The sequence below is a fragment of the Podarcis muralis genome, chromosome 10 (genome assembly GCF_964188315.1).
Source record: "Podarcis muralis chromosome 10, rPodMur119.hap1.1, whole genome shotgun sequence".
In the NCBI taxonomy this organism is placed as follows: Eukaryota; Metazoa; Chordata; class Lepidosauria; order Squamata; family Lacertidae; genus Podarcis; species Podarcis muralis.
The window spans coordinates 5,241,462-5,313,550 of NC_135664.1; the positions used below are offsets into that span (position 1 = coordinate 5,241,462).

Sequence of the window (72,089 nt, forward strand, 5' to 3'; positions counted from 1 at the left end):
AGTCTTGTGGCACCGTAAAGACTAACACTGAGTGTCTTTTCATGGGGACGCAGAATCATACCTGTTGAACTGCATGTTTGCAGACTTTTGAACAACCTTAAGTTTCTCAAGATTGAAAAAAGAGCTTGAGGATCCTTGCACGAGAGTTGTCAACCTAATCTTGGCACTTAAAGGATCCTTTTTAAAGATATGAGGTCTAAGCAGTGGAGTAGTGACAGCTATTCATGACAGGCTGCTGATTTCGGTGTTCTTTTGAGGATTAAAGGACCTATTTCCTAAATAACTCATCCCCTAAGCTAAGCTGGTTTTGTACTTGCATGCAGTTAAGGTATAAATCCCGGCCCATATAAATATTTTAGAGCACTGTCAGCCAAAGGTGAAGGCTGGTCAAAAACGGTTTGGTGGAATTAGATGCAATTTAATCATCTCCATAAAGTTTATTGTTGCCATTTTGAAGTATGAGGCTTTGTGTAGATCTAATAAACAGAAAGGGCCCACAGTATATCACAGGGCATAGTTTACGAGAGCATATAATACTCTGGAAATAACCCTTTCCCAAACAGAGCCATCTTTTTACACTTTTTTATGGCAAAGCAACTTGCAGAAAGGGTTTTTTAAATCACAATTGTAAAATATGTAGATATATACTAACTAGTGCTGATACAGATAGTCAAAATACTTTTAATATTCAGCTGAATTCTCATATTAGTTTTCCCACTACCCCAGATTCAAAGGCAGGGGGGTTGTTTAGATTAAATCTGAAACCCAAAGCTGCAATGATACCCAAGGCCTAGCTCAGAATACAAACTAGTCTAGCCTGTAATACTGGGAAGATGGTGGCATTTGCCCCCAACGTCATTCTGAAGCTCTGCATTAAACAGACTGCCCAGATAATATGGTGGCTTGAGCACTGCCCAGGAAATGTAGTTCTTAAAGGCGACTGAGTCCTTAAATATAAACATCAGGTGCACTGGAAACTGCATGCCCCAGAGCACCTCCTGCCTTGAATGCTGCCTTTGACGTATTCAAAGTATCTTGGAGGGAGGCCTCCAGCCTGGCTACCTGCACTGCTAGCTAAAAAGGAAGGAAAGCAGGCAGGGTCCATAAATTTGAAATTGGGGAGGATCACAAATCGCATCCTCCTCCCAGAGAGCACGCATTGCGGTGAGATAATCAAGACTCACTTCACTGCTGTTGTGGGTGGGAGCGATTGGATAGCCACAACAGCCTGATTGGTGGTCCCTTGGTTGCTGGGCAGATCTGACCAATGGGATTTTTTGTGTATTAACCGAGGGACCTTTATATATACCGCTGCACATTGTGTAGAGCTTCGTCTTTTCACTTCGTGCACCGCATCACCTGCCCACCCTCCCTATATTTACAGTTCATTATGACCTTGCTATGCCATCGTGGGTCATCTGTTCTTGGGACAGGGGCCTGGTAGGAATTTTCCCATTTGGCAGATTGGCTGGTGCCACTTGGGTTTCGCCTGCTGCTTAGCAAATCATCACAACTTTGTAAGGTTTGGCGGTTAGGCATTGGTTCAGTGTGGAGGGGAGGTTGTCACACTTGTCCCTCCAATGCGCGAAAGGGTATTCCGTAAAGGAATCCTGGGCCTCACCTTTCTTTTGTCCAATCCCCTTCCAGGGGTTAGGGCCATGCCAGAGCCCCTGGGAGCATCTGGGGTGATCTTGAGTCTGAACCTGGTCCAGTGCTCCCCCAGGATGTTTTCCCTCACTGACGTCTGCCAGAGTCCAGGCGTCAGTGCTGTCCTGCTGAGCTCAGGGGCAGCTAGTCGGGAACCAATGCCTAAGCAAACCACTCACGATCTGTAATCAATAAAGTTGTGGCCAAAATTATGCCAATAACCTTAAACTAAATTCCGTGTCAATTGTGCCTTTATTTATTGAGGGAGGTCTTGGGATCTTAACACGCAAAGGGTGGGAACAAACCTTTTCATGCTTCTAGTACGTATCAGCAGAAATACAACAGGTTTCAAATTTCATATAAAAGGAGAAGGTGCTAATGACTTGTGGTGGTTTTTTGTGGGGGGGTTTTTTGAGGGAGGGGGAAATTTGCCAAATCCAATGCCAAATTGAATCAATAGAAGTTTACCCATTGCTATTCTCAAGACGGCAGTTTTCAAATGTTCTCCTTCCATGAACCTTTTTCTTCCCATCAGGATTTGAACTTTGGCCTTTGAGTTTACTTTTCAGTGCCTTCACTGTACGACCTGGGCACCTGACTTTTAAAATGACTTCACTTTTTCCACTGCATGTTGACATTTGAGGATGAGTGTTTTTGCAGGCGTTTCCTTGTTGTCTTTCAGGATTCTATTTATATAACTACAGTGTATATATATATATATAACAACAACAACAACAACAACAAAACAACAACACTAGCTTTACCCCCATAAGAGCATTCCTACATTGTACTAATAGTCTCACATGCATGTACACACACAAGCTGTTATTTTGCATGTTTGATTTGAAATATGATCCAATCTAAGCATAATTTGGAAACCTGAAACAAATTGCAAATGCAACACACACACATATGGAATTGCTCGCTGTAGCTATTTTTCTTCTTAAAAGCTCTTGCTTTGTCATCTCTTCTCTCTCCCTTCCTCCATTTTCTTCTGGCTTTGTCGAAGGCAAACAGCCAGGCTCTTCTTTGCAGAAAAATCTATTCTGGAAAAGACACAGAACGGGGGCGGGGGGTGGTGGACAGGATAATAGCATTTATTAACTAGCAAAAATGTGAGGGGAGCTTTAGGCCGGAACCACACTTTATGAGGAATGTTTGCCTTCTAGCACTAGTGTGAGTTTGGGGAAGCAGTTTTAGTGCAGAACATGTTTCATTTTCCCCACAGCCAGACCCCAAGACTAGGAATAAGGCTGGTTATGGGGGAAGCCTGTGTGGAAGAGAAACAGAGTGCATGGTGAAGAATTGAGACTATAAGGAGAGTTCTGCAGGATCAGACCAAGGGCCTAGTTAGTTTAGCATCATATTTCCTACAAGGCCAGTCAGATGTTACCAAAATCACCTATACCTCACACCCACTGATTCTCTGTGCAGATGCTCTCTCACTCCGGCCCCACTCAATTCCAGCATTTATTTATAAGTATTTATAAACCATACTCATGTTACCCTGGCAAACATGGTTTGTGGAACTCATACTTGCTGCGGTAATGTGTAGCACTTGCCTCAGTTTTGAGAGACTTACCTGTCGCTAGATTTCATGCCTAAGCCATGGGCAGCCAAAGCCATGCCTTCCAGGTGTTGTAGACTCCCATTCCCATCAGCTCCAGCCAGTATTGCCAGTGGTCAGAGATGATGGAAGTTGCAGCCCCAACATCTGGAGCATGACATGTCAGCTCCCCATGGCCTAGGCTCACTGAAGGAGAAAGGAGAGAGGGAAGGATTTGCCTTCTGAGGCTAAAGCCTCGGCTCAGCACCTACTGAGCATTAAGCATGTGAGTTGTCCCACTGGCTCATTAGAGCAGTGTTTTTCAGATGTTGCCTGGTGTGCCGTGGGAAAAATTGAAAAATTCAAAAGATTTAAAAATAAAGTATTTTATAATTTTTCACATTTCTGTTTACTTACTATTTCATAATAAAGTAATTATAAAATACTTTCTTTGTGTTTATTTGATTCCTATTCAAGAGAATTACTTTATATATAGTCAATATAGGCACAGAGTTAATTTTTTTAACATTTTCTAATGGTGGTGTGCCTCGTGATTTTTTTTCATGAAACAAGTGTGCCTTTGCCCAAAAAAGGTTGAAAAACACTGCATTAGAGAATGGCACCCAGGCTTGGCTAGAACTGGCTCTTCCATGTGCTGCTATTTCCATCTAGTCTGGCCCTCCTACAATGTTTTGCCACCTGAAATATACTCAGAGTTGAGTAGTGATTTCGCGCTCTTTATTTCAACTCACAGGAACAGTCATTGAAATCCCCCCCCCAAAAAAACCCTCTGGCTTTATATACATTATTTACATAATGGGTCCCGTGTGATTGGCTGATTCACTTCCTCCTGGGGCCTGATTGGCCTGCTCTTGCCAGCCAATCAGGTTGTTGCATTCTGGGACCCTACCTGCGTATTGTTCTGGGATTAAAGCTCAGTACATAATGTTATGTATTGAAGTTCTCACCCTGGCCACCAGGAGTATCATGTATATAGTTTTCACTCAGGTCCACATCAGTTACTTTAGGCGGGAAACTCTGGGTTGTTGCTACAATGTTGACAGCCGGCTGCCTATAAAAGCAGGCTGGCTGAGCTGTTTGCTGTTCAGTTCTGTTCCAGCTTACAAATAAAGAGCTGCTTTGGAGAAATTGCTGCGTTATCTGCTATGTCTACCCACTATTCAACACATAACACCACCCCTTGGGGTTTGGGGAGGGAAACGTGCTGATTCTGTTACACCTCCTCTGCTTTGGATGCTCATAGAATAACTTTCTGAAAGGAGAAGGGAGACTGAGATGCACTGTGCCCATTTGCCTCCTAGAGGAAGCACTGGGAAGCTGCTCTGGCCAGGGAGGGGCTTTGGGAAAGTGTGTGGGGTGGGGGTGCTGAGCACAGCATTATCAGAATCGCCACCCCCCCACACACTTTATTGTTCCCAAGTTGTTACTGGGGTTTGTGGGGTGTGTAGAGAGCCCAGTGCAGCCGCAGTAGCATTTTTATAACATTTCCCCAGATTGTTCGGGGGCGGGAGGGCATCCAATTTGTAGAGGTCATTATTTTCACTGCCTGGTCCAGTCAGGAATTGTTTCCAATATTTCTGGGGGGAGGGGAACATTATTATAGTCACATTTATTCTGCATCTCCGCTTTAGCCTATTAAAAGAAAGCTTGGCTACAAGGAAGCTGCTGGGAGATTGGCTACGTAGAATGACACATTAAAAGGGAATAAACATGGCTTGGGTCTAAATATGCCCTGACTTTAAGAGATGCTATTCTGAGACTTCTTAAATAACTAAAGCCAAGGCTGACTAGAATACAAGATAAGAGCACAAAAACCAAGAGCTTAATAAAGAATGACTCATGGCAAATGGCTAAAGCTTGTCTTGTTTGAGTTTTGGGATGCAATTGCAGAGGATCCTGTGTGGGGCAGCTGGAGCAAAACGTTAACAGCAGCTCAACTGGAAGAGTCACCTTTTAATAAGTTTCAGGAGAGGGAAGTCAGAGCAAACATTCAACACAAAGCCCTATCAAGGGCTGGGACGACCCTAAGCAAGAAAAGGGGAGATATCCAACCACAATTAGTAAAATTAATCCCACAATAAGGAAATATTATTGTAAAAACTCCTTTGAATAACACAGTCTCAAAATTACATGGGGTAACTGATTATAGACATTTAGAGAAGCAACAGAAGCCATTCTCTGGAATTTAATGCGATGCTTGAATTTCAGCCAAACTTTGACATGAGTCTTCTCTATTCAATATGACAGGATACAATTGGGAAGAGAAAGACACTAGGAAATAAAGGCTTAATCTATAGATAATGGGAGTCGTCCATTATCCATTAAATGGGAGTCACTCCATATTCACTGTGGCTTCTGTATCATCTAAGCAACGAAAAGACACCCCAGTATTATGGCAGCACTTTACAGCTTCTTTTCACAATATACTAGATTAGAGGGGGAAAGAAGCAAAAGCTTTTACGGAAGTCAGTGGATATGTGCAAATGACACATGCACAACACATTTTACAGTAATGGGACCATGTGCTGGTGGTGGGAGGAGTCATTTGGTCTTTATCAATGTCAATGGAATAACGTGCAGAATAACTGGCTTTCTTGCCAGTGCTAATCAACGATTGAATCATAAGAGGCCAGCAACTTTATGAATCAGAGAATCTGCTGCCGCTTTGGAATATTCCTTTTCCATAGAAATTGAGATCAACTCTAATTTATTGCTGTGCACCGGCTGTCAAGAGATGATTAGTCTGGGGAAACAGATGCAAGCTCCCCTTAATTATTAACATGCCATTAGCCCTGATCTGTTAGTTTGATCAATGTACAAACATAATGGGCAGGAAACTTGTTGCAGCAAGAAAGCAGCTCCTAATTGAAGCCACTGCCACCCTATTCCTGGAGAAGCAGATCAAATATTTACAGTCCTTGAATGGTGGAAGATCAGGTTCACCCTCTTCCCTTCTTCAATGCAATCTCCCCTTCCATTTTTGATGAAATTAAGCACCTGTGTGATTGGGCATTCATGTGAAATGCTAACATCGTCTGTGATGTTATGTGCATGTGTGGTGCATGGGAAAGTCCTTCATATATATGAAGACTCTTGCCAGCCTGCCTTAAAAATGCCAGAACCAGGCCACAGAATTTGAATGAGATGTGAAGCTGGCCAGTTTAAAAGCAGCTTTTAGAAAGGAAAAACAAAATTTGTAAAAATAAATTGGTTTATTTTATTTTATTTTTACTGTGCCTTGATTTAACATTTGAACTCCAGAACAGAGTCCAAATGAAATTGTAATGCATGCCACTTCCCTCTTTATCTCAAGCATGGATGAGTGTGTTCCTCACAGCAAGCAAACAAAAGACAGAGGGATTTGTTGCTTTAAAAATGGTTAACAGAAATTTAAAGGTGCACAAATATCTTAGGTGCTGGGAATGAAAAGAAACAAGACATGAATATTAATCAGCAGCCTAAAAGCATAAAACACTGCCAACAATATAATTAATTCCTAAGACTCTTGCTGAGCAAAGACTTTTTTCGTTCATCCATCAATTGTGTGCAGCAGTTTCATTGATGGGACTCCTTCAGAATACTGAAATGAAGTTAATCACAAAAATCCAGCCTTTTAAATAATAATAATCAAAGTTACGTCTGAATTATGTTAAAATAGAGAGAGGTGGCAAAACCTTATCCAGCAGTGATTATGATGGATTCTTGCCAAGAACCTCCAGCAACTGCAGTCTATGCTATAGCAGTGCCTTTAGACATGACTAAAGTAGCATGAGCCATCTAGGAAAGATAATTAGAGGTGTGATTTGGAGACATTAATATGATAGGATTAAGTTTCCTGACTTTTCCCTTGTTTCTTATGCATCAAGTTTTAGCACTGTTACTTTTAAGGCTATAATGTCAGAGTTCATGGTCCAGCAACAATGCAAGTCAGACCAGGTAAACAGGGCAGCAAGCTAGATGGAGGACACAGAATTACAGAATGGTAGAGTTGGAAGGGACCATGAGAATAATCTACTCCAATCCCCTGCAATGCAGGAATATGCAGCTGCTCTATACAGGGATTGAACCTGCAACCTTGCCATTATCAGCACCATGCTCTAACCAACAGAGCTAATAATAAACCTGTTTTTATCTGTTGCATTCATGGACTTGAACCTCTGTGCCTGCCTACGTACTTAAATGCTGTGCAGCATTTGGCTGGATATTTGGCAACTGGCTTTTTAGTTTTTATATGAAGAATTCAGGTGCTTCTGCATTCCTAGAGCGCAGAAGGAATTAACATTAAGGCTCACTTTGGGTCATAGCAGTTGATGATAATTTTGGCTGAATTCTTACAGTGAATTGTCTGCAGGTCTAAGTTAGTATTCTACAGTGCAATCCTAACCATGTCTACTGAGAAGTAAATGCTATTGAACCCAAAGCTCTGTTGAATTCAATGGGGCTTACTACCAGGAAAGTGGGGTTGGATTGCAGCCTTAGGGAGGAATCCTTTTCAGCCTCTAGTGTCCTATGCACACTTCTAAATGATGCTGGTGCATCTTCCACCAGTGGCAAAACAGAACTTAGAAAGGCCCTTCGGTGGAAAAACATAATGTCCATTGGTTGATTGCAAGTTCTTCTAGATTGGCAGTTCTTTGGGTGAAAAACACCCATTGTTTGGATGGCCTTTCTGGAAATATGCAGAGACGGCTCAAGTCCTTCCAAAATGGAACTATAAATGAAAGGATTTCTGCATCTGCACTCCTCTCTGGATCAGATGTGCATGGTAAAGCTCATGCCAGTTTCTCCAATCTGCTGTTGCCAGCCGCTCTTCTGCTGCACAGCTCAGCTTGTTCTGATGTCCCTTCATCAGTGTGAGTTGCTGGGGGAATTCATGGCCCGTATAATGTTCCTGCTGCAGTCCGTGATGAAGAATTGGGATAATGAAGAGGTGGACAGAAGCAGAACCAAGCTACAGGCCGGAGGAAGAAAAGGGAACAGCAGGGAGATGAGGGACAAAGTAAAAACACGGGAAGTAACAGAGATGGAGCTGCAGAAGGGCCTGTGGTGGTACAGAGAGAAGAGAAAGTGTTGTGTGATGCAGAGCGGGGAAATGGGTTGAACTGGGTTACAGAGAGATTGAGGCAGAGAAAGATCTGGCACAGGGAAAGAAAGAGGAATGGCTGAGAGAGTAGAAGGCTGCAGAGAGATGTGGAAGGTAAGAGGAAAGGGATATAACAGATATGGGGACAGAGAGACCTGTGGTGGAACAAGGAGAAGGGCGGGCTCTAAGATGGAGTGACTGGGAGATCTGGCTTCAGAAAGATGGCTGAGTCAGTAATCCAAGTTTGTGGTGTTAGCAAGAGATGATAGTCATGGTTTCAAGAGAAATGAACACACAAGAGGAGAGAGCGAGAGAGCATTCTGCAGTGGAGGAAGAAAGTGATGGGAGAGTTTTAAAAGGAGATGGTTCCAAGAGGCCTGGAGCAATGCAGGAAGAAAACATAAAAATGCTGATAGAAGTGGGGAAGAAATGAGGGTTAAAAGAGGATGGTTGAAAATGAGTCAGAGGCTATATTCATACTATTTAAAGCTCCATGATACCACTTTAAGCAGTCCTGGCCTGCTCCACAGAATTCTAGGAGCTGTAGTTTGTTAAGGGCACTCAGAGTTGTTAGGAGACGCCTATTCCCCTTACAGAACTACAGCTCCCAGAATTCTCTGTGAAGGATTGTTTGTTAAACCATTCTGGGGATACTAGACTACTAGAGTGCTTTAACAGTCAGTTCCTCTAGTTCCATAGCTGCATACTCATCACCTGATAATTGCAACTTCAAGTGATGACTGACATGGCTGAAGAAATCTGACAGATGTAATGTCATGGCTGGTACACCCAACATTTTCTCAAGCACAACACTATTCATTGGAGTTAGCTCATCTGGTAGATCTCTCAGATATATAGCAATCAGTTTAGCACTGGCATCTCGGCAGAAGAATGGAACTGAGATTCAAAAGGTTAATCCTAACACATTTTGCAAAATATTCTAGAAATGACAGTGACCTTTTTGGTGCGCTTGGTCTGATTGGAACCACATGGCACGTCTTCCCTGTGGGTTTGTGGCTCTGTTACTGATTATGTTATAGAACACTACAAAGGTCAGGATTACACACACAGAGGCACTGGTACATTTTCACAGTGCAGGAAACACTACTTTTCTGGTATTCTTGCAAAAACAATAAAGCTGGTACCTGGGGTGCTTGCAGAGGGCGACTTCATGTCACAAAGTTCAGATCCAAATGGCTTGTGAGCAAAAAATGAATTCACTAGGACTCTTAGATCCTCATCCGAGGCCCTTTTCTGGAGCCCTGAGACTCAGAGGGTGATAACAAGGGAGAGGACCATCTTAGTACTGATTTTGGGAAGCTGCTCTAAGAGCTTTTTTGGCTAAAGGGTGGGGACTAGGTGCCTGAAACAAATAAACCATGGTTTTCCCCTTCAAATGAATGGAGAAGTCCTTGTAGGTACGGAATGCAGTGCAAAGAGTCTGTGGTTAGATATGAAGAGCAACAGTGCGTGTTCCCTTCCCGCGTTCTTTACAAATGGACTGCGCTGGGCTTTCTAGAGTGTCTCCTTTATAGCAGCTCAGGGTCAGCTGCAGGATCTATATCTTGGCTTGCCCGGCCATGCTCTGCACCTGTTATGCCAGTGACCCTTGCTTTGCTATTGCACCATTCTTAACTGCACAATAAGGGAGAAAAAGAGATCTGAGCTTAAGTCTTTCATTCAGTCAGCTGGAACAGGTGGTGTCTAGTTCCCTAAGTATTGTTATGGGCCACCCCAGTCTCTGCCGAGCAGAGCACAAGATTCAAGGGGTCTTGGCACTTAACCCAGATTTGTGTTTCCTTCAGAAAATTAAAACACAATGGAGGCTAGTGTGTTCATGAGATATGGTTCATTCACCTATGTCTGCAACCTGCATCTTTCAATGGAGGGGGTGTAGAACATTACATATCAAGAGTGGCTCTTGTTGGCAAAGGTTTTGCAGAAAGCACATCAAGGGATACATGAAGCTAGCATTCCAAGGTTTGGGTGACCCCGTGAACCTCAGGTTTGAGGGTCTATTGCTCCATTTGTGGGGCACCGCAAAATGTGGGGTTTTCACTGCAAAACACTGCAAAACTTTTGCCAAACATTGGCACAGGTTGGGAGTGAATTGGACGTTAGGTTTTTTGGTGACTCCATGACCCCTGGGTTTGAGGGTCTATTGCTCCATTTGTGGGGCACGACAAAACGTGGGGTTTTCACTACAAAGCACTGCAAAAACTTGGTTCCATTTTTGAGAAGATCCCATATTTGGGGGTTCATAGTTAAAGAAGCTGATACAAATTTAAGAGGCCTGTTAAGGCACTATGCTCAAATAGGGGATTAGAACACAACTAAAGGGCATGGTGCAATGCGGTGGTCTAAACCACTGAGCCTCTTGGGCTTGCCCATCAGAAGGTCGGCAGTTCGAATCCCCGCAGCAGGGTGAGCTCCCATTGTTCGGTCCCAGCTCCTGCCAACCTAGCAGTTTGAAAGCATGCCAAAAAGCATAAGTAGATAAATAGGTACTGCTCCGGCGGGAAGGTAAACAGCATTTCCGTGTGCTGCTCTGGGTTCAGTGTTCTGTTGCGCCAGAAGCGGCTTAGTCATGCTGGCCACATGACCTGAGAAAACTGTCTGTGGACAAACGCCGGCTCCCTCGGCCTGTAAAGCGAGATGAGCGCCGCAACCCCAGAGTCGTCTGCGACTGAACTGTCCAGGGTCCTTTAACTTTACCTTTTTAAGGGGCATGGGACTGTGCACATCACCTCTGCCCCTAGGATCTGCATGCATACCAGGCCTACCCCCAACTTTCCTGTATTAAGCTGGAAGGGGTTTTCTGAAGGGGTTTTCTAAGTGTGTTAAGTTGAGGCAGAATTCCCAATTGCAGGGAGGCTTCTAAGTCCAGGGTGGAGACAGTGCACAGGAAACACTGGGGGCAGGGGTGGTGCATGCATCCCCCCTCCATGAGTTTAAAACTGTCATGCCTGAAGTGGGCTATCTTTGGATCATTCACCCAATTCAGCTCTGGTTCCAGATCAAAGAAAGTGATGTGCACATCTTGCCTCCCATTCAGAGGGAATACAGAGCAGATCAGCTACAACTTCACTCAAACGTGCAGGGAAAATATGCCCAATTCATCAAGTGATGCACATAGGGAGGCCTACCTGCAATTACAGCTCTCCTTTGATAGATCAGTCTTTTTCTGAGCAAAAAATGTTTCCTTGTAAAATGCCTAAAATAGCCCTTCTCTACTTTGCTTTCATGCTAACATCTATTCAGTCTGCTAAATGCATCAAAACAGAGAGCTGCCCGATATCTTATCTGGTTCTATTTTTGTGCATGATTGTAGCAAAGAAAATAAACAGTCATCTTCTGATGCCCTCGCCCACATCTTTTATGGATCTGACATCATTGCAAATTCCGTGAGAGTTGACCAAAGAAAGATAAAGCTTCCTGTTGAATGCCATAATAATCAAATTTTCAGACCGTGTGCACAGGATTGCACAGGGAAAAGATGTCCTATTTATAGAAATGACCTTGAGTGTCTTTACCGGCAGGCATCTCTATAGGCAAACAATGCTTTGCTCCTGCTCTCTCTCTGATTGATCTGACTGTTTTTCATTATCAAAGAGCACTTCTAAAGTCTTATACAACAGCCAAGCACACCTGGATAAAACCTAGTCTAATCAACCTAATGTTTTTAAAAGGGATGAAGATAAGAAGAAATTGAGGTCAAGGCTTAAACATTTCCATCATCGCGAACTCACAGCTGGAACTGAGCAAATCTTGTCTTGCCAGATCCTGGTCATGAAGAGGTTTTGCAACCCAGGATTCTGAGCAGATTCCCAAGGGCAGCAAAGAGGCGTCATCTTAAGTCAAACTCAAACAAGAGACCTTTTTAAAAAAAAGTTGGAGGGGCTAAAGCTGGGTGGTAAAGCACGTCCTTTGCTTGCAGAAAGTTCAGAGTTTGATTCCTGGCCTTTGCAGTGCAAGGATAAGGCAACAGGTAATAGTAAATATCTCTGTCTCTGTGGAGGCCTTGGGCAGCTGCCGCCAGCTGATATGACATTCTAGAGCAGCCATTATGCGATTGTGCATTCCTAGCCAGGAGATGCTATCGATTGTCTGCAATAGTTAAAGGTAAAGGTACCCCTGCCCGTACGGGCCAGTCGTGTCCGACTCTAGGGTTGTGCGCTCATCTCACTTAAGAGGCCGGGAGCCAGCGCTGTCCGAAGACACTTCCAGGTCACGTGGCCAGCATGACGAAGCTGCTCTGACAAGCCAGCACCAGCGCAGCACACGGAAACGCCATTTACCTTCCCGCTATAAAGCGGTACCTATTTATCTACTTGCACTTAAGGGTGCTTTCGAACTGCTAGGTGGGCAGGAGCTGGGACCGAAAGACGGGAGCTCACCCCGCCGCGGGGATTCGAACCGCCGACCATGCGATCGGCAAGTCCTAGACACTGAGGTTTTACCCACAGCGCCACCCGCGTCCCTCTGCAATAGTTACGTGCTTCATATTGTCATGATGCAGGTAGGGGAAGAACTTTATGAGCATCAGCACATACCAGACATTTGACAGTCTAGGTCAACACAGAATCTACTATGATTAGGACTGGTGCATGCCAAATACTTCCAGCTCCACCTATGAAGAATTAGCTCTCTTTTGTAATTGCATTGGTAGCCAGATGTGTGAGTTCAGAAACTATGATGGAAGGTCTTGCAATGGGTGAAAGCACCAGTCTAGAGTGAAATAAGAATGAGAAAGATGATCCAAAGTATAACAGTGGCTCAGACAAATGGGTTCTGCTGAAGGAGTTCTGCTAAAATAGACTTCTCAGCAATGCAAGATAAAGAAGGCATGGCCTACCACAAAGTTCCAGTGTGTATTTACATGCAAAATTGAGACATACACAGTGTTGTTTTCTTGCACTCTTAACAAATCTAGGCCCATCAAGCCACAAAGGCTTGAAGCTGACACGTGCTTATGCTGTTGTATGGGCTGGCTTGCTGCACTGAGGTAGTAAGATGCTTTCTGATGAGGTGCTGAAAGTGCACAAACTTATAGGGCACATCTAAAACGGACATCTGGACAAGGTCTTCAGCACAACTTGCAGAATGTGATTTCTGCATTCAAGTCACTCCAAATCTAATGTCTATGTGGGATGCAACCTTTTCTTCCAACATGAAAATATGTGTCAAGTTGCAAATCTCATTGAACTCAGTGGGATTTCCTGCTAACCATTTCACTCATTTATTAAAATTCTATCCTGCCCGAACGAACATGGGGCAGCAATGAGCAAAACATAATCAAATAGTAAAAACATCGACTTTTTTTAAAAAAAAGTCACCTCTCATAGCTAATATTATTCAAGGATGCCAGGAACAGGATTTTTCAGTCATCAAATACCTGGGTGAACAGGAATGTTTTTAAATTCCTCCTGAATGTTAATAATGACAGATGCTGGGGAAGGGATTCCACAAATGGGGAACTATCACAACAAGCATTCAGTTGCAAAACAAACAAATTTCAGTGAAGATGATGTACATATGAACAACATGCGTATGGATCTAAGTCCTTGAGCCTGAAATCATGATTTTTACATCTACTAATTTGCAGCCTTAACATTTAAAAAAGCCTTTTTGCTGGAAATAAAGCATTATATACTTTTTAATTTTATTTTACCAGAGCTGTGACTGTCTACAAAACATGCAATAATAGATACTCAAGTAAGGATGAAGTCTGTTCCCTCTTTCTTGGGAGTAAGCCCTATTGAGCTCAATGGCACTCACTTCCGAGTAGAAAAAAGTTGATGGTGCAGTCAATGTGCAAAGCTTCCACCTATGGGCTTGGCTTATGGAAAGACAGAAAAAGATTTCAAATAAAAATGCTATAGCCCAATACTCAAAATAAATGGCACAACTTTCATAAATTAGAATAACAAAAAAGCCTGCATTGCAATAGTTGAAAGCCCATTAAAAAGAAAGAATTCACCAGAAACAGAAATACTCAAGTTGTGGTTTTTGCTTTGACTTCATCCATAGCTAATATCCTTGAGTGCATTTCACTGGACCACCGTTAAATATTTTATTGGCTTGCATAAACACTTACCAGAGTACTGTTTCCAGAGCTGGCATTTGCTTTTATGAATATTTTTCTTGAATGGCTGCTTCAAAAAACTGAGGACATTTTATATTAAGTCTGCTTTGAATTTCTTGCACCCTACAAGAGTGACTATTGCAGAAACATTCAGTGAATATCTTTCTATATGCACCTGGAAGATCCATGCTTTTCAAATGTTAACAGTGCACCAAATGTTCACACACACCAACTTGCGACTCCCCAACCTACCCAAACATTTGTCTCTTTTCAGGCCTCCTCCTAAGCAAGCTCTGCTTTTTCAGCAACTTCCCTTCAATGCTTCTTCCCATGACCACTGTGATCCTGGTCAACCAAGGATGACTGAGTAAGCATGATAATGGCAAAGCACTGCACAGCATATAAGATTTGGTGCTTTGATGCCACCCCTGAAGGCAAACAAAGCAAAAATAATGCCTCCAGCAAAAGCAGTGCTTCCTGCATCACATTACCTTCACTCTGAATTGTCTGGGGGTGGTGGAGAAGCAAGATTACAGCCTGAATGGGAGGAATGCCAATGCCTTGATCATCAAAGCTAGACCAAGCAAATGCTTCCACCCAAGTCTGCCTCCCTCCGATTAAAATGTTTTCCAACCATGTCATATAAAACGAATGAACACTCCTGCTCATTTTTTCTACAAAGGCTTTACAGAAAACTGTCTCTGATATATTTCTTCTCCTGAGTAGCTGGATCCCCAGTAGATGAAGACATTACAGCTCAGTTTCTATCAATACAATTGCAAAGGTGAAAGCCATACAAATCACTTGAATGACAGATGCTGTGCAAAGCAAGCTGAAAAGAGATGTGACTGGTACTCACTCAGCTACACCCCATCTTTACATGGTCACAAATACTTTCTGACTATTTGGTGGGCAGCATGGGAGTATTTAACAACTACAACACAGCACAAAATCAGTTCTGAGGCAAACTGAAATTAGAACACTTTTGGCAAGCTCACATAGCCTAATGGCACGATAGTCAGTAATGTTACTTAAATAATTCTTCAAAATCACTCATACTGGGATAATGATAGGTAAGTCATCTATAGTCATGCAGGCCTGTGAGTATTCAGATGATTACTATATAGCGTCTCCTGAATATCACTGCTCAATCTGTGAGGCCGTTTCAGTCTTTTCACACACTCTTGCAGATCCAGTTGTTGGTATGTGTCCTATTAAGGGACATAGGGTCACAGATATTGGAAAGTGGTCACTTTCTGTTCGTTCTAATACTTCCAAGTGTTCACAAATGTGAATAATGAAGACTATAATTTTGTTGCTAGTTCTTCCCCATGTTTGTTCAAATAAGTGTACTGACCTTTAGATATGTCTACAGAACTACCGTGAAGAGTAAATAAATTAGGTTGGGATACGAATTCCAACAATTTCAGGCCCCGTGCGTTAAATTTCTTATCCAAAGAACAATGTGAGGTTAGGAAGATACCTTCTAAGCCTAAAGGGAATCCTCCGCAGTTGCTCCAATTGGGGCATAAAATCCCCACCAAGGACTACAGATTGATTGAACTGCTCCACAGTAGGGTTGTTAGATCTGACCAAACCTTGGCTGTCAGTGTCAGATTATAAGTAGAGGGGAGGTAGACATTTATATGGAAAAGAAAGATTCTTAGGTGTGGAGAGAATAGTAACAAGTGTAACCAGTGGTTTTGCAATTCATCAAAGCAATTGCCATTAAGATATACTTATCTTTCCAAAACAGCATTTGAACTTACTCAAACTTTTATTTTGTTTGCACTTCACTTATGGTTACAGAAGGCTTTTCACTAGTTGTGCTCAATGAAAAAATATTTCTTTTGACAAGGCACAAATAACTTAAATTGAACTTTTCTTGTAGTTTAATCTTGTTTTAAAAAACTGCAGTAATGTACAAAATCTAATACTAAGGATATAGATACATTTACTACCAAATACTTCAGTGACAGAATTAAATGAATCAAGCACGATGATGCACAACTGTCGGAGTACACAAACCACTTTTTGGGATGCTAATACTTCAAGTCTGTTTAGACTTGTTCCGTCCATTTCCACCATTTCACTGCCATTTTGTTTTCTCTAGTAAACTTGTGCTTTCAAGCACATGTACACTGCCCTGAGTTTCTTAGAGGAAAGGCAGGATGCAAATGGGATTTACACCAATAATTTAAATATTCCCCAGAATGGAACATGGATGGCAAGGTGACAATTTAGATCAATACTGGAAAACAGTAGAGATCTTGTTATGTTTGGACTAAACCCTTCCGAACATAACACTAAACAGGACCAGGTTCAGAGTTTTGTTTGATTTGGACAGGGGAGAGAGGAATACGCAGAAACATGGAACACATTCTCTGTGGGAAATCTACCAACATACCAAAAGAAAACAATATTTGCAACTTGGCTACATCAATATTTTAGGTGACAGAATGATAGAGAAAGCCAAGTCAACGTTTATTTACAAAGCTCCTTATTTCATGTTTATGTGTGTTTAGAAATCTGTATAGACATTACAATCAGCCTTGTAGCATAAAGCAATGTAAAATATAGCTGCAATTCAAAGTAACCTTTTAGTTATCAGTAAGGCACAACACAGTAAGTTGAGCCTGTTTTTGAGACTCCTCCCGTAGCAGCTCTAACTGCTAAAAAGGCAGGCCATAATGGTTTGCCTCTTTGGGAGCAGAAGCAAATGATGATGAAACCTCCATGGAATCTACACAGGCAAGGATTCAAAGCTCCCTGTGCAGTGCACTCCCTGTGCACTCATACATGGGGACTTGCCAGCTTCTCCCTTCTACCAGGAGCACTCTATGCTCCACAAATGTAACTCTGAAGGTCGGAGGCCCTCAAAAACAGCACCTGCAAATAAGGAACCTGCTGCCATAAGGGAAGGAAAAAGATGCCACATCTTGTCCCCTTGTGTGGATGGAAGTGCCTTGCACCTGTGTATGGGCCTCTATGGATCCCAGTAACTCTGCATGTTACTGTATGACACAAATGATACTTGTTGGACACTATTTTCTTTCTGAAAGCATGCCAAAACCCCTATTTGCATATGTATTTCAATTACAATGGATAATGTGCCCACTGCTCTGAATGAAAAATTATTTTGCGTTTAAAAAAGTTGGCATTAAGCTTTCATGGAACACACATTAAAAGCAGGCGGCCATTCCCCTGAGAAAAGGCAAAGAAAATTTACATTGGTAAAACTGCATGAGGCTTGAAATGTTCATTTCCATCTCTTGAATGGTATACACTGCAAATTCTACTCAGAGTACACTCGGTGAAGTTAATAAACATGACTATCTTAGGTTCATTCAATTCAGTGAGTCTTCTCCGAGTAAGACTTGGTTGAACACAACTCCTTGATTTTAATTCAAATACCTTTTCTTTTAGTATGTCTCACGAGACACACAAGCTAAAAGGAACCAATAAAATATAAAACAAGTAAACAAATATGCTTCCATCCAGGGAGACACAATCAATGCTATGGATTTAGCTATGGCAGAAGGAAATCTAGAATGTATTGGGCATGTACTTTCTGAGGATCGTGATTCTACATGCTGAATCACAGCAAGAATTCTCCTCTAACGGTTAAAACATTTGGCATAGAAGTATGCAAGATGGGAGAATGGCTTGTTTGCTGTAAATCTGAAATGTTCAAAAGTGGTTCTCTAAAAGTTTGGGAGAAAATAACTCAGGAAAATCCATTGGGGCATTTCTTATTTAATCCTGAGCAAGTGTAAATGATCCTATCATCAAGAAAAAGCCTACTATGCTAATTACAGGGGCATAAATAAAATCTAAGAACAACTATGTCACATGTATTATATGGGAAATTAAGGGTTTATGGGTGTTTTTTTAAAAAAAGATTTGTTTGAATAATGAAAAATCTAAAAGAGAAAACATTTTCTCCTACAGAAAAAGCAGTCCTTAAAACATGAAAATTCTACGGGATGCATTAAAATATTTGTTCAATGTTTACATAAACAACACACAGTCACACATAAACAGACAATCATTGTGTGTTGATTGTTATTCAACACGATTTAAATCTATACAACAAACATAAATAAAACTGTTTAAACAAGCTAGTACAATATTGGTCTGGCCAATGCTTTTTCATGTTACCACATAAACCTGTAGATTTGAATTTTATGCTTCAACCTAATCAAGACCAGGAAAATCAGATTACATAAACAAAAACATAGGGTGGTAGCCAATGTTAGTCATTCTCAGAGTAGATTTGTTGAAATCAATAAATTTAAGTCCAATAATTTCAGAGTGTCTAGTCTGAGTATGACTTAAGTATCACTCATGAACATATTTATGGTCTAAAAAAATGAAGTTGTGACTCATTTGGTTAATGCAAAAAAGGGTACAATTTGATATAAATGTTTAGAACAAACCACAGTCTTTTAGGTTATTCTTTATGATAACATCAGTTACAGCATCAAAGACAAACTGAACATTCTTAGTATCTGTAGCACATGTGAAGTGAGTATAAATTTCCTTTGTGTCTTTTCTTTTGTTCAGGTCCTCAAATTGACACTGGATATATGCAGCTGCCTCTTCATATGTATTTGATCCTAAAAAAAAAAGATGAAATGCACAAACAAAATTCTAAAACAGAAGATTGTAGCACATGCTTTATAACAACAGGGACAACAGAAAGATTGGCTAATTTTCATCTGGCTTATTTGAAAGATCATCTTTATACCTGCTCAGGTAACACCATTAAGAATCTAATAACATCAGCTCTAGTAACTTCAAAGTTTAATTCATCTCCTCCGTCTTCTAATGTGATTTAAGCTAATACCTATCAAGAATAGTCTTTTTATATGGCAAACAGATCTCTCTTTACCTTAGAAAGGGCAACATTCAGAAACTAATGGGGAAACATTTCAATCTTCAAAAGTGGCAATTCTACAGCAAACACATTTCCAAAAGGGACTATAGGATGAAATTGCAGAATTAGAACTCAACTAGAATGTTGAACTAAGATGATGATTTTCTATCCCACAACAGTAATTTAGCAATGTTAAGATCACCGTTGTCAACAAAATATTGACATTGTTACTGAGCTTATTTTGCATATTTAATTTTCAATTGAACTGTATGAATGTAAATTTCTATTTCATGACATCTGACCCAATGCTTCCCCCCCCTTTTTGTATGTGTGTCTTCTAATATGAATAGATCAATATTTATTTATTAAATTTATATACTGTCCTTCACCCACAGACCTCAGGATGGTTCACAACATAAAAATACATTCTAAAAGCACAAAATGCATGATAAAAACAGGAACAAAACTAAAAAAAACTTCCTGTAGCCAAGGAAGTGGGTTTTAGTCCACAAAAGAATTGTCATAGTAGTCTTGTTAGTTTTTAAGGAGCTAAAGAACTCTGGGGAAAAAATATCCAATATTGTGCAGATAGACATCTGAATGCACAATGCAGCCCGCTACTTTCTTCATTCCTCTCCCCAAATCAGCTCTAGAGGATCTCTCAACCCTCCAGTGAACATCTGGGATTGTTTGTGTGAGGGGCTGCAGGAAGAGGAAGGGACATTCTGGTTCTGCCAGCAGAAGTCCATTTCACTAATGGGTGGTCAATCCCAGGATGTCACACTTTGTTTTTTACTTATGCATAGTAAATGGTAGAAAAACTGTAAAATTTAATTATTTCTAGGATGCTTAATACATACCAGGGGTGACTAATCCCTGGCTTGGAGCCTGCATCAGGCCCTGCTGATTTCAGTAGTAAAAAGAAACAAAAATTAAAGTAGACATGCTACTGTTGTAAGTTTAAACTTCTCAGCCCAGTCTAGCAGCCTGATGGGCATACAAATCACTTCTTCCCCGATCGTCATATATATCATTTGATGAGCAAGGTGGGGAAATAACTGCCCTCTCTGAGGGATGGGCTGTGTGCCTTTGTATGTGTGCATAAGTGTGGGTGTTTGTGAGAGCATCTGGTGGCCATACCCACTGGAGGTATGTGGCCGCTGAAGGGTCAAACCCTTGGCTCTAAAAATGTTAGCCAAGCCTAAAACCATTCAGAGGATTAACTTGTAAAACAAATAAACTCTAGCAGATCTAAGGTGCAATCCTGTTTACTCAGAAATAAGCCACTCAGTGTTCAATGGTGCATATTAGGATTATTGCTTAAATCACTAACAGTTTTTACACTTATCCTTATCTGGCATAGCATTTTTCAGAACATAAAGTTCTCTCTGAATCATAGACTTTGACTTAAAACTTCTAAAGTGAGATATGTCATTTGAAATAGGCAAAAAGAAGAAGAATGCTTGAAGAGATCTACATGAATTATATCACTGCAGATTTATTTATTTTTTTGTCATCTGTAGATAAGAACCCTGAAATAAGAATTTGGTAGTGAAGATTTAGCCTGAATAAATTTGGATTATCTGAGATATTGCTGTGGCAGTCAAAAACACGAATCGTAAGCAGTCATTATAAACTTGTTTATAAAATTTGTATATTGCCTTCCTGCTAAGTAATGTACAAAGTAACCTTCCTTGCCACACTTGTTCATCTAACATTATTTTTCAAACATTCTACTGTCACAGAAAACTTCCCATTTCATCTCTTCTGGTGCTCCACCTCCCAGGTTGCTACCATGAAGCTCCTGCACGTTGCAAAGAATTCTGAGTCATGGTCTATAGTTCACATAGTTTTTGATGGGGCACTGCAACAGGATACCTGGGCTTACCACTGCTCTGCCTTAATTGAGAGTATACACAATAATAAAGTCCATACTTCCTTACAGCTGTGCACTAAAGTATAAATCTGTCACTATTACTTTTCTCCTCACTACGGAGTCCCTGAATGAGCTGCTAGAGAGAGATAGAATTTCTTGAAAGAGTTTGATAAGCACTGCTTTTTCATATAAGAATTTGGTTCATTATTATTATTACTTTGAAGCATCTCTTTTTCTGGGTATTGAACAAAAAACACAATGCAGTCTCCGTCCTCAGGCTTACAAACAAATCAAATTTTCAAGCATTGATTATACAGACTGCAGATAATATCCTCATTTAATCAGACAGCAAAACAATACCGATTATTAGAATACTACACTACTTTTTGTAAAAGGTTAGAGTGGGCTATATGAGCTGCACAGTGAAAGTCTCTGACTTACAGTAATCTGGTACTTATTCACAAGTATGGTTTTCTCAACTGTTATAACCTAAGGTATCAGATCAATACATTCTCTTCTCTATTTCAGTTTTTGTTTCTTTTGGAAATAAAATGGTAAATACCTGGATATTCTGGGTAGCAAATAGTGAGGGGACTCCTTTTGATTTTTTCTTCAAAAAGATCCTTCTTATTTAAGAAGAGGATAATGGAAGTGTCTGTAAACCATTTATTGTTGCAGATACTGTCAAATAATTTCATGCTTTCATGCATCCTATTCTGCAATGGAGAAATATGATATATAAGTTTAGCCCCCTCTCTCCTACCCAATGAAATCCAAAAAGCCTACATCATGGGGGGGTTTTTTTGAAGCTTGTGTGTCAGGACATTTTACAAGTTACTGAACTCTCCAGGAGGACATTGGATTAGATGAAGAAGGGCAAACTAATACTTTCTAATGGATGATTATATGTTTCAGGCAACGGCCTCTATCACTCCAAAGTTAAACACTTTGAAATTCCATTTATATGTTTAATTCTCCCACTGGAATTAAATGGGCGCCTAAATCTTAATTTACAGTAACTTTTTTTCTATATTCTTGGAGACTTGCACATTTTGCTTTCAGTGGGATCTGACTCTGGAAAAGATTGCATTACCAGTTTACAAAATCTATAAACCATCATCTGCTTAGACACGGTGATTACCCCACTCACATTCCCTATCTAATTATGATAAATAACAGGACAGTATTTAATTTAGAAGTTTCGCAGAATACAGGGGCTCCTTCCACGATTAGCTTTGGTGGGTAAGAGCTGATGCTACGTGCTCTCGCTTCTGCAGCACACAATAGTTTTGGAGGATCCATAAAATATAGGAAGAACCCGTTACATGCCTTTTTCCATGCAGAGGAAACTGAGCAGTGCTGACATTGTTGAGTCTGTGTAGGTGACCTAAATTGTCCAGTATTACAAAAGTGGCACAGGAAGCTCATATGCTGTAACAGATCTCATGCTGCTGTCATTGTCAGAAGGGGACCTAGGACTACTGTGTAACACAAAGAGCTGTACTAACTGGGGTGGGCCTGGCCTACCTAATGTTCCTTGTTTCAAAGTGGGTTTACTTGCCATTTCCTCATCTTCAGCAAGGACCAAATCATAATCACTCAGTGCAACACAAAAAATTATGGCTGTTACTCCCTCAAAGCAGTGAATCCATTTTTTCCGTTCTGATCTTTGGCCCCCAACATCAAACATCCTGGAAAAAAATGAAAAAAATGTGAATGATTATTTTGAGATGGGATTTCCCCCCAAATTCAAGAATGATTCTTCTGATTAGGTCAAATGTAGCTGAAGATGTAGGCTATTGCAATTTTAGCCTCCAAATTTGCCTCCAAACACTGTTATGTGGGAGCAAAATTTAACCAGATAACATTTTAAATTACAGGGTTCTATGGTCATTAATGCAGATTATTAATAAATCCACATTTTAGAATATGAGCCGAAGAGTATCATCACAGTAATACTACATATACCTGCCTACAGAGCAGCACCATATTTGCCTGCAGTTTTCTCTAATCTTACCTGACAATTACATATGTCCTCGCCTCTCTTCCTCAGATGTTAACACCAGGAAAGAGAGACGGAAGGGATTGAAACCAATCACTGGGAAATGGGTTGGAAAGTTAGTTGTGTAACTGATGTGCTGTGCAGCTTAGTGCCCTCTTATTATATCACATTCAAATGCAATGATTTTTTTCAGATTGCTTTATAAAGATTGCTAAGTAAATTCTCTAATGTAACCCACCCCTCCTTCTCCTGCAGAGCAGCAATACAAAATGAATATGAAAATTATAAGATTCATGCATTCATTGGTTTTTTTTGGACATAACAAAGAATTATAAATTATGAAGAGCAAACTGAAAAATGGCATGTTATAGAAGTTAAGAATATCCAGCAAAGAAAGTAGGAATTAGAAGAAACTCTTGGAAAAGAGAACTGTTAATATATCTCTTTGCTTGATTTAGAATGCCTCAGAACAGATAGTAGGATTTTTCCAATGGACACCAGGAAAGTATCTACATTTGTAAAATGCAAGTAGCATTTACTCTTTGAAAATATTAACATTTTATACAAAATAGTTACACAAAATATATACATATCATATTTCCTGAGATTACTCACTTAAAATGGAGATCCTTGAAAGTAAAATGAGTTTCCACTATTCCTGTGGTTTTCACTCTAGTCCTGAGGACATCCTGCTGTGTCGGGATATAGCTAGTCTGGGCTATCCTGTCCAAGTCATTCAAGTAGCTAGAAGTATTTTTTTCATGTATAAAATAAAAATAAAAATCAGCCGCTTGATACTTAAGCATAACATGCAATTTAAAACAAATGACATGGACAGTAAATACCAACTTCATGCTACTCAGGTATTGGTAGGGTACAGATAAATTATGGGCAGTTTCGAATAACTCTATTCTACACCACCTGACACATTTACAGTAGCAAATTTTTTACCTTTTCAGAAGTGATTTAAAAACATGATTTAACAAGTAAATAAACTCAACAACACTCGCAGTAAAATCCTATGAATGTGTACTCAGAGACAAGTCCAACTGTAGTCAGTGGGGTTTCCTCCCAAGTAAGAATGCACACAACCTAAAACTGTAATCTTACACACACTTGGTGGGCAGCTCCACCAAACCTAGTAGAACTCGCTTTTGAGCAGATATAGAATTGAGCTATAAGGTTACATTCATATATATGTTCACTTTCTTCAGGGAAAGTCCCACCGACATCAGTGGGATTCACTTTTAAGTACAATCGGTAGGATAGTGATTATAACCTCAGAAGGAATAAATATGTTAGATGAAATGCTAACAGGAAATTAAACTAAATGTTGATTTACCAATTAATTAAATCTAAGGTTGATTCTACATGTAAAAACCCATTGGAAAAAATAAGGCTGATTTCATACACATTCTGGCTTACCTAAAATCATGTGGAGATGGCAAGAAATACTATTTGCTTTATTAAGTTTGCAGAATATGTGTAGTATGTAATAGTAGATTAAAAGCAAGGTTATGTTTATTTTACCACCTTGCCAGGTTAATCTGACTCCACTATCCATGTGTAGCCCTTTTGTTAGTAAATATAACCTATGGATTTTGCTATCTTATATTGCATACGTGTGTGTGTGTGTGTGTGTGTGTGTGTGTAATGTTTGTATAAATATGTATTGGAGTTATTTAACATTATCAATAGGTCTACTCAGAGTATAAACGATGTTGAATACTGTATTACCCTATGCATATATGTATAAAATGACAACTTCAGAATATTGTGATTATTTCTATCCTGGCAAAGTTGACAGCAATTCATCATAGACTGACAGTACTATTAATTTTAGATGTATTTCATCTATTTGGCAACATCTTTTTTTAAAAAACAGCAACACTATACTGGAAATAAAATGTACTGCTATATTTTGCTCAGCTAGTTTAGGCATTTAATCAGAAATATAGTGATAAGAATGTGCTCATCTCAAAATCTCTTTGGACTTTTTTTTTTACGAGTCCCTCATTGTATCCCTCGCTTGCTGCTTCTCTTTTCAGCAACAAAATGAATTTGGCAAGTGTGCCATCACAGCAACACTGGTTCTTGTTTTAAGCTTACTATGCTGCTGAGTCATTAAGCTGATACTCTCTTGATCTGTTGAAACAAGCTTGAACGCCACTGTCTCTCCACAGTCTCTTGATAACTCCAGCAAGTTCTGCTGTCATAAAGCCTTCCTCTGCTGATCCAGCAAGAACGAAGAGTTGACGAGCATCATCCTGTTAAAAAAGAAACAAAAACTGCGAAGGTTCCCAGAAACTCTATTCAGCTTTCAAACTGTCATAATAGCAAAACAGCTGTTTACTTTTCTACAAAGTTGACAATCAATTCACATAAAGAAAATTAAAGAAAAAACATTAACGTCTGTATTACAAGAAAGCTTTTTTAAAGAAAATGGGGATTTCCAAAATGTCAAAAAATTGTAGAGTTGGAAGGTACCCCAAGGGTCATCTAGTCCAACCCCCTGCAATGCAGGAATCTCAGCTAAAGCATCCATGACAGAGGGCCATCTAGCCTCTGCTTAAAAACCTCCAAGGAAGGAGAGTCCACAACCTCCTGAAGGAGTCTGCTCCACTGCTGAACATTTCTTACTATCGGAAAGTTCTTTCTGATGTTTAGTTGGAATCTTCTTCCTTGTAACTTAAAGCCATTGGTTTGAGTCCTACCCCCCAGGGTAGGAAAAAACAAGCTTGTTCCATCTTCCATGTGACAGCCTTTGAGATATTTGAAGATGGCCATCCTATCTCCTCTTTTCCCAGCCTAAACATACCCAGTTCCTTCAACCATTCCTCATAACACTTGGCTTCCAGACCCTTGATCATCTTGGTTGCACTCCTCTGCACACATTCCAGCTTGTCAAAATTCTTCTTACATTGTGGTGCCCAAAATTGGACACTGTATTCCAGTTGTGGTCTGACCAAGGCAGAATAGAGTGGTACTACTGCTTCCCTTAATCTGGACACCATACTTCTGTTAATGCAGCCAAATTATTTAATATACTACTTCTTGAAAGCTTTATACAACCATCTGATACAAGTTGACTTTCGAGGAGAGGTAGGGAACCTGTGACCTAGCAGGTGTTATTGGACTCCCAAACGCCCCAGCAATCATGGTCAAAAGTCACAGATGACAGGAGATGTACTCTAATGGCATCTAACTGGCTTCTTCCACCTTGTTTAGGCATGAAGGGGGACAGATTCTTTGTCCTGCCTTAAATTTTCCACAGGTCTTGAAATTAACTGACTTTATTTTCATCTAGTATTTTACTTCTTTCACCCATGCCAAGATTTTGGGATATGAAAACTTGCCCTATTTTGCAAGCTGACTCCTTGTCCAGTCAGATAAGATGTGTTGAAAGAAAAAGATTAACTATTTCACATATAACAAAGTTCACTAATTCTTGTAAATGGATTTCAGAAGTACAGCAATGAAAGCGAAAATTAAGTAAGGAGTACATCGATGCTTACAGCTCTGGCAGAATCCCCAAAATCTATCTTCAACCTCCCCATTGCTCTAATGATAGCAATAATGGATTGAATTGTATTACTGTAGACAACAGCTTTATACTGTTTACATTCTTCTTCTGAATAACCAGCTTCATGGATAATCCTAAAAAAGAAAGAAAAATCAGTCTTTGTTTTAACTAAAAGTCATCTATTAACTTTGTTTTCACTCCTAAAACATACTTACTTCATTTGTTTGACAATTGTGCTTTTTCCTGATTCACCAGCTCCTATGAAAAACAACACCCAAAACATTGTTAACCAAAAGCCTGTTGCTCATTCCATATATCAGCACTTTTCAAGCTTTATTTCCACTGAGGTTGAGAGGTTGTGCAAACAAAATATCAGTAATAGTAGTCCACATTCCTTTTAAAAAACCAAAATAGTTTGTCCACCACTAGTGATCTTCACTTGCAAAGCCCAGCTATAGGAAACTATGGAGAGCATTCTATGTTGGTGTCTCAATTCATGCATCAGGCCTAAGCAGGCCTTGCCAGCACACTATACAAACTGTAGAATACAATGCAATGTTTGGAAATCAGTGTGAAACTGATTGTGGTAAGTTTGAATTCTGTTAAATGTGTTTTACAACATTTTATGTGTGGAACATTTTTAAATCCCTTTTTTCTGTATATTTGGGAGTTTCAATTACTTATATTAACAATTTCATCATTAGGAAAAACAAGTGGAATTTGTACAAATACTAAAAGTGTATCCCTAGGAACACTCCTGTTAAACAGGTCATCTGGTCATACCCCCCCCCCCCCCAGAAATCTGAAAGAGGCCAATTCTCTCTCCCCGTTTCCCATTTCTCTGTTCCAACTGCATGGTTCTGGGACGCTCCTTCCGTGTTTATTACATTGTTTGGAGGAGAGTAGCCCTTTTAGGAATTTTTAAATTATTGGAATGTCTGCCTATCTCAGGGTTCCCATGAGCCTGTTGATACTGCCCTCTTGTCAGAGAATCTGTTCTGATTCCTAGACTCAGTACTCAACACACTAGAGTTTGCTATTAATGGAAATAATGAAATTTACACCACCTCTGCCATTAAAACAATGGCATTAAATCTGCACATACAAAAACCAAGTTACTAAGTAAAGGTTTAACCTATTGGCAATCTCTCTCCACACACCCCACCACACATTATTATGGTTATTAACAGTTTCTTTTCACATTTACACCATAATCTGGAAGATACTTCCTGGAAGATAATATTCCAACCTGGGTGTGAGTCAGGAATATAACTCGAGAGCCAGGATAATTCAAAATACCAAAGAATGAACACAAAACAAGAGGAGATCACCATCGTACAGGCTAGAGGTGCCTGGCTGCTTGCTACCAGAGGTAGGTAAACTACTGGGAACATGGCAAGCTTCATATTCCAATATATCATTCTAGGAAGCTGCCTTATACTGAGCAAAGACTGTGGCTCCATTTTGCTCAGTAGCCTGGAGACACCAGAAATTGAAGCTGGGATCTTCTTCATGCAGAACATATGTTCTGTTACCAAGTTACAGTCACTGCCTGAACAGACATAAGAAACAATTGTATTGCTACAATATTTAAATGTGAACATCCACACACAACTATTCCAATATATGTTAAAGTTGTTGGAGAGAAGTATTTTAGTACTTTAATTTTTTTCACTAAATTTCAACTAAATTAATGATTTATAAAACTAAGAGATCTTACTATCAGTTCTGAGATTTCGTGAATTTGAACAGAAGAGGTAAACAATTGTTCTAACCCACCCTGGGACCTTGCAGTAAAGCACAGGTAAGATATTGAATAAAAACATATATAACTCTATGGATTCCAATTATGCTCCCTTCTCATGAATGCATCTTACTGATGAAATCACATTAAAAACTTGGAGTGCACTCCTGCTTCTTTCCTTTGAAGCTGGGTCATCTAACATCATGATGACATCAGGTAATTGACAGGTGAGCGGCCCAACAGGAGGAAGATGCACAAGTCTGATACTTGCTTCCAAACCAGAGACAGCCTTCCAAAATCAGGCTACTCAGGGACAGACAAAGTGATGTTCTGCAAATGTTGTTGGACTATCATACTTGTTTGTTGGCCATTCTGCTAGGGAATTATGGCAGTCTAACATCTGGGGAGCACCACACTGGTTACTCTGGGCTGCTGATTAAGCTTGGGGTGAAACTAGTATTTTGTACCTAAGCACCATTTGAAGGAGATGGTTCCAGTAAACAAAACAGAACAGAAAACACTGCAAGCCCGAAGTCTGTCCACACCAGGTTTTTCCCATGAATTACTTCACCACTTAAGAAAAATTATGCGGCTATATTCAAATTCACTGGGATGATTTCATCACATGTTTCCATCCTGGCTTACCAGGGATGTTTTCTTTCTAGTGAATCAAAGATAAATGTAGCAGATTTCAGTATGAAGTGTATGTGTGACATGTGTGTATGTGGGGGGTACCCTTAAAGAGCTCTAATCCCCAAGGAAGATGGACTTGTTAAATTTCTCTGGAAAGTGTAGCTGTGTTGTCAGGGGAATAGGGGTCTCCTAACAATTCTCAGCACCCTTAACAAACTACAGTTCCCAGGATTCCCAGGATTGGGGAAAATAATGATGGTTAAAGTTGCTTCCTAATATGCCAAGATCAAAAATCATGTTTTTTTGAAATGTGAATTATCAAAAACAATTATCAAAAAGTTCCAGTTACAGATGGGTAGCCGTGTTGGTCTGCCATAGTCAAAACAAAAAAAATTCCTTCCAGTAGCACCTTAAAGACCAACTAAGTTAGTTCTTGGTATGAGCTTTCGTGTGCATGCACACTAAGAAGTGTGCATGCACACGAAAGCTCATACCAAGAACTAACTTAGTTGGTCTTTAAGGTGCTACTGGAAGGAATTTTTTTTTGTTTTAATTATCAAAAAGCAAGTCTCTATAGCTGTACCATTAAGATAAAAATTAGTGGAAGACAATAGATTAATGTAGTATCACAAAATGTAAAAAAAGTTGATACAGCTTCATTACATCTCTAGGAAGACCATCCAGCCACATACCAAAATATCAAGTACACTACTTATTTCAAACCACAAAGCATAAAGCATAAAGCACTACTCATTTCAAACCACAAAGCATAAAATTGCTTCCTATTGTTATTCAAGATCATATTCTTTTTAATTTTATGCAATTTCATGCAGAAATATTGTTTCTCTTTTTAAAAATCTTCGCTTTAAAAAACTATCAGACTATCTCAAAAATCAAATATAAGCCCCATTCTATTCTAATTTCCAAATTATCTGCCGCACATTTCATCTATATCACTTTCAGGACCTTGGGCATTTAATAACCCACACATTTCCATAGATCTTTTTTGTTATATTAACTTTGCCATCAGATTTTGGTTGGATCCTTCTGTAGTCGTATCCAATAACATACTAATATAGTGCCCTATTGTCCTTAATTAAATCAATATACAGACAGCTATTTAACAAGTAAGAGTAGTTACTGGTTGACTTAACAAATATATCTGTAAGCGAAGTTACTGGTTGACTTAACAAATATATTTGTAAGAGAAGTTACTGGTTGACTTAACAAATATATTTTCAAGTCTGAATTATTTTACGGTACTTGTGTTCCTGTTCGCTTCAATTTGAACTCCTCATTCTGTTACCTGGAAACCAGTTTGCATTTACATTGAACACATTTGTCTTTTCAGAAGGCTGCAAACAAACATATGGGCCTATTTAATGGAGAATGAGTATTGTGGGTCGGAGGTGGAATCACTGAAAAATCACATCAGTGTTGCAACTGAGAAAAGAAGAACCTTAGTTCCTGTTAAACCATGATACTGTGACCACATATTTGCGTGTTTTAAATTAAATCAGAAACTAACACCCCCAAGTAATTCACATTAGGAAGGAGTGCTATTAGTACCCTATTACACAGGGTAAAAGGTAAAGGGACCCCTGACCATTAGGTCGTCGCGGACTCTAGGGTTGCGGCGCTCATCTTGCTTTACTGGCCAAGGGAGCCGGCATACAGCTGAGAGCCCTCTCCCACTTCATAGAGCCTGCTAGGCTCCTTGATATACTCGGGAGCTTAGGGCAATGAAACAACCTGGAAAACTGCTTGCATGCAAGTGAAGAAAAACTCTAGTTGAATGCTATCGAACACTAGTGAGGGCTCATTGTTGAGCCTAACTAGTGACAGTGAAGGCAAAAAGGCGGCATACTTTCCTGCCTCCATTGCATCCTTATTATGTCATCCGGCAGACGTTTTCTGGGAAGTGTGGGGTCTTTTACAGACTGGCTCGAAGGAGCCGGTAGCTCACCATGACTTGTTTGGAAAGCATTTTGAGGGTAAAATTGCTTGCATCCACAGCTCGCCTGGCACCCTCATTACATATCTTTAAGCCTCTTCAACCAGGTTTTTGGCTGCTTGATCTATGGTCTTTTAAATGGGTCTGGGGAGGTGGTGAAGCTTCATATATGAGAAAATGTGTACAGACCGCCTCAAAGCTGCTGAGGGGTGTCGCCTGGTGAGTGTCCCAAGGGCCAGATAAAGAGTCCTGGAGGGATGTGTTTAGCCCCTGGGCCTGAGGTCCTAATTTACAGTAATTCTGAAATATGGTTAAGCATGAGATTTGGCATACTTTGAATGAAAGGAACTTCCATGATAATATTCCATACACTTTGAACTGTTTTCAACAGTAATTTATTACAATGATTTGTAAACTGTAGTCCTTGTATGCTTTCAGGCATCCATTATTATTGTTGTTATTGTTATTATTAGTTAAATTTCTATACTGCCCTTCATCTGAGGATCACAGGGCAGTTTACAATATAAAAACACAAAAATGCATACCACAGTAATGAACAAAAACAATACCCCCCACCCACCCCCGTAGTTTAAAATGCCATGGGTTGTTTAATTAGCTAAAGGCTTGGAAAAGGAATGTTTTTGTCTGGTGCCTAAAAATATGTAACAAAGGCACCAGGTGAGCCTCCCTGGGGAGAGCCACCCAGAGTAGCTGGGAAAACCCAGCCAAATGGGTGGGGTATAAATAAAAATTATTATTATTATTCTGTAAGCAGGGAGCCACCAAAGAAAAGGCCCACTCTTGCGTTGCTGTCCTCCATATTAAGCAGTATAAATAATAGAAGAAAATCGCAAACTCCTTTTTCAGCACAGAAAGAATTTCACTAAACAGGAGTAACTTGGGCAACAATTCTAGCCCAAGTTACCTAGAAGCCCCACTGAATTCAATGGAATTCACACTAGAAGACATAGGAAATGAGAGCTGGACCATAAAGAAGGCTGATCGCCAAAGAATTGATGCTTTTGAATTATGGTGCTGGAGGAGACTCTTGAGAGTCCCATGGACTGCAAGACCTCTCCATTTTGAAGGAAATCAGTCCTGAGTGCTCACTGGAAGGACAGGTCCTGAAGCTGAGGCTCCAATACTTTGGCCACCTAATGAGAAGAGAAAACTCCCTGGAAAAGACCCTGATGTTGGAAAAGATTGAGGGCAGGAGGAGAAGGGGACAACAGAGGACGAGATGGTTGGACAGTGTTCTCAAAGCTACAAACATGAGTTTGATCAAACTGCGGGAGGCAGTGGAAGACAGGAGTGCCTGGCATGCTCTGGTCCATGGGGTCACGAAGATTTGGACACAACTGAACAAGTAAACAACAACAACAACATGGTTTCTAAGACACAAATCAGAGCACTCACAGTTCGTATCTCACTTCTACCATTAGTTCATGGCATGTCCTTAGGCAAACTACTCTACTGGATGCAACCAAAAACCTCCTCCATCTGCAATGTGGAGATAGGGTTTACCCACAGAATAGTTTACATCATTTACATGTTTGTTGAACTGTTAACTGCCAACCTAGCAGTTGAAAAGCATACCAGCGCGAGTAGATAAATAGGTACCACTGCAGCGGGAAGATAAATGGCGTTTCCATGTGCTCTGGCTTCCGTCATGGTGTCCTGTTGCGCCAGAAGCACTTTGGTCATGCTGGCCACATGACCCAGAAAGCTGTCTGTGGACAAACACCAGCTCCCTCAGCCTGAAAGCAGAGATAAGTGCCGCACCCCATAGTCAAATCCTTTACCTTTTACCTTACAATATATTATATGTGAAGTGTTTTGAATGCATGAAAACATTATATAAATGCCTATTATATTGCGCAAACTGTGGGTAATCACAATTAAATACGTAGCCTAACAAAATTAAGGGTAGAGTTCCATCAGCACAAGCATTTATCTGCCATATGAAACAACCTCTCAACCTGGTGTGATGTTGCAGCAGTTCTAAACCTCCAGAGCAGATTTGACAAAGGAATGGGGGGAAGGAGGGAACCCCATTGTGCTACTGGGAGTCCTTACACTGGCTTCTGCAAGTGCATCAGGTGAGTTGAATCTGGCCCTAAGTGTCAAAATATGGAAATATAGGCAAACCAGAACAGTATTTAGTTAAATGAGGAATTGCAGCGCAAATTAAGACTTTTATTTGTTTAATCTGTATCACTCTCCTATTCCATCCTCGTAACTTGAAAGTGACCGGCTTTTAAAATACCCTATTTGAATACTGTAGATACGTATATATGCAGAACAACCCTATGCATATTTATTCAGTTCCAGTGAATTCAATGGGATGTACTTCCAGGTAAGATTGTAACCTTATGCACTCACATGCAGGAGCGAGACGCACTTCTTGGTAAATATGAATATCATGCTATAATTCTATGCACACTTACCTAAGGGGAGGGGCTGTAACTCAGTAGTAGAGCACATGCTTTGCATGCAGAAGGAGCCAAGGCCAATCCCTTGCATGGCATCTTGATACAGGGCTGAGAAAAAATCCTGTCTGAAAATTTGGGAAGTTGACACTATCAGTGTTGACAATATTGAGCTAAAAGGACTAATGGTAGGATTTAGTATAAAGCAGCTTCCATTGTTCTTATGTACCTAGGTGACAGTCCCATTGAAGTCACTTCTGAATAAATGTAGCCATAAATGCATAGTCAATCAGGCTAAAAAGGCCACAATAGCCAATGACAATTTTCCTAGACCACAGATATCACATCACTTCAGCATAGAATGTACTATTGGGCTGCAATATAAAGGATAAATATATTTGTATTTATCACACATGACAGATTTACACACTTTTATCAACACATAAACAATATCAATATAGGAAAACTAGCATGCACGAAAGTGCTCTGAAATGCAGTAAGTTATCCATGGTGTGCAGGACAGGGGAATACGTATGAAAAATAAGCAGCGCAAGCTTTATTATCTGGTATAAACTTTCATAAGCAACAGCCTAATGCAGCAACACACATTTCTGGAACGGGGGTGGGGCACCCAAGTATTTTCCTTCCATATTAAACAACAGAAAATATTAAGTATAGTAAACTACTGTAAAGTTTTCCAGATGCACCTTATTTAGAATGATTTTCATCGAACACCAGTACTGTACCCCAAACTAACTTAAGCTCCATAGTGTGTATGTGGACTTGTTTACTTTAGGGAGGGGTGTTTTCATTTAGCAATCCTAAGCCATTTCTTATTCCTGACATCAGTCATCCAACTATTCTAAGAAATTTACAGCTCAAGCCCATGAACATTCCCATCCTATTCGCCAAGAGAAAGTCCCACAGACAGGATTTTCACATTCAGGTCTGAATTGCAGCCTTCATGCTAGGAGCATTTCACCTACACAGCCCTGTAGTTATGCTTTTGCCATCAACAGAAGCAGACCATTCAGGCAAACAATAGGAGCCCAAGTGACAGACTGCAGTAAGGGCTACAAATATGGTACCCCGAGAAATATGGCTTCGTTCAACTGAAAATGCCTTTACAGCTGACCACAGATCTCTCAACACAGAGGTGTTCTATCTTACCAACACTTTAACCACCACCACCCCAATCACAATTAGGATGCTCAGAAGGCAAATTCCTTCCCCTGCACCTTTCAGCTGAGATCAAGAGGCTGATAACTTGTTAACTGGCAGGGCAAAAAGTGGCAGGCGAGGCCGAGGGTGCGATCTGGAGGAGGAAGCCTCAACCCTTTCAGCCTTGCAAGCCCTTACTGGAGAGCGAGTCCCACCAAGCTCAGCAAGGCTGACTTCTGAGTAGACAGGCGTGGGGCTGCCCTGTCAGTGCTGCAGAGGAGGGAGGAACGTGACCTGACACGCAACTGATCATTCACACGGGGCTAAAACAGCGCCGTGTTTTCCTGCCGTGGAGAATTCAATTTCTGGGCAAGGCTGCGGGGAGAGAGCAGCAAAGCGAGAGAGAAGCAGCCTCCTCACCCAAGAGCAGCAGCTTGACTTCGCGGGCCGCCTTCTCGCCATCCTCCCTCAGGTTCCTGTCGATCATCTTGCTCCTCTCCACCGCCGCCTTGTCCTCGGCGCTCAGCGTGCAGCCCATCTCGAAGGGGCTTCGGCTTCTTCCAAAAAACACCGAGGGAAGGGAAATCTCCTTTGTCTTCAGTCTCAGAAGAGGAAGAAAGCGGCGGCCCCGCGGCTGGGATGGGGAGGGAAAAGCCCCTCGGGGAAAGACGGAGGCGCCTGAGGCGGTTTCCTGCAAGCGTCTTAATAATATCCAAGGCTCGGGCGGCAGCGGCGAACTAAGGCGCTCGTCAAAACAAAAAGCCGCCAGGCGCCTTCCTCCTCAGAAGCCCACTTCAATGGCTCTGCCTCAGTTTCCCCCCGCCAAGGCGGGACGATGCCGAAGCCGCGCGGGCAGCCAAGACGCTCCCAGGCAGGCGCGGCCGCCTCTGCTCCCCTCGCCAAGCCAGCCGAGAGCGGGGCCTCGTGCGCGCGCGTCCCCCCCAACCCGACGGAACTGTTGAGCTTCGCTCGGTTGGCGCGTGCACGCGAACACCTCCCCTGCCTCTCTCTCTTTCTCTCTCTCGTTTTAAGAAAAGGTGGGGAGGGAGAGCGGGCGTGAGGTGCGCATGTGCAGGACTGGGCGTGGCGGCGTCGGGGGATAATTAGCATTGGGGCGGGTGGTAGTCCGGGGAGGGGAGCAGCCCGTCGGTGGGCGGGGGGGGCTGCGCGTGACGTCAGCGCGCGCGATGTTTAAATAAATGCGCCGCGCGGCGCGGCAGTTGGGACGGCCAACGGCTCTGGGGTGGCTGAGGCGGGGAAGGGAAGGGAAGGGAAGGGAAGGGAAGGGGCGGGCCGGGCCGGGCCGGGCCGGGCGCTGAGGTGGCGGTGGAGACTGTTAGTAGCGAGGGGCGCCATTGAAGGGCAAGTCTTGGGAGAGTTAGGGGGCGGCAGCTCTTGAGGTGCCTGAATATTCATTAGGCTCCTGTGAGGACAAATGCTGGGGGTCTCCAGAAAGAGACGCCGGGGCGCTTGAAGGCTCTTCTGGAGAGTCTGCAGACCGAATTGGCTTGCGCTTTTTCTCCTGACGCGTTTCTAACTAGTTATGTGATCCGCGCACACTCTCGCCGCCTTTAAAACTTGCAGCAATAACAGCCCCACCGCTCTCTAGGTTTAGCTTGGGTTACGGAGAAGTGGCGGTTTTCTCTATGGGACACTTAAGGCCTTCTCGCAATGCCCATGGCGCAGGCTGTTCTCCAAGGAGTCCTTCCTCGGTCTGTGGACTCGGGGGGCATTTTGCCACCTGAGGCGAAGCGTCAAATGGGTGGTCTCTGCCAGAGAAAGGGGTGAATGACGATCAGGAACAAGGCTCTACTTTGGGATTAACTGCCCTCATTTTGCTTCTTGGGCGGGCTCGTCCTGTGTAGAACCTGCGCGTATGTTAAAAGCGGGGAATGGAGGGATATCTTTAAAGCTGTGGTGTGGAAGATGAATGCAGAGTACCGAAGAGAAATTAAAATAACGGAAGAACCTGACGGAGTTTTAAGGTTGAAATCCTTTGCAGGGAGAGGAAAGCAGGAGGGCTGTTTGCTACAAAGGTGGCCACGAGGAAGGTGCTTTTTAATGCAAATAAAATTAAAATGGCAGGCCCCTATGGTCAGAAACTCTTGGGTGTAATTTGAATTCTTTTGAAATACAGCTGCACCATACATTCCTTTTATCCTGTTGGCTATTGAACTTTATACTGGAACAGTGTCGTGCCTTTTATGTGGTCGGCAACTAGCAGTAGGTCACTTTGATAATAAATTGGGGTGGGACAGATAATGCATCAAAACACAACTTCATAATAACTTGTAGTAAATGGTTTTTTGTGGGGTGGGGGAGATCAGACAGCAATTCCGTGGGTGCATTTTTACATAAAGACCTACTAGTAGCTGACTCATACGATGAAATGGTGGAAGCAATAAAGCACTGTTTTATGTAACTGCTTTGCAATGCATATTTTTCACTATCCTTTATGCAGAACTCTTTCACTAAGTGAAATATTGGCAATTTATGTGAAATGAGCTACTGAATGAGAAGTCTCTGGGTCTAGCATGTGCTCTGTCACAGCAGGAGTTTTAATTAGGTTATTTCTGGTCTTTCCTTTTGATGACCTTAACCTAACATCAGTGTTGAAATATTTTATTTAACAGTTGCCTAATTATACAAAACACCTGCAGTCCTCTGAACAATCTAGAGTAGCAAGTTCCAGTAATTTTAATCAGTTTTGTGTCAGCACAGCATTTTGAGAAGTAGGTGACCTATAATTAGATAATGCCAAAAAAAGAAGAAGAAAAAAAGGTGGAAGTCTGTTGGAAATTCAAGTTCTTGACCTCAAATTTGCCTGCAAACCTGTACAAAAGCAGATGTAATGAAGCCTGAAATACCCATCAGTTACCTCAGGCTATATAATCATCCAGGTGTCAGTTGGTGTCAGTTCATTAATTTGCAGCACTCAACCAGTATCCACTTGTTTAGACATAATGGCTCACTAAGGGATATTTCTTCAAGTAATGGATTTTGTTCCCTGAATTGATCTTGCAAGTTGTTCCCATGGCAAAAGACACGAAGTAAAGAGGCCTTTGCATCTACCTTCGTACTGATCACATTGATTAAGTCAGAGGCAAGAAGCCTGAGCAGTGGGGCCCAAATGTGCTGCTAGTGTTTGGTGGTGACCACCTCCTCAGGGATGCCCAGAAGTTAAATCCCATGGAAATTTCTAGCATAAGTGCATGCTCATGAAAAATAAAGCATCATCCAATGCACAATTTGCATATTCATACCTTAGTCCTTTTTAAAAAATTTTGATAACCTTAGTCTTGAGCAGTGTTCCCCCCCCCCCCTAGAAAAAATAGGTGCCAGTACTCACCATGAAGTTGTTACAGCAAGTGTCACACTTTTTAACAACAAAAAGATGTGCCGGTACTGCGTGCCCTTGAGTGCCCCCTAAAATCCCCACTGGTCTTGAGTTCTATTTTGAACTGTTCTGGTAATTGTGTCTTGCAAAGTACAAAATAACGATTATATTCATGGCTTTTAAATCGAGAGCTAGTTGCAAAGTAAATGCATATGATATACCCACAATGGATTAGAATGTGCAACCATATGCAGGAGGTGGATTTAGAAGTGATAAGTTATTCTTTAAGGTGCCAAAAAACTTACGCATTTTAAGGTAGCATAAGAAATATGTATTAGAGTAACAAAACAAGTGATTGTTTCTGTCACTTTGTGAGCCAAAAGTATAGTGTGAAGGATTTAAGTTTACTCTGAACCTCACTATTTAGGTGAACTACCGGTAACTCGTCTGATTTCTCCTTTAGGAACCCAGTTAATGAGGTAAATCCAGTTTTCTTTTAATCCAGTTTCCTTTTAAATTTAAAAGTTTCCTTTTAAATCCAGTTTCGGTGTGTTAAATGAGCCTGGAACCAGTGAGCTACCTGAAAAGAGCAGCTTTTTAACCTCAATTCTCCAGAGTACTGGTGACTGACTTGTCAGGGTCTTAAATGAGAAACACATGCGTGTGAAAGATCTGACAAAACAAACCCTTTCTTTCTTTCTTTTTTAAATATTTATTAAAGTTTTAAACAATAAAACAAACTTCACATTCACAACCAAAAAAGGAAAAACACCATCACAATCAATCAAAAAAGCCAAAAAGAGAAAAAAGTACAATAGAAAACCCCCCATACAAAATAGAAGGGAAAAAAACACAGAAAGGACATAAAAAAAGATTCAATTTCTTAAATATTATTTTCATAACCTTCCTTCCAGACTCCCTCACATCTCCCTTTTCTGTGTTCCCTTTTACAAAATCTTATTCAGCAATACTTCACCTTCTTTCAAATCTTATTTTATGTTATGCATTTCAACTATTATGTCTCCAATTTTCCCCTTTGTTATGAGTTCAAAACAAACCCTTTCACTCATATAATGTCCAATTAGCACATTTAAGACTTAAGGACATTCCCGATAGTGAGCAGATCAGAGCAGAGAAGTCTTGCTTTGTGCTATGAATGATTTCACCTGAATTTTTGAAGCCAGGTCTCCACCCCCATTTTGACCATGACTAATCCAAAAATACTGGTAGGATTGTCACAGTATCAGCACAGCCAACCAGTTTGCTGCTTCAATCCCAATGCTAGAAGTTCCTTTCATCGTGTGTTGCCACCCCTATTGCTGGAAAGCTGCAATCTGGAGGGATCTCTAACTACATCTGAATACAATAGCAGCTGGCTGATAAATGAATAATTTGATCAGAACTGGTCCAGTGATACAGCTGGGTGAACCGACCTTCAGGCAGCAGCATTGCAGGTGTGGTGATGGGTGCATAGGCGAGGCGAGGAAGTCTTAATGGTGTCTGATCAGTGCAGCAAATGCTTTTTTATTATGTCAAAGTCTGTTTGTTTATATGCTGCCTTTCAGCCAAAAAAAGCCACCTAAGGCAGCATGCGAAGAATAAGCATCCAAAATCAAGCATGAACAATGCATTGTTTTTTTAAAAAAACAAAAAAAACTTGACATTTCAAAACAAAAACCAGAGACATTAGGATCCTGCCAAAAAGGCAAAGGACAGTCTGCACAAAAATGTTAGAAAAATCAGAAGTAAATATTTAAGCAACAGCTCCACCCTATGAGTCTTGGGTGGGGATGGGCCAAAGTAGATGCCCCTGGATGGCTCCAGCAGTCTCCCCTATAGATGTCCTAACTGGGTATCATTTGTGCCCCATTTCAGACAAAAATAGTTTGGGCTTGTACTGAATTTGGGCAGCCTTCAAGGGTTTGCTTGGAGAGTTCTGGCCCTGCAACTTCCTATGTTCCACTTGTGCTTTACAGTTACTATCTGAAAGCATGGAAAATCACAATATGGTTAAACCAGATGATTTATTTTTTACAGATGTTAATGTTAGTGGGGATACTAATACAATTATACAAAAAGGGGTAAAGGCAGTATTCATTATAGAACACAATTCAAAACTGCATTCAAAAAACCATGGCAAAGTCTTTGCTTGTTTGATTCCTTCTTTACTTGCAGGTGTAGGGGGTGTTTCTTCATGACTTCCCCTTGCTCTGTGACAAGTTCCCCAGGCTTATAACTTCTTTGTAACCTTCTTTACAAGCAGAGTTGTCTCTAACAATATATATATAAATATTTATATTTTGTCTTGTTACGAGTTAATGTTTTTTGTTAATGTTAATGCTTTAAATGAAGTTCAAACTACTTTAAAGTGTTTGTTCTATCACTAACCTGTCCCTTTCTGGGCTCACAGCTTCAGTAATGGCTTTTGTAATTCTACAAATGAAATCACATGCCGTATAAGCTACCATGAGGCTTTCCAAAAATACCATCCTTATCTTCATCAAAAAATTGCACATAATCTTTCCAAGTTACTGACAGCGAGCAAGCTCTAGACTAAAGGGGGCATGGGTGGTGTCTTACACTTAAAAATACACTGCAATCTCAGGGTGATTAACCCCTCACATTCTAAACATTAATCTAGCACTGTATTTTGTAAAGAATCAAAATTCAGTGTTGAGACCTGTAGGTTCCAAAGTTTTAAATTGTAAAATGAAATGAGTAGGGCTACTAAGGCCAGGGCTTCAGAAAAACCCTATGAGAACCAAAATGTTGCCACCCTGAAATTCTATCTCAAAAAAATTGCAGTGCAATTTTCCAGTCACACAAAGTATACAAAAATGCATATACTCCATTTAAGCTGCTCATGCAAATGCACATTGTGAAAATGGCTTACAAAGATGGATTATTTTAGGATGCATAGCTTTGCAAAAAATTCCTCTCCTCCCCACTCTGTTTGGGATTCCAGGTGTCTGGTTTACAAGGGTTATTATGCAGCTGTAACCCTGCAACAAGATAAAGCAGATAGTGTGTTGAGCAGGGAAAGAGTTAAAATATTTCCTCCAGTGAAGCCTATAGCCAGCTAAGACTACAGGTCAAGTAAAAAAAATTGACTGACCTTGTTAAACACTTCCTATAAGTCATGGGAATATGCAGAGTGGATATACAAATGACAATAAAGAAATCAATTTCAGGTAACAAAACACATGTAGTACAAGAGTAATTTGCAGCATAGTTCAGAAGGTGAATTGTTGGTTTCTTGGTATCAAATTACCTTGGTAAATTTATTATTGATTAGCATAGTATTTTTATATCACATCAGTACTTTTCCTCAGCCATATTTAAGGTGTTTAGAAAGCTTGCACCATGGTAAATTTGTTACTCTTTAGGATACCAGAAACTTATTTTATGGTGTCCTATTTCTCAAGTTCCTTTTTTAGGGGAATGAGGGGACCCTATTCTGGGAACTGTACCATGGTCCCATGTACTACATCAGGAAGATTTTGGGCATCACATGGCAGGTCAGTCTCAAAGATGTGCTCTACCAAGCCCACATTCCCAGCATGTTCACACACTGCTCTCAGTAACATCTACTCTGGCTTGGTCATGTTCACAGAATGGAAGATGACAGGCTCCCCAAGGAGGTGCTTTATAGGGAGCAGGCACCCAACTCATTGGCAGACCAACTCTCCATTACAAATAGGTCTGCAAACATGACATGAAGACTACAAGCATCAATCCCACCATATAGTCATCCCTTGCATATGACCGCAGTGCCCGGAATACAATCGGGTCATGCATTCATAGCAGTGACAAGATGAGGAATGATCACAAGGAGGACCACAGTGAGAAGAAATGCCATGGTGTATCTGTAACAGCACAACCAGATGCTTTCATTGCCCCAGCTGCAACAAAACATAACCCTCCAATATTGGTCTCTACTGCCACAGCAGGCTCCAACAGATTAACCCCCCCCATACACTCCTCCATCGACTCTAGAGACAGACAGATGCCAATTGCCATGGTGCCTCAACCATCTTGATTGCAGTTAAATCTGCTATCCTGTAAACCAAGGGTGTAGAACCTCAGGGCCAAGGCTTGAACTGGCCTTCCAAACCTCTTTATGGCCCTTGGAACACTCAAGACCGCATCCCTTCTCGAATGATGATTTTGACTTTGTCTAACTGTCAGAATGGGGGCGCGGGTGGCGCTGTGGGTAAAAGCCTCAGCGCCTAGGGCTTGCCGATCGAAAGGTCGGCGGTTCGAATCCCTGCGGTGGGGTGCGCTCCCGTTGCTCGGTCCCAGCGCCTGCCAACCTAGCAGTTCGAAAGCACCCCCGGGTGCAAGTAGATAAATAGGGACCGCTTACTAGCGGGAAGGTAAACGGCGTTTCCGTGTGCGGCTCTGGCTCGCCAGAGCAGCGATGTCACGCTGGCCACGTGACCCGGAAGTGTCTCTGGACAGCGCTGGCCCCCGGCCTCTTAAGTGAGATGGGCGCACAACCCTAGAGTCTGTCAAGACTGGCCCGTACGGGCAGGGGTACCTTTACCTTTAACTGTCAGTACGCCTTTCAACCGATAACGACTGGGCTCTGTAACTGGTTCTGCCCCGACTGGGCTAGGCAACTGGAGCACTTGCAGAGACCTTCCAATCCTGGAAAGCAGGTCTCATCTCAGTGCACTGGACTCACAACTGCGCATTGTGAGCACCAGACTCAGCAGAGTATAAATAACACGGAAGCTAGCTGTGAAGCATAACTCCTTTTATTTCTAATAGCTACTACAAACTAAAGAACTACTGGCTTGCATGAGTGTTACAGCTCCCACTCTGCCATCTAGTCACTACGTAGATAAGACTTTTTCCACACACAGAGTGAGTCAGTCAGGAGCGGAAGAGTAGAAGAGCAGTTTCCGCCCCCTCCTTTCTCAAAACATCAGATCAGGAGATGCAATGGGAGGGGGTGAAAAGATCAACAATCTCCCCCTTTTCATACCAACCATTGCAGAATCTTAACAGATTTGCAATTTATGTACATATACAGCGAGTTGTTCTCTGTTAACAACTTTGGTTAGTGCATCGGCAGGTATTTCTTTCCCTGGCATATAGGACACTTTCACAATTCCTTTCTGGATGCATTCTCTAGCTCGGTGAAGCTTAATCTGTAGCTATTTTGTTCTCTGTTTGCATCCTTGAGAGTGGAGCAAAGCTATACCTGTACAAGCTTTATTGTCCTGATAGACTTGAATAGGACAAGTAAATTTCACTTTTACATCCTCATACAGTTGTAATAACCACTGTCCATGAGGGAAAGTGTTAAAGAGTTAAAGTGTTAAGTTCTGCTTCGCAAGAACTCATGCTTACTGTTGCCTGTGTCCTACAAGATCAATCAAATAGGCATTGATTATACAAGTAGCACACACCTGAAGTGCTTTTACCATCAATTGTATCACTGCCAAAACTGGCATTGGCATAAATTTCAAGACCTCCAGATTTTTGGCTGGTGAACCTCAACCTGTAATGCAGAGTGCCTTTTAAGTACAGTGGTGCCCCGCAAGATGAAATTAATTCGTTCCGCAATTTTTGTCGTCTAGCGAATTTTTCGTCTTGCGAAGCACGAAATCCCATAGGAATGCATTGAAAATCAATTAATGCGTTCCTATGGTCAAAAAAAGTCCAAACAAAGCCAAATTTGGTACAACAACAGTTTATTAACTGCTCTTTAAAGTCACACATACTGTAAAGAGCAGTTCAAAAATTGAAGGGAAAATAAATTAACTTTATAAACATGACAGAAAAACATTTAAAAATCAACAAAGTGTACAGTACATTTTCTAAGACTCTGGGGGACCACTCGAAGAAGGCTCCTCTTCCACTCTTTGCTTCTTGCTGAGGAACCTGTCCATAGTCTGCTGCTTTATCCGCCTTTTCAGCAGCTCCCTGAAAGACGACATGACCCTCGTATCATAAAAGTTCCCAGCGTCATGTGCCACGTGCTTCTCATGGTGGTGTAGATCTGCAAAAGTCTGCACCTCCTTCCACTTCTGGCAAATGTCCCTCAGTCTTTCGGAGGACAGCCGTTCCTCAGTTGCTTCCTCCTCTTCCAGTGAGGCCTGCTCCTGCGCAGCCTCTGCCTGCAGTTCGACCAGCTCCACGGTGGTCAGCTCGTCATCGTGCCCCTCCACCAGCTCGCAGACGTCCTCCTCCGTGACCTCCAGGCCCATGGTCCTCCCCAAGGCAACAATGTCCTGCACCACTGTTGACTCTGGTGCATCAGAGTCACTCGGTGCCACACAGTCCGGCCACAGGCTGCGCCAAGCGCAATTCAAATTTCTCTGGCTGATCCCTTTCCAGGCCGTGTTGACCATCTTCAAGCAGGTGACGATGTCGAAGTGGTCCTTCCAGAATTCCCGCAGGGTGATGGTGGTGCAGTCAGTCACCTCGAAGCATCGCCTGAAAAGCTCCTTGGTGTAGAGTTTTTTGAAATTGGCGATGACCTGCTGATCCATCGGCTGCAGCAGTGGTGTGGTGTTAGGCGGCAGGAACATGATGTTGATGAAGCTGAACTCCTCCAACAAGTCCACCTCAAGGCCTTTAGGATGGGCAGGAGCATTGTCCATCAGAAGCAAAGCCTTCAGCGGCAGGTCGTTGTCCAGCAGGTACTGCTTGACAGCAGGGCCAAAAGCAAGATTGACCCAGTCCACAAACAGCACACGTGTGACCCAAGCCTTGCTGTTGGATCGCCACATGACACTCAGCCGCTCCTTGTCGATCTTGTGTCTCTTGAAGGCCCGTGGGTTCTCCGAGTGGTACACCAGCAGGGGCTTGATCTTCAGGTCGCCGCTTGCGTTGGCACAGAAGAGCAGGGTCAGACGGTCCTTCATGGGCTTGTGGCCAGGCAGCCTGGACTCCTCCTGAGTGATGAAAGTCCTTTTGGGCATCCTCTTCCAAAACAGCCCGGTCTCGTCGCAGTTGAAGACCTGCTGCTGAACGTAGCCCTCCGTCTTCACAAGCTCCAGGAACTCCGCTGCAAAGTCTTCAGCCGCAGGAACATCAGAACTGGCAGCCTCTCCATGCCTGACCACGCTGTGGATGCCAGATCTTGTCTTGAACCGGTCAAACCAACCTCTGCTAGCCTTGAAGACTTCTGGCTCGGCTGAGGTTCCTGGCTGTTCCCGGATGAGGTCAGCGTGCAAGGCCTTGGCCTTCTCACAAATGACGGCCTCAGACACTGTGTCCCCTGCACGCTGCTTCTCTTCTATCCAGATGAGCAGCAACTTCTCGACCTCCTCCAGGACAGCTGGGCGGTTCTTCACGATCCTGGTGACTCCCTTGGCTGAATCAGTCGCCAGGATCTTCTCCCTCATCTTCAGGATGGTCCCGATGGTCGATGGGTTCCTGCCGTACTCCCTGGCGATGTCCGTCACACGCATTCCGCCGTCGTGCTTCCAGATGATCTCCTTCTTCATTTCCAGCGTCACCTTCTCCTTCTTCCTCTCGCCGGCCACCGCAGCAGCAGTCTTCTTGGGTCCCATGGCAGCACAGCTCCTACCTTCGTAAACTCAGAAACAGAAAAAAAAAATCAGTGATGTGCTTCAAACCCAAAAAATACAAAAGCAGCCAGCCACCCACCACACAGAAATTAAAACCCAGAACCAAGGCCTTGAATCCCAAGCACCCCAACCCCAAATCCAAAAACCCCCAAAAAAGTTTTAAAAGTTTAGCTTACCAAATGGATGAAAGAGAAGTTCTGGAAAAGCTTCAACAATCAACCACCGAAGTCCTCAGAAACCTCAAATGGCTGCAAAATAAGTTTAGGAAAAGCTTCAAAAATCACCAATGTCTTCAAAAACCTCAACTGCTCCCACAGACACACACCAACCCACCCACAACACAGAAATTGCAAACCCCTCCCCAACTGCTCCCCCAGCCCCTCCCCAACTGCTGCAAACCCCTCCCCAACTGCTTCCCCACCCAGACAAAAAAAAATTTCAAAAAATAACAACATGGCCAGCACTCAGAAATTCAAACTCAGAAAAATTTTTCAAAAATAAACAACCATGCCTAGTGGTCACAGAAAATCATAAAAATTCCCCCAAAAACTCCACATGGTCCCAGATTTCTGCAGAAACCTCCCCAACTGTTCCCCTAGCCAGCCAGCACTCAGAAATTCAAACTCAGAAAAAAAAATTGGAAAAAAAACAACCATGCCTAGTGGTCACAGAAAATCATAAAAATTCCCCAAAAAACCCCACATGGTCCCAGATTTCTGCAGAAACCTCCCCAACTGTTCCCCTAGCCAGCCAGCACTCAGAAATTCAAACTCAGGAAAAAAAATTTGAAAAAAAAACAACCATGCCTAGTGGTCACAGAAAATCATAAAAATTCCAAAAAAAAAACCCCACATGGTCCCAGATTTCTGCAGAAACCTCCCCAACTGTTCCCCTAGCCAGCCAGCACTCAGAAATTCAAACTCAGAAAAAAAAATTGAAAAAAAACAACCATGCCTAGTGGTCACAGAAAAGGGCTTTGTGATTTTGTTCAGAAATGACTCCTGGATATATATTTAGCGTTAGTACACTAACAAAGCCTCCTCCAACAGCACCTATGGAATGGGTCAGGTAGATTTCATCACTACACTGTTCCCCTTGGACTTCCCTCTGTTTCCTGTTTCTAGAGGCACGAGGAAGGAAAGTCTCTACAGTCACAGGGAAAGTGAAGGCTCCGATTCCCACACACTGGTAATTACCAGGGTGGTAGTTAGTAGCAAGCCAGGAACCATAGATTCAGATCCTTAATCATCCATCCAGAATAGATGGATCCGTCTGGTGAAATTGACTGTATATTGGGGAAAGTATGGATACAAATCTGAAGGTGTGGTGTTTCCTTGGTAGGAGGTATTGAAGGAACCCCACAACCAAAAATTATCGGTGCAGTGTGTATAATTTCCTAGCCAACCTTTATGTTGGTGGCGTTGTACCTGGTGTCAAACTTTCCATTTTGAGTTCCATGCCCCAGAGGCATAGCAACAAAAACACAAGCCTTGGGTGGTTCTGGAAAACTGGAAATACCGGTAGGAGGTGCCATTCAATTCAGAAGGAGGTGTAGCAAAAAGGCCACTGGTTATATAGTGGGCATGCCAACACAATATCAGGATCCTTGATCAGTCCTGGAATGAGGGACATGTCGACTACCTTTCTAGGATGTTCGTAGTAAAGGGTGACATTTTCTCCGTGTATTTGGAACATTTTCTTAGCATGCTTTACAAAGACATTTCCTTGTGTCACACTGGGGTACCCCAGAATCAAGATGCACATCAGGATTAATATGGACTTCATCCTCAAATTCTAATTCAGGATCCAGGGATCCCAAAGATATCAGGCATCATTTAAGGGTTACAAAAGAGAAACTAATTTGTCAGACAAATTTACCCTCTTACCTGTCAGTTAAGGCTGGAGAGGAGGACAGAAAATATCACCTTCTGTATACCAACAATTACTCAATTGTAGGTCTGAGGTACACAAACTAAACTGAAGGCTTTTCCCTGCAGTGCCCCTAGTGGCACAACTGCACATTTCTCCTGTTTGAGAACTGCATTGAGAAAGTAGTTTTTTTGTTTCTTTCCCCCCAGAAGACACAGACCAAACTTTATGAAACATTCAATAGTACTTAACATAGAAAAACCACAGTAATTTTTTTCTATTTTTCTTTTTTTATTGAGCAAGAGAAATCTTAAAATACATACAATACCAACAAACATTCACTTAATTGTAGATTATAAAGAATATAGATAGAAAAAAGGACAGAAGGAAAAGAAAGAAAAAGAAATGAGTGTGGATAGAAAAAACAGTTTTAAAATACATATTAAGTAAATTACAACCATCAAATATAGTAAACACTATGTGCGAATCTGTAAAGAAAAGAAACATCCGACTAAACCCGTTGTGCTGATTTACAATTAAACTATTATTTACATAGTTATGTAAAGTTTCTTTAACGTAATTTAACTTTTTCTAACAGATACTTTGTATTGCATGGCTCATTCAATATCTGCCAGGAAGCTTTTATTGTTGCAGTACCCCTTGAGATACTCCTTAATTATTTATTCCTTATTTACTTGTGTTGAGTTTCCTCTCACTATCCCCATTCTCCTTGCTTAATTGTAAGTACTCTATCAGTTTGCCTCGATCTTTTAATTGTTTCCAGAGATGTCATCAAAAACCATCACTTTCTTGCCATTATACAACAGTTTATCAAGTCTATCGAAGTCTTTCATTGCCTTGAATACCTGCTCTCTCTGTGTATCTCCCAAAGCACATTACCACGTCTCTCGACCAAGTTGACTCATTTCTCAGCTTCCCGACCCTATGTATGCGGTCGAGCGCGTCTTTCAAAATTCCCAATTCCGGCAACAAATTGGCCATCCACTCAATTACTTTCTCCATATCTTCTGACTCTGGAAAAAAAAATGTAGACGTAAATTTGACCTTCTGGCTCTATTTTCTAAGTCCATTAATTTATCATTAACATACTTATTGTGTACCTTCAGTTTCCTGGTCTGCTCCTGCAAAGCCTTAATTTTTTCTTTGTTGGCCTGTGCCATTTCCCATGCAGCATTAACATTCTCTGCCATAAGTTCCACTGTTTTGGCCAGTTTAGAGAGTTTGTCTTCTACTACAATATCTGGCACATTAAGTTTCTGTTAGATGCTGTGCTTTCTACCATAGGGTTGCATCCACATCCCGACAGCAAGGCAAACAGCCTACCAGTAACTCTTTTTCACTGCCATTGGGATTGTTTAACTGGTTATACTTTTCTACTGCTTTGTTTCTTGTCTGAAGCACTAAAAAGCAGTTATGAGGAATACTAGCTCCATTTGTATGTCTTAGAATAGGGATGTTTTTAGACTCCAAATCCCATGTTCAATATCCAATGGTGATGGGATCGGGAGTCTAGTAACATCTGGAGGGCTACAGGTTCATCACTGACATAAACCACACTTATTGTGTGCAAGCGAATTGTGCCTGTTTCACTACTCCTGGCTCACAGGACCATACTCAGTAAACTAAGAAGAAACCTTGGCTACAGAAAATGTCCCTATTTTCACCTGAGGGATGTTGGAGAGTATGAGTGCCCCTGGCAAAGAAAAGGATAAAGGGAAAAAAACAGAGCAACTTTGTGCAATTTTGAGCTAAAGGCGGAGAAGTTGCAGCTAATTGGCCTGACAATCTTTGGTGCAATGATTTTGGTGGATTTGGTCTGAGGATGGCCTTTAGTTAATGCCCGCTGCCCTCAGTTCATATCCAAGGCCTGTAGAAATTGCTGCCTCAGGCAGAGTGCAGGCCTGCCAGCCCTAAATGGTGCCTCCCTCCCCCCCCCCTCCACGTGACCTCACACCCTCTGCTTTCCTTGCCTGCCTGGGCATGGTTGTTTCAAAGCAGGAGTGCCTGCAGGCGTTCCCCATTTCCAACCCTCACCTCCAAGTAGAACGCCATGCCAATGGCTCATTTCTTCAAGTTGGGATGACGCATATATTCCCGTGCCAGTCTGGCAATGCTCTTGTATTGCCCCTGGGATGATGTGAACAAGGTCCTGAGACATCCCTATGGCTCTTTTCTTATTGTTAGGATGGCGCATGTTATCTCTGGCCAGTCTGGCAATGCTCTTGTAGTGTTCAACGGAGGATGTGAATAAGGTCCTGAAACATCAGAGTAAGAGGCAAAGGATGCACAAGCCTGAAGCTGGCAGGAAGAACCGCTAAGTGTTCCTGCACAACAACCACCACCACCAGGGTTACTTGCACCCCGCCCACCTGATTTTGTTGCCCCCGTCACTACCCTCTACTCTTCTCCGATTTCACCCAAGTCGTATCCCAAGTCATATCTAGCTCTCTCTGTCAAGGAAGGGATGCTTGAGAGTGCAGGGCAGTAGCTTGCAAATCGATCTCCAGAGCCAGCAGAGTTTGCTGAATATGAATTCCAGTGCTCCTGCAGAACTCGGAGCTGGCAGGAAACAACCCAGATATAAATTGTGCAAAACAAGAGTGCTTCATTTGCCTGCCTTTCTTTTTAGCCAACCCCAGAATCCAGATTTGCTCTTGCAGATTTCATTCCACCCTCCCTGTAGACATTATCTGCTCTGCCCTGTTCTTATGAAACAATGATGAATGCAAATGGATTTAGAGAAGAGTGGTAAATTGTGGAGTTTGCTCCCCACATAGGTGTGTTGCATGCTTCCCTCCCCCCCGCGAGACCTTCTCACACCCTCTGCTTTCCTTGCCTGCCTGGGCACAGTTGTTTCAAAGCAGGAGCGCCTGCAGGCGTTCCCCATTTCCAACCCTCACCTCCAAGTAGAACGCCATGCCAATGGCTCTTTTCTTCGAGTTAGGATGACGCATATATTCCCGTGCCAGTCTGGCAATGCTCTTGTATTGCCCCTGGGATGATGTGAACAAGGTCCTGAGACATCCCTATGGCTCTTTTCTTATTGTTAGGATGGCGCATGTTATCTCTGGGCAGTCTGGCAATGTTCTTGTACTGTTCTATGGATGATGTGAACAAGGTCCTGAAACATCAGAGTAAGAGGCAAAGGATGCACAAGCCTGAAGCTGGCAGGAAGAACCGCTAAGTGTTCCTGCACAACAACCACCACCACCAGGGTTACTTGCACCCCGCCTACCTGATTTTGTTGCCCCCGTCACTACCCTCTACTCTTCTCCGATTTCACCCAAGTCGTATCCCAAGTCATATCTAGCTCTCTCTGTCAAGGAAGGGATGCTTGAGAGTGCAGGGCAGTAGCTTGCAAATCGATCTCCAGAGCCAGCAGAGTTTGCTGAATATGATTTCCAGTGCTCCTGCAGAACTCGGAGCTGGCAGGAAACAACCCAGATATAAATTGTGCAAAACAAGAGTGCTTCATTTGCCTGCCTTTCTTTTTAGCCAACCCCAGAATCCAGATTTGCTCTTGCAGATTTCATTCCACCCTCCCTGTAGACATTATCTGCTCTGCCCTGTTCTTATGAAACAATGATGAATGCAAATGGATTTAGAGAAGAGTGGTAAATTGTGGAGTTTGCTCCCCACATAGGTGTGTTGCATGCTTCCCTCCCCCCCGCGAGACCTTCTCACACCCTCTGCTTTCCTTGCCTGCCTGGGCACAGTTGTTTCAAAGCAGGAGCGCCTGCAGGCGTTCCCCATTTCCAACCCTCACCTCCAAGTAGAACGCCATGCCAATGGCTCTTTTCTTCAAGTTAGGATGACGCATATATTCCCGTGCCAGTCTGGCAATGCTCTTGTATTGCCCCTGGGATGATGTGAACAAGGTCCTGAAACATCCCTATGGCTCTTTTCTTAGTGTTAAGATGGCGCATGTTATCTCTGGGCAGTCTGGCAATGTTCTTGTACTGTTCTATGGATGATGTGAACAAGGTCCTGAAACAGAAGAGTAAGAGACAAAGGATGCACAAGGCTGAAGCTGGCAGGAAGAACCGCTAAGTGTTCCACTGAAGGTGCACCTCTTTACCCCGGCCTGTGACACCTGAGATACGTATTTTCAGGACAGGAGAACAGCATTCAGCAGAGGTCGTCATCAGATCAAGATCTCCCAACCCTCTGCAGGATGCAGCTCAGGACCCTGGTCCATCTCACTTAGTGTTGTCTGCACTGACTAGCAGTGGCTGTCCAGGGTTTCAGCTGAGGGACTCCCCGACCTGGAGATGCTGGGGCCCTTCTGCATACAAGGCAGGTGCTCTGCCACTGAGCCTCACAGCGATGGACCGCTAAGATGCTGCTAGGCCAGTTATTAAGATGTACCCCCCCTCCCAGCAAGAAGCCCCCACCCCCATCCAGCTCCCTTTCAAGAACAATCCAGGAGAGAAAAACTGAATGGTTTTGTACCACTATCGGAGTTTGTGACATGCTGCATCGCCTGTAATTGGGGTCTTTATCCTGAAGCCTTCTGAGGATGGGTTTCATCAGCTTGCTGCTGGAATAAGGATCGGTGGCTAACGCCTTCCACATCGCTGTGGCTCTTCTGCAATTCTTCAAAGAGAAATTTTCTTTTTTTCCTTAAAAAAAGTCAGGCCTTTTAAAAAAAAACTTTATATGGCACATGCATTAAATTCAGCTCTCCCCATTTCCACATCACGAAAACTTTGCACATTGGCATATATACCTTTTGCAAAGCAACCTCCCCTAATTTTATGTCTTTCTATATGTTATTTCCCCGTAAACACACTCATCTCTTCGAGGCCCTTACTCATCGCACTCTGCTGAGCACTCCAGCAAGCTGTCCACCACCGGGCTCAGACGCTTTGTGGCGAGGCTGACAATTGCTGAAAGTGTCTCTTTGGTGCTCGAGTCTGAGATCCTATGGAGACGGTGGTAAACCTCCTTGACAATCATGGGCAGCTGGAAGAAGATAAAAGAAGACCAGGATGAGAAAGTGTGATGGACCTGAAAGAAAGCAAGGGGTTTTGGAGAAATGATATATGATGAGATAAAAAGGATATTCCAAGTGATTATACACCCCCCCCCCAAAGAAAAACAAACAAAACAAAACTGAAGCTTTTGGGGTTATAGGGTCAGAAGTTCCAAAAAAGATGGATAAGTTATTTGTGTATGTGACTACAGCAACTAGGATTCTCTATGCACAGAAATGGAAAAATGAAGAAGTTCCCAGCAGAAAAGAATGGATAAGCAAATAATAGATCTGCAAAGCTGGCAGCTAAAATAACAGAACTTAACCATGACTGTTTTATGTTTAATATAAGCCTTTTTAGGACTATTTGAAGAAATATGACAATATCACGAATTCGCAAGCAGGATTTGAACTAAGCAATGGAAATAATTAGAGACTGTTGTATTTTTGCTATGATACAAAAGAGTGAAGTTAGGGTGCAGCAATGCAATAGAATTTAAAAAAAAAAATAACGGGATGGAAAGTAGGTGTCAGGGTGCCTCCAGAACACTCTGAGTCCCCTAGCATACGATACCCCAGTGAGGCTGAACTGAATGGGTAGCAGCAGGAAGAGATAGCAAACCCCACAAAAGAAATATAAAACAGATCAAAGAGCCGGCTTGGCTCCTCTCTCCTGTTAAAAAGCTGCACCCTAGGAATAGCAATGGTCCATTGACCTCAGTGGTGTCCACATTGTGTTTCCTTTGCATTGACATGAACAGGGTGGAATAATGTACCGTACATTTCCTCTTGGTGCTGGTGTTCCTGTCTGTTTGGGCTCATGTGAGTACTGAGCATTATTTTTAAATACTTTCCCATCAACTTTTTCTGAGTGCAAGGATTTTCTAAAAAGACACCGGGTCTCTGCATATGGATTTTATAAGTGTCAGAACGCTGTGCTCACATGTGATGTGAACTGGAGTCCTTTATATACATCTGCATCAGACTATAGATACCGTTCAGAAGTCACCAATTAATTGAGCTAATCTACCATATTTTTTGCTGTATAAGACTCACATTTCTCCTCCTAAAAAGTAAGGGGAAATGTGTGCATCTTATGGAGCGAATGCAGGCTGCGCAGCTATCCCAGAAGCCAGAACAGCAAGAGGGATTGCTGCTTTCACTGCGCAGTGATCCCTCTTGCTGTTCTGGCTTCTGAGATTCAGAATATTTTTTTTCTTGTTTTCCTCCTCCAAAAACTAGGTGCGTCTTGTGGTCTGGTGCGTCTTATAGAGCGAAAAATACGGTAAATTCATTGTTTTGGAACAAGGGTCAAATCATGGTTTCATGATTTATTGCTAACGAAGCCAGGAGAAAGGATGTAATACATTCTGATTCTTCCCTCCACACATTAAAGTATGAATAAGCCATTGCATGACTCAGTGGTGCTCTTTCTGTTGCTATGTTAATGTAGAATTTGCATTAAGCTGCCATTGTAGATAAACAAGAAACTAATCACTCGGTGATCATTGTATAATATTGATTCACTAATGATTTAAGACTATTAGCAAGGAAGCTATTGTGTTTGGGATATTCTGGTAGATGTCACTAAATTTGAGCTCCATTGCATCGCATCAATATATTTTCCCAAATCTTGTACAACTAGAATCTGAGGAAAAAGAAATAGGTTCCTCATCTTCCCATGTTCCCATCTGCTGCTTCTGTAGAGACCTAAAGTCTATCCACTGTACATAGCCCTGTTTGAAGTAACCTGTTCATGAACGACCTTTGGGCTATAATACCCAGCATAAAATAAATATGAATGTTTTTGAGGGGGGGAAACATGCTCATCAGAGTGTATTCAAAGAAAAACATAAAATTATATTCACAGGTTCTGTTGAATTTTTTATCAGGCATTGTTATAAACACAGCTTGTGGCAGAATGAGAATAATTCACTGGAACCATTAAATCTTATTAGCAGAATTGTTTGCAGACACCAGGACTGGTGTCTGTCTACAGCAGCTGTCCAGGATTTTGTTTGCTCAGATTTCATTCTTAAACAGATTTGATAACAGTGCATTTGTCAATGTGAATGTGTGTGTGAAGTAAAATTATTAATACACTAAATATACATATATACATGGATGTAGCCAGGATTTGGGGGGGGGGCAGGACACCCACCTGTCATAATCCTCTGTCTAGCAGATTTGGAATGAAATGTCTCAACAACAGTTGTTTTAAATTACTTTCATTTGACCCCAAATGTTTAGAAAAATCTGTCAAAATCTTTATATAATTTCTACTTGTAGTTAATATTTTTATTTATTTACTTGATTTGGGGCAGCTGTTCTCCCCTGGCTATGCCCACGAGTTTCCAAGAAGCTGAACAATATATCATGTGGTGGAATTGTAAAAAGATCAAAAGCTATTGGGAAATTATTTATAATGAACTTTATAAAATGTTTAGATTAATTTTTACAAAAAAAACTGGAAGCCTTCCTCTTAGGCATTATGGCAGCAGACATTCCAAAGGAAGGAAGGAGTATACAGTGGTACCTCGGGTTAAGTACTTAATTCGTTCCGGAGGTCCGTTCTTAACCTGAAACTGTTCTTAACCTGAAGCACCACTTTAGCTAATGGGGCCTCCTGCTGCCGCTGCGCCACCAGAGCCTGATTTCTGTTCTCATCCTGAAGCAAAGTTCTTAACCTGAAGCACTATTTCTGGGTTAGCGGAGTGTGTAACCTGAAGCGTCTGTAACCCGAGGTACCACTGTACTCCTATACGCAACAAATGCCGCGAGAATGTCGGTAGCTAAAGGATGACAGGGAGATAAAAGACCGCCTAAAGAGGAATGGCAGGTGAAATTATTTGAATATGTGGAATTGGTGAAGATGACAGCGAAAATTAAGAATCAGTGAAACCAAAAGTGTAACGAGTGGGATTTTTACAGAATATATTTGAAAGAACTTTATTCCCATATGAAATCTTTAGCATGCTTCAATTAACTATTGCAATATAATACCTTATGTTAGAAATATATAATTAAAATATAGTTCATGTTAAGTCAAACATTATATAATAGGCAGTTACTAAGGAAACAGAGGGCCCTTGTTGAGGTTGACGGAAGTCAAAACATAAAGAAGAAAGTTATTTTATTTTTATGTAACAATCTCTTTGTACTGGATGTTATGTTTGTTTGTTTGTTTGTGTGTCTGTTGTTTGGAAGCTTTATATAAAACTAATAAAGAGTAATTTTAAAAAAGAAGAGTTTCCCAGAAGCTGATGGGAGATTGTCATCATTCCTAGCCACTTATTAGGAAGCTTGGCTTAGTTGAGTTTCACTCATAACAACAATCATGTACTATTCTGTACAGCCACCGGAGGCTTTGGATTCTTCCTACTTTTCAAACATCTTGATTTCTGAGTTGCACACATCACAGTAAAGCATCTCCAGGTGCCTCTGAGCTGATTCACATACACTCTTCCACACTCCTTTGTGAACACATGATGTGCCAGTGGAAAGGTTGGCATGTGTAGCGAAGCTGGCACTGATTGCCGCCTTGGGAGAGCTCAAGTAGGAAACAGTCAACAGATTTTGATCCCATCTTTCCGTAGGTATGGAAACGAAACTCATCCTCTGTTTTATTTTTACCATGGCCTAAATTAAGGTCAGGATTGACTCCATGCTCCATGTTTTCCATAGGAAGAATAGACATTTTAGCTCAAATCGCACATGTGCCTATTTCAGTTTTTATTTGTACATGCTTTCTGATGGGGACCTCACCAGGATGTCATCTTAGTGGTGCACCCTCGTTCCCTGAGTTCTCAGGTGTGCCACTAGTGCTACCAGGACTTTGCTGAAAACTCTTGGTGCTGAAGTGAGGCCCAAAGGCAAGACTCTGAATTGCAGGTGGAGGGGTCCTGAAGCAGAAACTAAGTTTCCACCTGCCTTCCTTTCAAATGGGGATGTGGAGGTATGCTTCTGACAGATCTACAGATGCTGTCCAAATCACCTTTTCTGTGGCTTTTGAGATTAATTTCAGCATTTCCTTTTTTTTCCCCCAATAAATTTTTTTATTAATTTACATCAAAAAAAAAAAAAAAACCAGACAAAAGTGACACACAAACAAAAAGGAATAATAAATAGAAATATCACATCAAAAATTTTACAATACCATCTCTTTCAAGACTTCCTTCAGCTTGTCCGTAAATCATTCGTAGTAATAATTTAAGTTACGCATTTCCTAATTTGTATTGACTTTTTATATCTCTTTCTTACTATTCCCTTTAGACAATAGTTCTTAGTCTTTCACAATGCTTCTTTAAGTCCCTTTAGCGTTATCTGTCCCTCACTTATATGTTCCAGATAATCCACAAATTTTCCCCATTCTTTGATGAACTTTTGGTCTCTTAAGTATCTAATCTTTCCTGTCAACTTATCCGACTCTGCGTAGTCTAACACCTTCGTTCTCCACTCGTCCACAGTCGGTATTTCCTGCTGTTTCCATTTCTGGGCTAGTATTACCCTTGCTGCTGTAACTGCATAATAAACAAATTTGCGATCCTTCTTTTTTATTTCATTCCCTTATATCCCTAGCAGAAAGATTTCTGGTTTCTTTGTAAACGTATACTTTAGAATTTTCTTTAGTTCAATATATATTTTCTCCCAGAAATCTTTCACTTTCCTACACTCCCACCACATATGGTGGAAGGTGCCCTCTTTATCTTTACACTTCCAGCATTTGTTACAAACCTTATACATTTTTGATAATTTCATGGGTGTTATATACCACCTATAAAACATCTTCATGACATTTTCTTTTACCGTCATACATGCTGTGAAGTTTAGTCCATCCTGCCACAATTTTTCCCAGTCCTCAAATTGTATATTATGACCCACATCCCTAGCCCATTGAATCATTACCGATTTGACCTCCTCGTCCTTTAAGTTCCAGTCCAACAATATCTTGTACATTTTAGAAATTATTTTCACATCATTATCTATAATCTCTCTTTGGAATATAGAGTCTTTATCCGCATATCCAAGTTCTTTACTGTCCTTCTTAAACATTTCGTTTATCTGAAAATACTGTAGCCAGTCATATACATATTCTTTAACCTGTTCGTATGGTTTCATTTTCCATTTCCCTCCTTTAACTAATAATTGGCTATATGTTACCCATTTGTTTCTCATATTAATTTTCTTCACACTCAATGCTTCTAAAGGTGATAGCCAGTGTGGTACTCTGAATTCCAATAGATTTTTATATCTTTCCCATATTTCAATTAATGGACCTCGAAAGATGTGGTTACCGAATCCCTTGTGTACTTTCCTTTTCTCATGCCATAGATACGCATGCCAGCCGAACCTGTTGTCGAAACCCTCTAGATCAAGTAATTCGTTGTTTTCTAACTTAACCCAGTCTTTCAGCCAGCAAAGACATGATGCCTCGTAATATAATTTCAGATCTGGAAGGGCAAAGCCTCCCCTTTCTTTTACGTCTGTTAACAACTTAAATTGAATTCTAGGCTTTTTGCCCTGCCAGATGTATCTTGAGATCACTCTTTGCCACTCTTTAAAGACTCTACTCCCCTTAATTATGGGGATGGTCTGGAATAAAAACAACAGTCTTGGTAGCACGTTCATCTTAATTGTGTTAATCCTCCCCCAAAATGACAATTTCAGTCTTCCCCACACCTCCAGGTCTTTCCTTATTTCATTCCACACTGGGTCGTAATTATTCTTGTATAGATCTATATTTTTGGAGGTCACCCAAATTCCTAGATATTTGACTTTCTTGGCCACCTCTATCTGTGTTTGTTGTTGTATTATTTCTATTGCACTTTGGTCCATATTTTTAGCAATCATCTTTGTTTTCCTCTTATTCAGTTTGAAGCCTGCCACATCTCCAAACTGCTCCATTTCCTTTAATACTTCTTCTACTGTAGTTGTTGGGTCTTCAATCATTATTACCAGGTCATCTGTGAATGCTTTGATCTTATACTCAATTTGTCTGATTGTCACTCCTTTTATTTTCTTATTTTGTCTAATTGAATTCAACAGGACTTCTAGCACCGTTATGAATAATAGTGGGGAAAGTGGGCATCCCTGTCTTGTTCCTTTCTGTATCTTTATTTCTTCTGTTACAACATTATTTGTAATTAATTTAGCTTTCTGCTCCGTATATATTGCTTTTATCCCATTGAGAAAGTCTCTGCCCACTTCCATATGTTCCAAATTTTTTAGCATAAAGTCCCACACCACATTGTCGAATGCTTTCTCTGCATCCACAAACATCATTATGGCTTGTTTGTCTATCCTGACAGACAGGTATTCCAGTGTGTTAATTATGTTTCTTATATTATCTTTCATCTGCCTGCCTGGGAGAAAGCCCGCCTGGTCTTTGTGGATAATTCCTAATAACATACTCTTCATCCTCTTTGCAAGAATTCCTGCAAAAATTTTATAGTCTATGTTCAGCAGTGAAATCGGTCTATAATTTTTGACTTGGGTTAGATCTGAATCCTGTTTTGGGATGAAGGTAATATATGCCTCTTTCCACGTTTCCGGTATTTCTCCTTCTCTTAGAATCTTATTCATAACTTCCTTCAATGGATTCACCAAAATAGATTTCATCTCTTTGTAATAACCCGCAGTGAATCCATCTGGTCCTGGAGCTTTCCCCCTTTTTAACTCTTTTATTACTTCCTCTATCTCCTCTACTTCAATTGGGATGTTCAGTTGCTGTTTTTTGTCTATTGGGATTTTTTGCACCTTTTTATCTTTCAGAAATCTCTCTATTCTTCTCGAGTTGGTCTTTTCCTTGTTTTTATATAATCTTCTATAATAGTCCAAAAATCCTTTACTGATTTCTTTTGGGTCAGTTATTTCTTCTCCTTCTAGTGTTATTTTATTTATTATACTCTGTTCTTTTCTTTTTTTAATTTGCCATGCAAGCCATTTGCCTGATTTATTTGAGAATTCGAAGTTCCTTTGTCTTAGTTTTTTGATGTTCCACTCCACCTCTCTATCTATTATTGTGGCAAACTGGGCTTGTAAAATTTTGATATTTTCTTTTATTTTCAGATTACTTGGTTTCTTAATTAATTTTTGTTCATTGTCCATTATTTGCTTTAAAATTTCTTCTTTTCCTTTTTCTCTATTCCTATTTTTAATCGCATTCTGCTGTATAAAATATCCTCTCATTACTGCCTTGCTCGCATCCCAAACCACTTTAGTCTTTGTACCTTTATCGCAGTTATCGGCAAAATATTCTGTTAATCTTTCAACCTCCATCTAAAAGTTCTTTTCTCATAACTCTCCAATTCAAATTCTATCGGGCTGTGATCGGAAATTACTTTAGGTCTAATTTCTATTTGTTGAGTTCTTGGGCACAACTCAGTTGAAATCCAAACCTGATCTAGCCGTGACATTGATTTATTCGGTTCGGAGTAAAAAGTGAATTGTTTATCCAGCGGGTGCCTAAGCCGCCAAATATCTATCAGATTGCAATTTTTAACCAATGAGAAGAAAGACTTTGGTAATTTCCCTTCTTTACTTACACCTTCTCTAAGTCTGTCCATTTCTAATGAAACCACTCCGTTCATATCACCCATTAAGATGATTTTCTGATCCATATATTCCAATAGTTTTCCCTCTAAAGTTTTGAAGAATTCAGTTTTATTGCCATTTGGCGCATAAATCCCAACTACAATCAAATTTTCTCCTTGCCATCTGAGTCTAACCGCAATCATCCTTCCCTCCTCATCTTTGAATATTTGTTGAGCTTCAATCTTATTTTTAATATACAATACCACCCCCCTTTTCTTCTCTTTATCCGAAGATTCAAATTCATTTCCTAGTCTTTTATTAACACTTTTTTGTGCCTTCTAGCGACATGCGTTTCTTGTAAACAGATAATATCTAAATTTTTCCTTTTTAAAAATTGTTCAATTTTATTCCTCTTTTTTTTCTCATTCATCCCATTAATATTCCAGTTCCAGATTTTTAATACCATGGTGCCTAATTTTTATATAAATTTTATTTTCCTTTATAAATTAGCTGAGTCTTCTTCCTCCTCCCCTTCCTCTTCCTCCGTTTGTCTTTCACTCTCTTCCTCGTCTACCTCTATTTTTGATTCTCCTGGTGATCCTCCCTCTGCTCCTTTTGTTCTGTTCACATCTGATCTTAATTCCTTATACTTTCTCAAAAATTTCCCAGTTTCTTCTGGATTTGTCAGTCTATGCCTCTTACTTCTATACATAAATGATATTCCTTCAGGGAACTTCCATCTAAATTCAATATTATTTTTCTTAAGTGTTTGCGCCAGTGATTTATAGGAGTCTCTCCGTTTAAGCAATCTAATTGGGATATCCTTGAAAATAATTATATAATTCCCATCTATATTCAGCCTCCGCTCCCTGTTCTTTTGTAGAATCATATTTCTCATTTCTCTATCCTTAAATGTAATTAGACAGTCACCTGTAAATTTCTTAACTCTTGTTGTTTTCACACGCATTCTAAATGCATTTTGCACATTTTTAGACATTTCTTCCACTGGCAGATCCATCCATTTCGCTAATTCTACTATCAGTTTCTCTTTAATATTTTCGCCTTGTGTCTCCGGGACAGCTCTAAGCCTCAAATTTCAGCGTTTCCATCTTGAAACACTTGTACTGTTCATGCTTATCGATACACTTGAGGTCCAGGATTGCTCTTGTGTCTCCGTTTTTCTTTGGCACCAGGAAGAATATTCCCTGTGGGGAACATGTTCAGTTGCCTTTATGCTTCTTAATGGGTTGATGGCTTTTATTTAGACGTGTTTGTCCACCTTTCTGGATCATGGGGAACCCACAAATCCCCCCCCCCCCGGTCTTCTTGAAAACTCCAGAGTAACTGCAAGAGGGTGTATGTTGTATCCATTGGTCTGTCATTGCCTTTGCCCTTTCCTGGGAGAAGTGCAACAGCCTTCTCCCTCTTGGTATTATCTTGGCGTCACTGGGGGTTATCTGCTTTTTAGGCGCCTTTGTTGAACCTTGAGGAGGACACATTGCTTCCGTTGGTGTTGTGGGGTTTGTGATAGCAGGAGATTCTCTGCTCTAGCCCATCGGTGACGGAAGGAATTGGATGAGCTGCAGTTGGAGGAGTATCAAGAGGAACAAAATGAGTGTAGACTGTGCTTCCTCTTCTTGTCGTCTTTCTTGGCCGTATGTAGAGCCTTTTGTTTACCCCTGGTATCCACCAGCACTTTTTCCAGGGGCTCCCCGAACAACTTGTTCCTGTCGAAGGGTGAGTTTGCCAGCCTCCTTTGGGAACCTGGGTCTACACCCCAGTTTTGCAGCCAGAGATTGCTTGTGGTGATTGTTTCAGCAGCCTTGGCCAACTTTTGCATGGCATCCCAGGACGCATCTGCCTGGAAGGTGGAGGCAACACGATGACCATGTACATACGCAATAGACAATCTGTTATAGAATGCCTTCAAACCATAACAAGTCCAAAATGAATTCTTTAGTCTCAGTTTCTGAAAATTTTTAAATGAAGCGAAGCACCAGACTTTGTACAATGAGAAACAAGCTGTGAAGCTTTTTGTATTCAGCAAATATGATGTCCAACACTGAACAGTGGTTCCGGATATAGACTACTGTTTCGTAGAATTCTTGGTCAGCGTGGTGGGAGGATATAGAATTGCTTCATAAACGGAAAATAAAATTTTACAGAACCTGTATGCACATATCAGTTTACAAAAATTATAAACTATGATACAAACAGTATTGAAAAACAGTACATACCCCATCTTATTTTAAATGAATGTATGTAAATGAAAATATCAAATGCTGTGGAACAGTGCTGATGTAATACTGTAGTCTCTGCTACTAACAATATTTTTTGAAACACATAAAGCCAACTCCAGGTGGTACTAATAACAAGGAGGTTGAGTTTAAAGGTACAGTGCAAAGTAACAATACAACTACAAGGAGATTAGGATTAAAGGAGCAGTACAAAGTAACAGACAAAATGCAGTTAATAAAATGAAACAATTAAGGTCTAACTCAGAGCTGAGACCCCCTGGATAAATGGTTTTAAACATGAAAATAAACCGTGTTTCTTGCTGCCGTAACTGTCGCTCATAATCTTTTCTGATGCTAATTGACTTCTGATTCACCCATAAAACTAAATAATAGAGCCGTATCTGACGTTCTCTTTGCAGCACAGTGGTTTGTTTGGTTACCCACTGTAAGGTGGAGGCGGCTGATATTTTCTTCAATTGGCCCTTTACAGTGGTACCTCGGGTTAAGTACTTAATTCGTTCTGGAGGTCCGTTCTTAACCTGAAACTGTTCTTAACCTGAAGCACCACTTTAGCTAATGGGGCCTCCCGCTGCCGCCGTGCAATTTCTGTTCTCATCCTGAAGCAAAGTTCTTAACCTGAGGTACTATTTCTGGGTTAGCGGAGTGTGTAACCTGAAGCGTATGTAACCTGAAGTGTATGTAACCCGAGGTACCACTGTATTTGTTTAGGAACATCCTCTCTATTCATAATATGGAAACTCTGGCCATCACCAAGATTGCTGCTGAGGCCCTATAGGCATGTGGAGAAGGTGACTAAAAATCAGTCCTCCTATCAGGGAAATACCTTCTCACTCACCCAATAAAAGATATTACACCTCCTTCTTTAGCAGGGTTTGTCTTTTCATCCAGTGAAGTAAGCAGCTCATGTATATATATGTGAAACAAAGTTTTAATAGTAGAAAAATGAAACATACTAACTGAAATGAAACCTACTGAGGCAAGGAACATCCTTTTCTAACTGACAACCTGAAGGGAGGGGCTGATTCTAGAGTACAGCATAAAGCTCTGCCCACTAGAGGCCAAGTATTCTATTAATCATATTAGGCTCCAGTGCTTTTCCTACAATCCCCTTCTCACTGTACCTAATTTGAATTCACCACATCTAATTTAATAATAATTTAATAAGGGACGCGGGTGGCGCTGTGGCCTCAGCGCCTAGGGCTTGCCGATCGAAAGGTCGGTGGTTCGAATCCCCGCGGCGGGGTGCGCTCCCATTGTTTGGTCCCAGCGCCTGCCAACCTAGCAGTTCGAAGGCACTCACAGGTGCAAGTAGATAAATAGGGACCGCTTACTAGCGGGAAGGTAAACGGCGTTCCGTGTGCTGCGCTGGCTCACCAGATGCAGCTTTGTCACGCTGGCCACGTGACCCGGAAGTGTCTCCAGACAGCGCTGGCCCCTGGCCTCTAGAGTGAGATGGGCTCACAACCCTAGAGTCTGTCAAGACTGGCCTGTATGGGCAGGGGTACCTTTACCTTTACTAATTTAGCACATAAACTCTCAAAACTTTCTTTCGACAAAGGCTTTGTTAAAATATCATTTTTGTTGTTGGACAGTACAGTGGTACCTCAGGTTAAGTACTTAATTCGTTCCGGAGGTCCATTCCTAACCTGAAACTGTTCTTAACCTGAAGCACCACTTTAGCTAATGGGGCCTCCTGCTGCTGCCGCGCCGCCGGAGCACAATTTCTGTTCTCATCCTGAAGCAAAGTTCTTGAAGCATTATTTCTGGGTTAGCGGAGTCTGTAACCTGAAGCGTTTGTAACCTGAGGTACCACTGTGCTGTATTTCAATAAACCCCTTCTGGCTCAAATCTCTTTATCACATGGCATTTTATGGCTATGTGTATATGTATTTGTCTTCTCTGTTTGCACCGATTTAAGACAATGATTATCTTCCATAAGCTTTATGGGCTTAGAATCTGGTATTCCCAGATCCTCCAAAATCTTGTTAAGTCTTTGTGGTGCTTTGCATGTTTCCGCAACAAAAACATACTCTGCTTCTGCTGAAGAGTGAGCTACTGAATTTTGTTTATGACTAGCCCAGCTTACAGCTCCATTCCCATATAAAAACACAAACCCATTGGTGGACTTACAATCTGTTCTGTACCCAGACTGCATCTGAGTATCCCACTAATTTGTGATCTTGTAGGTTCACATTCTTGGTATTACCCTGTGCCCTCCATTTTTATTGTATGGTAACTTTACAAATTTAAAGCACACATATTTACAAGATGCCCCCAAGAACCCATGAGGATTGCCTTTTGAATACTCAAGCACAGGGTTTCATTGTAACATGTCAAGACATCTCTTTATTGCAAGTCAATTGTTTCAAATATGGAGTTGTGTCTTTAAAGTACTTTTTATTGAGATTTGTAAAACAAAAGCAAAAAAAATCTGGTTTTCACCATTGCAATTCTGGTGCCAATGTTTTGCAGTTATTCTGCAGCGTCTTGTGGCACAATCTCCATGTTTGGCAATCATTTTGCCAAATATATATCGTTTCTACAACTTGATGTCATGGTGATATGGTTGGTATTAGGATCCAAGATCCGTTGCTTTTTGAATTGATACATTAATAGATTAACCATGCTAGGAGTGAATGGAGAGCCCATTGAGACACCTCTAATTTGATAATAAAAATCATGTTCAAATCTGAAATAATTATTTTCAAAAATTAGGTCCCTAATTTCTATTAGAAAGAAAGTAAGGGGTCAAGAGTTGCTATCAGAATGATCCTGTCAGGCTTCAGGGAATCTGATCTACCTCCCTCATGGCAGGCTGCCAGTAATGGAACAAACAAGAAACTCTTTCCAAACTATTTTATTCAGCATTCACAGAGAGACTTAGGATGCATTCTCTCAGATAATGGTGGTTGCTCTGAGTAAAGTCCCACCCCCTCTGTCTCTCCTATTATACATCATCCCTGCATCAGCTGATCTGTGCTTTCTGCCTCTGAGCTTTCTGTTCTCCTACTCTCAGTGCCCGCCGGGTCCTGGGAGAGGGGGGATCTGGAAGGCTTTCTAAAGACACGGAGTCTGTCAGCTGTTTCTCCCCTGGTTGTTATTCTTCCTCCTGCTCATTTCCCAATATTTCCCAGCTTCTCCCCTCTGCAGCCTCTGAACTATGACCTTCTGCAAACCACTGTTGTAAATCTATACTGTCTCCCTCTTCTCTGGGAAGCGTGGGGGGCAGTGGTCCCCGCCATTCCTCCTCAGACCAGTCCCTGACAGATCCTGGCCACATCTAAGAGAATGGACGTATACAAGGAGTGTACATACATGGTGACCAAAATGTCTGATTCAGTTTGTATGAAATGAGTAGTATCCTTGATAATAGGTGTCTGTTTTTGTAACATGTGGCTGGCTCAGGCAGGCAGCATGCGGCGGGGTAAGGCAAGGTGGGTGAGGAGCCATTGGCTCCAAGGCCCACAAAGGCGGTGGATCTTTGGGTTTGCAGTGTGCAAAGCTGAGCCAGAGCCCAGCAAGGGTTGAGAGCAGCAGAGAGGGCCAGGTGGGAGGATGCCAAGCGTCGGAGGGCTCCTGCCTGGAGGAGAGGAAGGCAGGCTGAAAGGGCAGCGGCTGCTACTCAGTTGGCAAACTGCCTGCTTCCTTGCCAGCCCTGGGGATCTTCGGCATTCTAAACTAACTGCAGCTTCAGATCAAGTTCAAGGGAAGCCCCACGTAGAGTGCACTGCAACAATCCAGACTTGAAGCACCCAACACTTTAACTGCTGTGGCTGGTCTTGGAATGGCCGTGGTTGTTGAACCAGGTGCAGCTGGTAAAAGGCACGGAGGCTATCTGGGCCTCCAGTGATAGATCTGGACACAGAAACCCCCACAAACTGTGAACCTGCACCTTTAAGGATAACATAGTTGCTGATGATCTGATGTTTGTAAGAGAAATTGTAGCTCATTTTCTGAGGAACCCTTTACTCTGTTGAGAACCACATTCCCTTAAGGGTGATGGACATGAGGACTGAAACCCAAAATGGGTATGCTGAAGTCAAATGTGGTCAGGGCACCACTTTCTGCATGCTGTCTCTGCCAGCCCCCTTCCTCCTGTTTGCCCCTCCTTGTCACCTACATGGAATTAGGCCAAGGGCAAAATGCAGCCCTTGGGGCACAGACTTACACCCCCCCTTTCTCTAGGGCTTGATGCCGCCTGTGTAACAAAAAGACTAGCACTTTTGTCTCCAAGAAAATTAGCTTGATGTTTATATTCATTTTCTAGTGTCTCTCATGGATGAAACCTGTTAAATTGTTAATCCTGGTCTGAGTCCCACAGAATTAATGCAAAGTATTCACAGCATGACTGTGACATATGCTTTTCCTAAAACTTTGACTAGTAATACATTTATATATGTGTGCTCAGGCAACAGTAAGATGAATCAATAATGAATCATAAGTATTGGGGGCATTTCATATAGCCAGTTCATCTCTAAAGTCATGTATCTTCCTATTGATCCAACAGCTTTTTGGTGTTGAGTGGCCTTCCACGGCTTGTAAGGGAACAGAGTTTGGAGGGGTGTGGCCTCCATGCCTTTTGGGATGTGGGTGTTAGGGGAGGAGTAATAACTCTGGTGGGATGCACATCATGCTCCTGGGGCAGTTTGTCTACCTTTAGTCCCCACTCTGCACTTAGCTCTCACTTGTGTCTGCTAGAAGCTGTTAGCAATCAACAGTGAGCAGACCCTGCGAAACAGCTTCAATCAGTTGCCTAAACCAGGTGAGGGCAGCCGTTCAGTCTTAGTGAATTAGGGACTTCTCCTGCATGCGAAGTTGATTGAGTGGACAGGACCAATAGTGGGTCCAGCGGTCAAGAAGGTCGTTTCTGCACATGCAGTAGAAGGAAGTGAGGGGCAGATGGGGCTCGTCAACCTGGGAAGGTGGCCCATCTAGGAGAAAGAAAACTGATTTTAAACCTCCACTGCATTGCAGAATATCTTCGGAAGAAGAATGGGCTAAGGAGAAAACCCAACACAAATCTGGAATGGAGTCCCTAAGATGGCTGGATGGCACCTTGTACTACTACTTCTGGCAACTCCTGCAGTGAAGTGGGTGCCAAACATTGCTCTTCTTCCTTTGGACCACATCAGCAAGGCTGTGGCGTTCATACAGAGCCCCCGGTCGTCTCACAAACTATTGACCTGTACACCACTAATCCGCTGCCACCAACCAGGTCTTCCCCGGTAAATCACTTAGCTTCAGTCAGGTTCTTAAGTTAACAAAGGGGAGTGTAGTTTATCGCAAACACAAATAAACTTTAACTGCATTCAAAACGTCGCTACTCTTTACCTTCTTAAGTCTTATTTTTATCCTGTCTCTAACTCTTCTCCCTCCCCTCACACAAGAACCAACTGCATTAACAGTCTATTTCCAACTGCTTTCCCAATCAACCAACCCAAACCTCGGGCTAAGCCCTTTTATAAACAGGTGGGCTCCGCCTCTGGCTTTTCTATTGGTCTACCTATTAACTCTTTCTCTCCCCCTGTACAGACATTTTAAAAAGAACAGGCAAACGCCACAAAGGCAAAGAAGGGGATCTTGCTCTCTGGGCAGCCCAGGACCTTCATACTCACTGCCCAGGCTTGCACTCCAGGGAGGTACTGTTAATGGAGCATTTTGACCACCCCCCAGAGGCACATTCCATTGTCTCTTGAGACCAATGGATGCCAACAATATTCATGTATTTTAGATTGTGTAAGCTTGAGGACAAGGACTTGATTTTTAGGAGCTATTTCAGCAGAAGATTACAGTAAATTGTATATCCATAATCCATAGCTATATAGTTGTGTGTACTCTACCATTAAATTTTTTTTTAAATGCTACACAAAATTCATTTGAATTCTGTGCCAAGGAAAATGAAACCTGTGTAAACAAAGTCAATTTGCATACTTTATTACTACAATCTGAACAGACGCTGCAATTACCACAGGGAAAATGTTCAACAACAATCCAGTTATCCAATGTTCTGTCCCCTGTGATGCCTTCAGTCTTGAATGTACTAATAAGTCCACTAAAATTGGGTGCACGTTTGCATGCAAATGAGGGATAATTACTGCGTTTGTGGAATTCTTTATAAGGTGCCAAAGCGGTCTGTAGTAGAAATGGTAAATGGGCAAGTTTGCCAGGTCAGTCTTTAGTTTGATACGAGGTATGACAGGCCATGAAATAGCATTCAATATCTGCATTGAACCAGAGCCAGTAGATGCAGTGGGTGGTTTTGAAAAAGCCAAAATGTCCAGCAGATCTCCTGCCATGGCAAAGTTGTAGCTCCTCTGCTCCTCAGCCACCATTTTGTATCTTGCTCTGGCTGATGAACTTCCTGGGTCTAAGAAAGAAGAAGTGGCCTTCACTCCCCAAAAACTGATGTCTGCCCACCTTTATCCTATAGAAGTGTGAAGTGTGTACAGCCTTGATTATGGGGTGGGTCTGTGAGAGGTATCTGAAGGTGGGTTTGAGTTGGATCTGCCTTTGTATACATGCTATTGGTGAGCATTTTAGATAGCTTTTTTTTACCCTTTTTAAATGTTTGGTTTCTATACAGTGGTGCCTCGCAAGACAAAATTAATCCGTTCCGTGAGTCTCTTCGTCTTGCGAAGCATGGCTATTAGCGGCTTAGCGACTATTAACGGCTTAGCGGTTTTAAGAAAAAGGAAACAAACTCGCAAGAACTCGCAAGACATTTCGTCTTGCGAAGCAAGCCCATAGGGAAATTCGTCTTGCGGAATGACTCAAAAAACGGAAAACCCTTTCGTCTAGTGAGTTTTTCGTCTTGCGAGGCATTCGTCTTGCGGGGCACCACTGTACTTTGTTTTAAGTCCCTTTTTGTGAGAAAAAGCAATACATAGAACAAATAAGTAATGTACCAAGTTGCAGAAAACAATGTTACTTGCAAAATGTAGTCTGTCTTGATTGCTGAAAACCATAGTTCAATGTTCAAAGCATAAAACCAGACAGCAGAACATATGGATTCTGCTCCTGACTTTTCCAGTGACTTCGCTTGTGGCACAGAGATGGGTAACAAATTACCTCTCATCCAAATTGAAACAGAGCTGTCTTTAAAAAAATAAAAAAATAAAAAAAACAACTATTAACTTTCACTGAACGCAACAAAACAGTCTCTGGGAAGAAAACACAAGTTGGCTCTCAGTAGCTTGACTGTGTTTTTTAATATATAAAATGGAAAACCAGAGCAGCTTTATAATAAAGTGAGAACTCACACTTTGTCATCTACTAACCAAATATTTATCCTGAGCAACGGGGTGAGAGATTTTGAATAAACAATCATAGGTCAAACTTCGTTGCCTGTTCTGTCTCTAACAGAAATGGGACCATTCTCTCCCATATCTGCAGTAAATGGAAATACCAATTTTCCCTGTTTAGTAGTCCTCTATTCTCTCTGTGCTCTTAACACAATGACTGTGTTATACCTGCTGGAGCCAGCCCAATACATTTGGGCACCTGAGGTGTGAACCACAACAGGTCCCCTGCCTGGCCAGGGAAGAAGGGGTGAATGAAGATTAGCAGTGGCTTAGCAGACAGGGGAGGGGGTGGCTGCTGAGGAGGAGGCAGATCTGACCTCCATGGAGTGTCCCGCAGCTTTCTTTTTTTATATATATATTATATTTTTATTGGTTTTCAAATACAAAAAAATTATACATTCCATACATCTTAATTACATCTTCTCTTTTTGACTTCCCTCAATTTGTCTGCCATTCCTTCCCATTGTTACCTTTTACACATTTCTGCCCTTTTAACCATTTCCCCTCACAGAGCTTCCTTAAAACTTACAAAACGTAATTTGATTATCACTCAATTTTTGCATATATTGGATAAACTTTTCCCAATCTTCTGTAAATCTTTGATCTCGTTGATTCTGGATCCTTCCTGTCATTCTATCCAGTTCTGCATAGTCCATCATTTTAGTTCTCCATTCTTCTATCGTAGGTAATTCCTCCTGTTTCCATTTCTGGGCCATCAATATTCTTGCTGCTGTCACTGCATATAAAAATAACTTCTTTTCTTTCTTATTTATCTCATTACCTGTAATGCCTAGTAAAAACGCTTCTGGTTTTTTAACAAATGTATATTTCAACATTTTCTTCAATTCATTATAAATCATTTCCCAAAAGCATTTTACCTTCTTACATTCCCATCACATATGAAAAAGGTACCTTCTTTTTCTTTACATTTCCAACATTTGTTACTTATCTTATACATTTTTGCTAACTTCACAGGTGTTACATACCATCGGTACATCATTTTCATAACATTTTCTTTTATAACTGTACATGCAGTGAATCTTAAACCTTCTTTCCAGAGTCTTTCCCAATCCTCCATTTGTATATTATGCCCTATATCTTTTGCCCAGTCAATCATAACTGATTTTACCTCCTCAGAGTGTCCCGCAGCTTTCGCTGCCACCAGAGCAACAGCAGCAGTGGACAATTCATTCCTTGCCATGTAGATCCTGCCGACTGATGCGGTTGACTCACCTTGTGTGATGGCCTGGGAGTCTGATTCAGAGGCTGAACCAGAGGAATCCCAGCCTGCACAGGAGTCCCCGCCTCCAGGGCCGGCTGAGCCGGGGCAGGGCCTTGAATCTGAAGCGCCTGCACCTGTGCCGGATCCTCAGGAGCAGACACCAGATGTATCCACTCTGGCTCCGGAGGGGGCCTACAGATGCGCCTCTCCCAGCCCTGTCAGGGGAAGGTGAGTCCAGGGTCCAGTAACCCTTTGGCCTCTCCTGAGCTGCAGAGGCTTAGGGCAGAGAGGCGGAGGGAACTGGTTTCTCCCAGGAGGAGTGCTCGCCTTAAGGCCAGGAGAGGCGGGTCTCCTGGGGGCCAGGACCGCCCCTGGCCTCAGAGAAGATAAAGGCCAGTCAGCCTGGTCCCAGGTTGCGGGAGCAACGTCGTTGGAAACCTGTTTCTGCCAGCACCCAGACCTGTTCTTCCAGAGTTACCGACCTTGCCCGGCTCCTCGCTTTGGACCCCGCTTCACCCTTGGTGGACAGTCTCCAGACCCTCGGCCCAGGACCGGACTTTGACCACGCCTTGTGGTAACCTCCCCCCGGGACCAGCACACCTTGCCTCATGGGGGGGTCACCCTTGCAAAATGAAGAGGAAGCTCTAATGTGATTTTATGTTACACCACATTTATCCTTGGTTAAGCAGCCAAAATGTGGTGTTGGAAGTTTTCTTCTTAAATGATGGAATTAATCGTGGCCTCCATTAATGAGATTCCATAGTAATAAAAATACATTATTTTGTGCCCTTCGTGTCGGCGAGTGCACGGGTGCCGCTTCTTCTCTCAATGGCCCTTGCCCCGTGAAGGACACCAGGATGTTCTTGCAGTTAAGACCTTCATGCGATGGCCCCCTTTGGGCACAAAAAAACCAGTACAGCTCTATGTAGTAGAGTACAGCCATGTAGTACAGCCGTTTTGCTCCAGTACAGCAAAAAGCTAAGGTTGTGTGGACAGAACCCCAAAGATTATGTGAGTCACTCCTTCTGCATTGGTGCCGCTACACCAGCATGCAAATGTGGTCTAGGGGCAGAGCACATAAAAACATTTCGACCCTGGAGGTCTAGAGCATATAAGATCTACATACATCCATACAGCCCCTCTCTTAATGCATCCTTTCAATCATTTCTCTTTCTGGTAACCCAGGCAAGGATGTTTGGATTCTGGGCCACAGTAATGACTATTGGGCGCAACAGCATGCTGAAACGTCATCCTGGGGCGTGCGCCTTGGCTTTCAGCCCACTGCAAAGTTTACATGGATGGGACACCATGGCTAGCGGTGGGGTGCCCTTCCAAAACTAAATTGTGAAATTGCCATTCACCACCAGCTGGGCGAAAATGATTTGGGTCTCCATGAGTTCTGTGGTCAGAGTTCCTTCAGCTCATTTGCAAGTAGTGGGGAGC

General features: G+C 41.8%; 1 protein-coding gene across 4 annotated transcripts; it reads right to left on the minus strand.

The window, feature by feature from the left end:
• Positions 1-16,140: 16,140 nt before the first annotated feature.
• On the minus strand, positions 16,141-35,514 carry GNAI1 (G protein subunit alpha i1). 4 transcript variants are annotated; one of them, XM_077935734.1, is made up of 9 exons: positions 35,004-35,514; positions 33,441-33,550; positions 26,878-26,920; positions 26,655-26,796; positions 25,249-25,406; positions 23,755-23,883; positions 22,699-22,828; positions 21,700-21,853; positions 16,141-19,001 (listed from the first exon to the last, which is right to left on the minus strand). In XM_077935734.1, exons 2-9 carry the CDS (start codon positions 33,514-33,516, stop codon positions 18,811-18,813), a joined length of 1,023 nt encoding a protein of 340 aa, XP_077791860.1. In that variant the 5' UTR covers positions 33,517-33,550; positions 35,004-35,514; the 3' UTR covers positions 16,141-18,810. The 4 variants fall into 4 exon arrangements, with proteins under 4 accessions (XP_077791860.1, XP_077791859.1, XP_028601616.2 ...); XM_077935733.1 differs by lacking the exon at positions 35,004-35,514 and adding an exon at positions 33,652-34,330; XM_028745783.2 differs by lacking the exon at positions 33,441-33,550 and having other exon boundaries at positions 35,004-35,512.
• Between the last annotated feature and the right edge of the window lie 36,575 nt (positions 35,515-72,089).

Coding starts and splice junctions, on each gene's coding strand:
- GNAI1 (XM_077935733.1), bottom strand. Junction 26,921..33,440: donor GTTACAGCCCCTCCCCTTAG/GTAAGTGTGCAT, acceptor TGTTTTTCATAG/GAGCTGGTGAATCAGGAAAA. Junction 23,884..25,248: donor CTTAATGACTCAGCAGCATA/GTAAGCTTAAAA, acceptor AAATACTTCTAG/CTACTTGAATGACTTGGACA.